This window comes from Canis lupus, chromosome 27, assembly GCF_003254725.2.
Source record: "Canis lupus dingo isolate Sandy chromosome 27, ASM325472v2, whole genome shotgun sequence".
Classification (NCBI taxonomy): domain Eukaryota; kingdom Metazoa; phylum Chordata; class Mammalia; order Carnivora; family Canidae; genus Canis; species Canis lupus.
The window spans coordinates 22126209-22198297 of NC_064269.1; the positions used below are offsets into that span (position 1 = coordinate 22126209).

The 72089-nt window shown below is 35.8% G+C and overlaps 2 protein-coding genes across 9 annotated transcripts; both read left to right on the forward strand.

Annotated features, from left to right (window-relative positions):
- The first annotated feature begins 2093 nt into the window (after positions 1 to 2093).
- Positions 2094 to 52002, forward strand: LMNTD1 (lamin tail domain containing 1). Of its 8 annotated transcripts, none has more exons than XM_025455416.3 (10): positions 2094 to 2335; positions 2412 to 2530; positions 5578 to 5804; positions 8504 to 8702; positions 25258 to 25444; positions 26132 to 26251; positions 28273 to 28484; positions 29094 to 29265; positions 46930 to 46993; positions 51633 to 52002. In XM_025455416.3, the coding sequence occupies exons 2-9, from the start codon at positions 2442 to 2444 to the stop codon at positions 46951 to 46953; spliced, it is 1230 nt and encodes a 409-aa protein (XP_025311201.3). In that variant the 5' UTR covers positions 2094 to 2335; positions 2412 to 2441; the 3' UTR covers positions 46954 to 46993; positions 51633 to 52002. The 8 variants fall into 8 exon arrangements, with proteins under 8 accessions (XP_025311201.3, XP_025311206.3, XP_025311200.3 ...); XM_025455421.3 differs by having other exon boundaries at positions 5745 to 5804; XM_025455415.3 differs by having other exon boundaries at positions 2094 to 2319; positions 2391 to 2530.
- Positions 38554 to 39655, forward strand: LOC112665539 (ubiquitin-conjugating enzyme E2 variant 2-like). Its single transcript, XM_035707365.2, has one exon. The coding sequence runs from the start codon at positions 38575 to 38577 to the stop codon at positions 39010 to 39012; it is 438 nt and encodes a 145-aa protein (XP_035563258.1). The 5' UTR covers positions 38554 to 38574; the 3' UTR covers positions 39013 to 39655.
- Positions 52003 to 72089: the final 20087 nt, after the last annotated feature.

A 72089-nucleotide genomic window follows, 5' to 3' on the forward strand; every position in this document is an offset into this window, starting at 1 on the left:
GCCTTCAATCCAGTCAACTGCATAGCTGTCCTTCTTGTGGGCAGAGTTTGGCCTCTGTGCTATTATGGGATCAGTCTGGGGTGACTTTGGGGTTGTAGTTAGGTCAGACCAGATACTTGCCCTCAGCCTGTTTTCCAGAACTGTGGCCACACCTCCTGGAAGGCACTGTTCTGCACTTTCTCCTGAGTGGGTTTTTTTGTTTGTTTTGTTTTGTTTTTGTGAATGAGACCTGTTATCAGGCCTGTCTGCTCCTAGTCTGTCTGTTTGGGTTGCAGTGACCACCCCCACCCCCCGATTATAGCACTCTCTCTTTGTGCTGCCTCCTGTGAGGCTTTGTTGAAGGGCAGGGCCAGCAGTCACATCAGATATTTTCCTCTAGCCCACTGCTAGAGCTACAGTGGAACTGGTGTGTGTGATTATCTTCCCCTCTCACCAGAGCAAGAGTCACTTTGGAGTGGTGTTGGCCACCATCAGGGTAACTTGCAGAATGAAATGCATCACGCATGGCTTTGGAAGGATTGAGGCAGGTTGAATGGGGCAGTCTTCAGGAGAATGTGAGGGCAGAGCACACAGATGTTAGCAAGGTACGTGCCCATCTGCTTGCAGGATAAAACCTGGGCTAAGTAGCAAGTGTCTATGCTAGTTGCTGCAGATGCCTGGGTATCTAGGCTAGGAATAGATGGGGAGAATGGTGCCCAGTAGCTCTTTTGTTCTTGGAGAAATTTCTTAAAGATTTTTGCCCCTATCACACATTCTGAAATCTTCCCTGTATACCCCCAGGTGCTTTTCAAACTGCTGCTTCAATGCCTTATCTTAGCAGGGTTATTTCTGTACTGTCTCTTTAAGGGTAGGGACTGTTTCCTATCACTCTCTGGCCCTCTTGGAGCTAATCACACTGATTTTCAGAGTTTCCAGTATTAAACCCTAATCCCACTGATTTTCAGAGTTCCTAGTATTAAACCCTAATGATTGCAAAAACTCAAAAAGTTAAACATCTCTGATTTTTAAAACCAAATGTTATGGGGACTCATCTTCCAGGTATAGGTCCCAAGTGTCTGGAGTGCCTGGTGTTGGGGTCTGTTCCCCTCTCTTTTCTGTGCTTGTATCCCTTCAGTGCTTGTGGTTAGTTTCACATATTCAGTGGGTTCCCAACTGTGGCTCAGCCCTTTCTACCACTTTTTTTATGTGGCCTCCTTTCTACAATTAACTGTAGAGAGTCTATTCTGCCAATTTTCAGATCATTTTCTACGTTGGTTACACTGATATGGCTGTAATCTAGGAGTATCTGTGCGAGGAGGTGAGCTTAAGATCCTCCTATGCCACCATTTCACAAGCTCCCCAAGAAATCTTTTCCTTTTTGACTCATTGAAACAGTTTGTTCATTGTCCTTTGTATTTAAATACTGCTCATCATTTCATGATGGAAGCCATTTTCTAATCTAAATTGGAAGATATTTTATTATTACTCCTTGAAGCAGGAATTGTTTATTCATAGTACCTATCTGGCTCCTGGTCAGAATAGATACTTATTTAAATATTTAATGAATTTGCTCATCCAGTAATCATAATTGCTAATATATCTTTTTACTGTTTACAGTGTTAATTTTATTCTTATACCATCATTATCAGAAACATTGTGAATCTTTTACTCAAGGTTAGAATCTGAACTAAGTGATTTCTTCTAAATCATACTGCTGGCATAACTAGGAGAATGTAGATCTCATTTGATTTCACTAATTTTACCAATAGGTTTCTTTCTACCTGAGAAGTACACAAGTTTTCTGATCCTTCTGTGTGACCATTTCCATATGTTCAAAGAACACTTGTCAAAACAAAAACAGAAACCAAAAAACAATTAAAACCAGTGACTAATGCTCCTAGTGTTTATATACTAGCCTTGACCCTCAGAAATCCAAAATAGGATATTGAATATTTTGGTGGCAAAATTTGTCTGGTGAGAGATATGGTTCTCCTAAAAGCATATTACCCTATTTAGTGTCTGCAAACAGCAAAGTGGATATAGCATCAACATAATTGCTCAGAGACTGGAACTTTGTAACTATGGCGACATTACCTCACAATGCTCTAACAGGCAGTATTGACCAAATGTGAAGGTTATGGTCATAAAGATAGCTTTGCTGGGTTGCAGCTCTGCCTCATGAGCTGCTTCCAGTGAATGCTACATGCCTTTGCCTTGATTTGCATAATATGCTTAGCCAATACCAGTATTGGTTATGTCAGTACTTACATATTCACATTAGAAGCCTGGTTCTGGCACCAGCTTGGGAAATAGACTATTAAATCTGGCAGATACTTTGAGGTAGTTAGATTAACAGGTAAGATCACTTAAAAAGAAAATCCTCTTTGAACTTCAACTGAATTTATTCCTAGTATCATGATTTGTTTCCCCAGGAAAGAAAAGAGACTTTTCTTCTAGCCAAGATGAAAGACATGCAAGCCAGCCAGAAAACTTCAGTGGCCCTGCAGAGCGAACTCCATGAGCAGGAAGATAAAATGGAGAATCAAGCACAGTAAGAATGGCACAAATGAGAGGAGAGAAGGATCTGAGATTTAGAGGATAATGATGGAGTACTTGACCTCTTGTTCCAAACATCTTATGAAGTAGTTGTAACTAGAACTGATTCCACACATTTTCTAAAATTAATTAACTACAACATACAACTATTTCCCCAACCACTGTTTTTAAAATTCAGCTCTTGAGTAATACAAAAACTCACCTGCATAGATCTCTATCATACAAGACATGAACTTATATCTAACATGTTAGGGTAATTGGCAGATAATTTCTTTAGAACTCCTTTACTAACCTTGGGAACAAAGAATTGCTAGAGAATTTTGATTTTGGAAATGCCCTGCGAAGATACTAGATAAAAACTACCACTACCTACCACTACCCTCACCCCCAATAAAGAAAAAGAAAAACAAAACAGAAAAAAAACAAAAACAAAAAAGTAAGTCTCTACGTTTTTACTACTACAGTAAATTATTCTATCAATAAAAGCATTAAAAAATAAATAAAAGCATTAGCATGGGTTTTCCAGTGTTTTTTTTTTAAATGACCTCAAGTATAGAATATACCCAATTTAAAGCTAATGTTATTTTGCACCTATATGTCCTGTGTTTACTGTTCATTTCAAGTTCATTTTTAAAATATTTGTTCTTAGAGGTCATCTGAGAAATGATTGTTGTCAGTATTACCAATGTAGCATCTCCCAAAATAACATTGAAATTTGGGAATTGAACTTTTATAACTACCTCTGGTGTAATGCTAATCAATTACAGAGGGAACAAAATGCTAAGAAGGGGATTGGAAAGTTTGATATGATGAGGACAAGCTAACTCAGCACTAGGCCAAATATCTCATCTTCCAAAAGGAGTCTAACAGGATGATGAGTGCAAGGTTTAGACAATGGGCTATATCACGTGTATCTCTTCCTGAAATGTTTTATCTCTTCCAAAAGTGTGTGCAGCCATTAGAAACTTCTTATTCAACTATAAAAATAAGAACACTTTGTCGCCCTAAGCCAGGTTTCTTTAATCACAACATTTGTAGAGACTTATTAGGAGTATTCAGTGGAATTAAATTATTTGGAAATGCTATTGTTTTACTGGAGGAAGAATAAACTTTGGAGCTTATAAAATGAACATGCTGAAAAGACATAGCCAGTTTGTAATGAAAGCCAGATGTAAGGAACTTTGAAAGAGAAAAGTACTTTTCCTGCTTATGCTAGCCAGCGTCAGAAATTGTGTCATATGATCCTGTCTTGGGTTGGACAGAGATAAAATATTGTAATTTGACAATCTAACTCTTAGTCTCCTTCCCACAACTCACCACATCCTACTCAAGAGTGTATCTTCATGGGTTAGAGCATTTCTGACAAAAATGAATGCTTGAGGTGTCAGCAGAATGGCAAATGCTCAAGCTTAATTTGTACTGGGCTAGTAGTACAATTTTCAAAGCCAATGCCATTTAATTGTTTTTGTTTTAAATTGCCTGAGTTATCTACACTCTGAGAGGTACATTTAGAGAAGTCTGGTTTTGAGTACAAAGCTCTCCAGATATAGTATTTCTGATGAATGAACTTACAAATTGTAGAACAAAATGATTATATGTACCTCTTAGTAAACAAAGAGATTAAGATTGACGTCACTTTGACAGATTAGGAAACTTTAGGCCCTTCCTCCCTTATGGAAACATTTGGAAAATAAAAACAAAAACAAAACAGAAGACTTACTAAAATAACTTTCCGGGAACTCTGTAAAATAAAGAATCAAAATAGAGACAATCTGTGGAGGCAAGATACTGAGCTCTTGATTTACAGAGGATAGCTAAGTGTCCCCCAGTAAGGGGATACATGAGCTGGCCACTTATCCAGTTTTTCAAAAAGCCAAAGGATTTTGGACCCCACAATTTTGTTCACAATTCAAGTATTAAGCACACACAGATTGTACACACACACACACACACTCATACACAAATATACACAGATTGCTTTGAATGAACGAATATCAATGTGACTAATAAAATGGAGTTGTCATAAACCTTTTCATGAACCATGCCATAGGAATATTGTTTTACTTGTAAAAGAATTGTGTGGTAAGTTTAGAGGGTTTGCTTAAAAGCACACTAGTTAACAAATGCTTTTATATTTTTTTAAAAAAGAAATAAAAACCTTTGTTCATAGTAAAATTTACTTATCAAAATAATACCTGGAAATTAAGTCTGTCTTCTCCCTTTTCTGTATTCCCCTCAGCATACATATACACATGATTACACACACATACATACATGTACACATGTATACTGTATTCAAAGTAATTAATTTTCAGAGTATATTTGAAAGTAGACATTAACTCTAGAATTTTTATAAATATAGGAAAATTAGTTAAGCAGCAAGAATTAAAGGGAGAAGGTTCGCTAAACAATGATATATTAAACAGGAATTATAGTCCTTTTTTAGTTAATAGAAAGGAAAATATGATATAATAAGTAATAAAAGTGGGATACAAATAGTTTCTAGAGTCTCAGTTTTGAGGTAAAAAATACATTAAAAGGCCTAGAATGAAATGGAAAAATTTTTGGTTGGTAGCATTTTGGTGACTTTCGTTTTCTTCTCTCTACTTTTGCACTTTTCAAAATCATTTATAGTAGCAATTAACTGATTTTTATTTACTTAAGTTTTTATTAAAGATTTTATTTATTTACTTGAGAGAGCACGACAGAGCACAGAGGGGGAGGTAGAAGCACACTTACTTTGAGCAGGGAGCCCAATATCATGACTTGAGCCGAAGGCGGGCTTAACCGATTGGGCCACTCAGCTTCCCCCAATAGACTAATTTTTAGATAAAAAACTAAATAAAAATATGTCTTGACACAAAAGTGTCCTATTTACATTATTAAAACTACAACTATATAAGATGTTCTTATGCTTAGGTAGATACATAATACCTTTGAAAAGCAGAACTCTGAGTAATAATCACAGTTCATGATTCTTATGTTCATATATATTCATTTTTACTTTCTCACTTTGTTTATTATACTAATTTTTGTACACAGAAGAGAAGACCCACATAGTCTCCTAATGACAGAGCGATCTTTAGTACATTTTCTTCTGACAACAGATTCAGATACAACACTGCCACTCTCACGGTCATTATCCTATGAAATGCCTCTCAGTTACAATCTGTCTAGCCCTCAGTTTAGTAGAATAACTGTTTCCACAGCTGGACAGAAGACTCCTAGAACTACATTGGTGGGCCATTCCAGATCAGAAAACAGCTTGGGTAAGCAAAACATATACCAAATTTTTTAAGACTGTTTCTAAAGCACATAGTTCAATAGATTCTTTATATGTTTAGAAGTCAAAATCACTTCCAATAACATGGGTTTCCTAGTGTTATATGCAGAGTAACTTGACTATGCTCACCATTGACTCTAACACTGAGTCATATTCAGGTCCTATAAATGGATGTGGCCAAATGTATCATCCTCATGTTTAAAATATCTTGAATTGTCATGATGGTTCATGGATTGATGGCTTTGATGGTCTAGAATTGCTAGATAAAAATTCTATGTATAGTATTAATCCCCTTCCTCTGAACACACCAGAGAGATTAAGGCAATATCTTGTATATTTGTGCCATTAGTAGACTTATGGTTTAAGCAAGGAAAAGACAGATAACAGAAAGAAGCAAAATAAATGGTAAGAAAATGGTGGAGAGATATGAAAACAATAATGAATTTGGAGAAGAAAATGAAAACAGTACTACAACAGGAAAAAGTTAGGTTTTGACAGTTGCCAACAGGGTAAACAATGCATTTAGCAATAGTCAACAGTGTGTTTGTTCCTTACAATATTAGGAAACTTCTAGGGTATGTTATCATGGTTTACTGAAAAAAATCATGGTCTTGGAAACAGGGGACCTAGGTCCAGACTATATTTCTGCTTCCTACACTGTGAGATATTAGGTTAGGTATCTCTGAGTCCCATTACCCGCAAGTGGAAAATAAGGATTAAAATATCACCTTCATAGGGCTTGCCTAAGGATTAAATAAGATATTTATGGAAATCACCTAGCACATAGTAAGTACTTAATAAATATTAGTTGTGAATATGAATATCTCTGTAAGTACTTTCACAATGAATAGGCTAGATTTGGGGTCTGTATTTAGATTTCCAGTCAGCAAGTTTCAAAACTGGTAGCACAAACATACCCGTGACTACATGATGTTTCTATTTTCCTCTGTTATTCTGTAGACGTTTAACCTGGCTGCTGCTTATCTATATTTCATTTTGTTTCTGGCATTTTCCTAAACTTTTCACACAGTGTTATGTAGGATTTTTATCTACTGCCATTATTCCCTATGCTTCATTGTTTGTATGCCTAAAATGCACTTTTTAAAGAAACCTCCTAAGATCACACTGACCTTTTGCAATGACCAAAATCTATATATTTAAAAATGAAAATGCCAACTTTACATCTAGGGAGGGAAATTTTTCTTTCTTTATCCCTGTATCACCATGGTATATGTCCTATATTTGGATTAAACTATGCAAGCTCTTAGGGAAAAAACAAAAAATAGTGGTTTCCCCTTGCAAGATGAGAGCTGAGCTGGGATATAGTCTTCTTCAGTTACTATAGATTCAGGTTCTGTAGATAGATGCCTGGGTCCACTGAAACTTGTTGCATTTGGTTCCTTTCCATCTTTTCCTCTAGGTGACATAATAACCAGGGCTAAAATTAATATCTCTTTCCTTTTTAGAATACAAAGTTTTTTATCCCTCAAGATGAGCCATTGAAAAGGATACTATATAATCTCCTTCCCCAAAGGAATTTAAGGATTAAGTAAACACTCAAGTTACTGGGAATAAACTAATTTAATTCCAAACATTTCTTCTAGACAAAATACTCTGAGGAGTCGGCCTTAGGAACTATGTGTTTATTCCTTTCAATTTTTCACCTTGCTTTGGTTTTGTTAAAGATACAAGAATATAAAGTGAACTCTAGATTGTCTTAATCCTTTGATGATTTTGGAAACAGAATCACATTAGCCAAAGCCCCTGAAATACAATAATTGTTGTCACTTATGAATACTTGTTAAAAACTAGACATTGTACTAGACAGTTATCTACACTTTCTTCAATCCTCACATTGCCTTACACAAGGTAGTATTACTTTATCTTCAGGAAAATGGAGAATTAGAAAGTTTAAATCACTTGGCTTATTAAATGGCAGAGCTGGGATACAATTGCAGTTCTGTCCAAATCCAGGACATATTGTTCTATCCACTTCATCATGGTCTCTCTCTGTAGTGTTACTCTCTCTTTGCAGACACATCATTAGATATATCTAGCCTGCTTCTTTCCATGCAAAATTATAAGAACTATTTTGCATTTAAATCATAGTAGTGATTATTTTAAAAGAGCCAATTTCCAAGAGGATACTAAAGTCTGATTAAGCATTATTCTATCTTTCTAATAAGCTATTTTAGTTGATTAGAGGAAATTTGAGTCTTTACCTGGCAAAATTACTAGTTATTGGTTGGAATATTTCATTTGAGGCTTTAATTTATGGATAGTAATTGGGGAGGATAGTTAATATGAAATGAAATAAAGTTGTATTTATATGTAACATATCCAAATTTGAAAGACTCAAATGTTTTACCTCCTTGAAAACCTATGATGCATCTAGTACAACTAAATAATCAGTTAAATAATAGTCATTATGCTAATGATATTATTGATAATTTAAGATAACTGAAATAATCTCTAGGAATTGTGTCACTAAAAATAGTCACTTGATAGTTATTTCATAGACTTTGGCTTGTAGCTTTTAATTATCCTTATTGAGTTTGACAGTGACAGTAAAACGTATAAAGAATAAATTTTGTAGAAGAAAGGATAAAGATACCGGCTTTGGGTTCTTTTAATGTCCTTTTATTTACTTCTCTCTGTTGCTTTCCTCTTTGGTTTCTTTGAAAGGAGTCAACAGCTTCATAATGACAAAGAAACAGGCTCTGCCAGTCTTTGCTCCTGACACACCTGTAACTGGGGAAGGAGAAGATTATTTCCTATCTTTGTTTGGTGATTCAAAGAAACTTTTTACACCTTCATTCCATGCTGAGAAAGCCTGGAAGCACTTTTCTATGATTCTTGAAGAAGTGGGACAGTCTAGATCCAGGTACATATTCTATTTGAATTATTTAATATCTTCTATTGGGATAGGAGCTACTTTATTTCGGTAGGAAAGTTCTAATCTGATGTTACACCCATGATTTCATCTAAAACCCTAAGCAGTTTATTGAAATATGACTGTTTTATGTTCTGAGCAATGATAAGAAACTAATGTAATTTTCTAGAGAACCAAACAAAGAATGCCATTTTTTTAAATATGCCAGAGAAACCAGCACTACATAATACCTGCAGATAAAGTCAACTCTATTTTTTATTATTGGCACATCATTCAGATGGATTTTTTAAAAGATTTTATTTATTTATTCATGAGAGGCACATACGAGAGAGAGAGAGAGAGAGAGAGAGAGAGGCAGAGACACAGGCAGAGGGAGAACAGACTCCATGCAGGGAGCCCGACGTGGGACTCTATCCCTAGTCTCCAGGATCACACCCTGGGCCAAAGGTGGTGCTAAACTGCTGAGCCACTGGGGCTGCCCCTTTCAGATGGATTTTTTTTTCTACTAGACTCTTGACTTCAAGATAGGAAGAAAAAGGTGGACTTACTCATTGATCCATTTTTATGGTTGTTGGTATCTATGGCAAAAAGAATTCATCAGGAAAAAGGTGACATTGGAGCTAAAATAAAGAGCTGACTCACCTATATATTTACCTAACCCCACTTTTCTTGTTGCTTTAACAACAGATTGAGTTGTGAATTATTAGAAATAAACACATATCGACAGAGGGTATGAGAGGGCTAAAAGAAGTTATTAGCTATGTTTGAAAGTCAGACATAAAGGAAACTGTTTTCCTCTTAGGTCGGATTTCCTAAAATCAACCACTATTACCATTCAACTGTAGTGAATAACTAAATGTTCCCTCAACCATCTAAAAAGACTTCATCAAATTATTCATTCAATATCTAACTACCATGTTAAGAATGGTGGCTTATTTCGGACAAAAATTTATAAAAGGAGTTGGGAATATCGCTTTAAGAACTTTTACTCAGATCAGGAAAGACCTGCAGACAGATACAAAGATTGAGAGAGGCAAATAAATTATCAAAGCATTTAGAGAACTTTCGCCCAGCAGAGGATGATCTAGGAAGATTTTGTGAATGGGTTGTTAATTAGAATTATCTTGGAAAGATAAGTAAATTTTGAGTATGCTTATTTGGAGTCTATGAGAACATTCTAGATTAGTAGTTCTCAACCATACCTACATAACTGAATCCACTGAGAAGTTTTTAATGTCCTGACTCTACCCCAGACTCTTTGAGTCAGAATTTCTAAGTGATAGAATTGAACAAACTACTTTTTCTAATTACATGGCAATTCTAGTGCACAAAGTTAAGAAGCACCAGCCTAGAGCAAAAGAGCACATAAACAAAGTGAAGGAGGCAGAAAAAGGTAGTATCAGGTAGGTCAGGTAGGTAGAAGGCATTTTATAGCATTGCCACACTGAGCAGTGCATCAATTGTTGTAACAGAGTGGTAGGGGCCAAGGTTAAGAGGTGATCACAGTGAGCCTTGAACACCAAGCTGAGGAAATTTATTCTCATAATGGGCAATGGGAAGCAATGGGAAAGTTTCAAACAAAGGAGTAACAGGATCATGATTCAGAATGTTTAATTGTGGCAATAAATATTATAGATGAATGTTGATTTTTGTCAGATGCTTTTTATACATCTACTGAGATGATCATATAGTTTTTCTTTCTCAATGTTAAAGCAACCCTACACTCTTAAAATAAACTTCTTTTGATCATAATACTTATTCTTTTTATATATTATTGACTTTATTGGCTAAAATTTTATTTCAAAATTTTATATCTATGTTTGTGAAGAGAATTGATCTGTAGTTTTCTTCTCCTATAATGTCTTTGTATGCTTTGATATAGAATGAGTTGGAATATATTGCCTCCTCTTTCATTTTCTACCTGAGTTTGTGTAGAAGCAACTTTTTTCCTCAATAGTTTATAGATTTCACCAGTGAAGCATTCTGGGCCTGGAGTTTGTGGGAAGGTTTTTACCTACAAATTTTATTTCTTGAAACTAGATATCAGGATATTCCAGTTATCCATTTCTTCTTGGATAGTTTGTGTCTTTCAAACAATTTGTCTATTTCATCTAAGTTGTCAGATTTATTATCATAAACTTATTCATAATATTCCCTTATTATCCTTTTAGTAGTGTTGTCACATTTCTTGTTGCTGATACTGGTCAGCAACCTAACTCCACCCATGTTGTCATACATCCATGTTGTCAAAATCCATGTTGAAGTCAGGATTTCCTTTATTTTACTTTTTTTATATATTTCAGCGTATGTGTGTGTGTGTGTATGTGTGTGTGACATTTTCTATATCCATTCACCTATTGAGGACATTTAGACTGTTTCCATATCTTGACTTTTATGAATAATACTGCAATGAACATGAGAGTGCAGACACCACTCCCTAATCTTTATTGCATTTGATTTGGATATATACCCATAAGTGGGATTGCTGGATCATGTGGTAGTTATTTTTTTAATTTTTTAGGAACCTCCATATGTTTTCCATAATGACCTTATTAATTTATATTCCCACCAACAGTACATGGGTTCCATTTTATCCACATCCTCACCAGCACTTAAATTTTCTTTTTGATAATAGCCACTCTAACAAGTATGAGGTAATATTTCATTATGATTTTTATTTCATTTCTCTGGCAATTTGTGATGTTGAGCACCTTTTCACATGCCTGTTAAACATTTGAATTTCTTTTTAAAAGTTTCTATTGAAGTACTTTGCCCATTTTTTAATCAGGTTATTTGCTTTTGTGTTGTTGAGATGTATGAATTCCTTATATTTTGGCTATTAACCCTCATCAGATATATAGTTTGCAAATATTTTTCTTATTCTATATATTGCCTTTTCATTTTGCTAAGCATTTCTTTTGCTCTGCAGAAGCTTTTTAGTTTAATGGAAACTCCCTATTTATATATTCTTTTGTTGCTTGTGCTTTTGGTGTCATATCTAAGAAATTATCAAGACCAATATCAAGGGATCCCTGGGTGGCGCATTGGTTTGGCGCCTGCCTTTGGCCCAGGGCGCTATCCTGGAGACCCGGGATCTAAATCCCACATCGGGCTCCCGGTGCATGGAGCCTGCTTCTCCCTCTGCCTGTGTCTCTGCCTCTCTCTCTCTCTCTCTCTCTCTCTGTGACTATCATAAATAAATAAAAATTAAAAAAAAAAAGACCAATATCAAGACGATTTTTCCCTCTTTCTTTCCTATGAGTTTAATGGTTTTGAGTCTTGTATTTAAGCCTTATCCCATTTTGAGTTAATTTTTGTATATGCTGTGACATAAGGGTCCAATTTCATTCTTTTACATGTGGATGTCACTCTTCCAATATTCACTATTACTCTTTCCATAAGTGTGGTTTGGCCATTCTTGTTCTGATCTTCATCAGTTGACCATAATTTTTATGTATGGGTTTGTTTAGGGGTTTTCTAGTCTGTTCCATTGGTCTATATGTCTATTTTTATGCCAGTACCATACTGGTTTTTTAATATATTTTTATTGGAGTTCGATTTGCTAACATATAGTATAACACCCAGTGCTCATCCCATCAAGTGCCCCCCACAGTGCCAGTCACCCAGTCACCCATCCCCCCACCCACCTCCCCTTCCACTACCCTTTGTTCATTTCCCAGAGTTAGGAGTCTGTCATGTTCTGTCACCCTCTCTGATTTTTCCCACTCATTTTCTCTCCTTTCCCCTATAATCTCTTTCACTATTTTTTATATTCCCCGTATGAGTGAAACCATATAATGTTGTCCTTCTCTGATGGACTTACTTCACTCAGCATAACACCCTCAAGTTCCATCCCCGTCAAAACAAATGGTGGGTATTGGTCGTTTCTAATGGCTGAGTAATCTTCCATTGACCATACTGTTTTAATTACTTTCGCTCTTGATATTATTTAAGGAAGTGGGATACCTTCAGCTTTGTTCTTCTTGCTCAAGATTACTTTGTCTATTTGGGATATTTGTGGTTCCATATGAATTTTGAGATTGTTTTTTCAACCTCTGTAAAAAAAAAAGTCATTGGTATTTTGATAGAGATTACATTGAGTCTGTAGATTGCTTTGGGTAGTATGAGAATTTTATCAATGTTAGTTCTTCCAATTCATGCACATGGATTGTCTTGCCACTTATTTGGCCTTTTAAATTTCCTTCATCAATATTTTATAGTGTACAAGTTTTCGATATTGTAGTGTACAATAATTTCAATGCGCAAGTCTTTCACTTCTTTGGTTAAGTGTGTGGATATTTTATTCTTTTTATTGCTAATATAAGTGGGATTGTTAATATCTGTTTTGGTCAGTTTATTATTAGTGTACAGAAATTCCACTGATTTTTGTATGTTGATTCTGTAGTGTACAATTTTAATAATTTATTCTAACAGCTTTTTGTGGTGTCTTTAGGATTTCCTACATATATGATCATGTCGTCTGCAAATAGCAATTATTTACTTCTCTTCTGATTTAAGCACTTTTTTCCTTTCCTGATTGTTCTGGCTTGGGCTTCCAGGACTACATTGAATAGCAATAGTGAGAATAAACATCCTTACCTTGTTCTGGATCCTGGAAAAGCTTTCAGTTTTTCCCCATTGATTATTATGTTACCTGTGGATTTTTCATATATGGTGTTTATTATACTGAGGTATGTTTCTTCTTTACCTATTTTGTTTAGAGTTTTAACATGAAAGAATATGAATTTTGTCAAATGCTTTTTCTGCATCTGATAAAGAAAATGCAATCATGTGGTTTTTGTCTCTCATTGTGTTAATGGGATATGTCACATTGATTTCTCATATGTTGAACCTCCTTCATCCCAGACATAAATCCCACTTGGTCATGGTGTATGATCCTTATAGTATGCTGTTGAATTGATTTGCTAGTATTTTATTGAGGTTTTTTGCAAATACGTTCTTGAGGCATACTGGCCTATTTTCTTGTGGCTTTTGTTTTGTCTTGTTTTGTCTTTTCTGCCCTTGGAGTCAGACTAATGCTGGCCTCATAAAGTGAGTTTGGAAGGGTTCTCTCATTTTCTATTTTCTGGAAGATTTTAAGAAGGATTTGTATTAGTTCTTTTTTAAATGTTTCAAAGAATTCATCCTTGAAGCCATCTGGTCCCAAGTGTTCATTGTTGTTGTTGGAATGTTCTTGATTATTGATTCAAACTCCTTGTTTGTTACTGGTCTGTTCAGACTTCCTATTTCTTCTTGGTTCAGTCTTTGTAGCCTTTGTATGTTTCTAGGAATTTGTCCATTTCTTCTAGGTTATCCAATTATTTGCATATTTGTCCATAATAGTCCATTATAGTCCTTTTTTTATCTCTGTATCATCTATTGTAATTGTTACCTCTTTCATTTCTGACATTTTTCATTTGAACCTTCTTTTTTTCTTTAGTCTAGCTAAGGGTTTGTCAATTTAGTTTATATTTTTAAAAACTTTTAGTTTCATTAAATTTTATATTGTTCTTCTATTCTCTATTTTGTTTGTTCCTGCTCTAATCTTTATTATATCTTTTTTTCTATTTTAGGGCTAGTTTGTTCTCATTTTTATACTTCCTTGAATTGTAAAATTAGGCATTTTAATTGAGATTTTTATTCTTTTTTAATATAGGTATTTAATGTTATAAATTTCCCTCCTATACTGCTTTTGCTGTGCCCCCATAAGTTTGAGTAAGTTGTATTTTTGTTTTCATTCATCTCAGTTATTTTTAAAATTCCCTTCTTATTTCCTCTTTTACCCAAAGGTGATACAACAATGCATTGTTAGCTTCCATGTGTTCATGAATTTTCCTCTTTTCTGTTATTGATTTCTAGTTTCATTCCACTGTAGTTTGAGAAGATACTTGGAATGATTTTAATCTTAAATTGCCTTGTTTTGTGACCTAATGTGTGATCGATCTTGGAGAATGTTCTGTGTGTGCTTGAGAAGAATGCCACCATCGAGTGGCTATATAACAGACATATCCATTTGGTCTATTGAGTTGTTCAAGTCAGCTGTTTCCTTATTGATTTTCTGCCCTCAATATTCTGTCTGTTATTTAAAGTATAGTCATAAAGTTTCATATTATTGTATTGTTGTCATTTTTTCCTTTACCTCTGTCAATATTTGTTTTATATATTTAGGTGCTCTGATGTTGGGTGCATAAATATTTACAATTATTATGTCTACCTGTTGAATTGGCCCTTCTATCATTATATAATTACCTCTTTGTCTTTAATAAAAGTTTGTTACTTAAAGTCATTTTGTCCAATATAAGTATAGCTACCTCTGCTTTATTTTGGTTAGCATTTGCATGAAATATCATTTTCCATCTCTTTTCTTTCAATTTAAGTATGTCTAAAGTGAGTCTCTTGTAAACAGTACATTGCTGGATATTGGAGTTTTTTAAATCTATTCAGCCACTTTATGCCTTTTGATTAGAGAATTTAACCTATTTACATTTAAAATCACTATCAATAGATAAAAACTTACTATTGCCATTTTGTTAATTGCTTTGTTTTTGTAGTTCCTTTGTTCCTGTTTCCTCTCTTATTGTTTTGTTATTTGATAAATTTCTGTAGTTTATAGGGGTTTTGTGGTTATCATAATGCTTATATAAATCTTCTTGTAGCTCTTTCTATTTTAATTTCATAATTACTTCAGTTCAATTCAATACAAAAATTCTACACTTTTACCCCACACACCTATAGTGTTATGGTAGTAGTTTCCTTGTATGTGATTAATCGTTTTTCTTGCCGCTTTTGGGAGATTTGATTATGATGTGCCTTGGCGTAAAACTTTCTTCAGGAATTATATGCTTGGACTTTGCAGAACTTCTTTGATTTGCAAATTTATAAACTTAAAATTTTAAAATTACAGAAAATTTTAAGCTATTATTTCTTAATATATTTTATTCCTCACTCTTTTCCTTTAGAGACTCCAATTACACATTTACTAGGTCAATTGAAGATGTCCCACAATTCATTAATGCTCTGTTCTTTGTGTGTCTCATTTTGAATAATATCTATTGCTATGCCTTCAAATTCACTAATGTTTTTATCTACAATGACTAATGTTGTTAATCCCATGTAGTGTATTTTTACTTCAGCCATGTCTCGATCATGTTCAAGCTTTTGTCTAGATTTTGTATATAAAGAATATAGCTACAAGGACTTTTCCTTTTCTACTATTTCTGACATCTTTGTCCATTCTGGGTCAATTTCGATTTATTGATTTTTCTTCTTATTATGAGTTGTATTATCCAATTTATTTTTCTGCCTGGTAATTTTTATTAGATGCCAGAAATTGTCATTTTTATATTATTCAAATGCTGGCATATCTTTGTATTTATAAATATTCCTGAGCTTTGTTCTGGAATGAAATTAAGTTGCTTAGAAATAGTTTGAACCTTTTGGGACTTGCTTTTAAAATTTGTTAGGTGGCAGCAGAGCAATGTCTAGTCCATGGCAAATTAATCCTTAGTATTGAGGCAAGATTCTTCCAAGTACTGTACCCCGTGCCCCACGAATTGTGACATTTTGCAGTCTGACTGATGGGAACATCCACTTTTCCTCATCCTGTGGGTGTTCTGAGTGCTGTTCTCCCTAATCCTTTCAAGTGTCTTGTTATCCAGTCTTAGAGAGTTTATTGGAATACATGTGCTAATCATCCTCTGCTGAATACTTACAAGGAATCTTATGAAAAATCTCCAGAATTTCTCTTTATGCAGCAATCTCCTCTCTGTTCCTCTGCCTGTGACCTCTTGCCACCTGGGGGTCTCCAGGTTCTCAGCTCCATCTCCTCAAGTGAGAGAATCCACCAGGCTCTACCTGGCTCCAGCTCTCTGTGTCAGAGCCTGGAAACTCTCTCAAGGCAGTAACCTGGGAAAGTTTTAAGGCTCACTTTATTTATTTTCTGTCTTTCAGAGATCACTATTCTTCAGTGGCCAGTGGCCAATATCTTGAAAAACATTGTTTCATATAATCTTTCCAGATTTTTAGTTGTTTCAGGTGGGTGGTCAAATACAATTTCTGTTATTCTATCTTAGCTAGAAACAGAAGCCAATTCTCAATTTGATTGTTTCAGTAAAATATGTTGTTTCTTCCCTACTATCATTTATCATCTTATGAATGCTTAATATCTTTCACCAGGAGGAAAAATTTAGTAGGCAAACAAGAAACAAGATGGAGACATTATTAGAATTTTCACTAGCTATGCATGATCTTCTTCCCTATATCTAAGACCATATATTAGCTTCCAGATCAGTTCTAGATGCCTCAGGAGTGACCAAACTATATTAAGGCTGCCTTTCCACCCATTCTTCCCATTCTTCTTCTCTACCCACCAGGCAATTCTGCATTCTATAAATCTAGAATCAAGATTGTAGTAAGCTGTAGACTGAGATGGGTATCACCAAAATTATGATAACTACATGAATACTTTTGGTCAAATAGCTTATGATATTACCAATCTATTCATATGCCCAAGGATGATGATCCAATCTATTTATTCTTCCCTCAGATTTTTTTAAAGATTTTATATATTTATTCATGAAAGACACACAGAGAGAGAGAGGCAGAGACATAGGCAGAGGGAGAAGCAGGCTCCATGCAGGAATCATGCCTTGAGCCGAAGGCAGATGCTTAACCACTAAGCCACCCAGGCATCCTCTCTCAGATATTTTAAAACATGATGATCTACTAACTTAACTCTTTATTACATTAAGGGTCTTTTATCAAAACTTTCAGTCTGAGGGATTTTCTCTTGTAATACCAATGAATTGAATCAAGTTTGCCTTTTAAAAACTTAGGAAGTTCTAAATGCTCACCCCTTTGCCAGACCCCCACAGCTATACACAAAGATGTCAATCTGTATAGAGAATGTTAGGTAGGTGTATATTGGAAGGACTAAAACTCTAAAGTAATTTTAGCAAACTTTAAAGTTGTAGAAACCTAAAGACAGATAAGTAGCATGAATTATCAAGAGAAACCCAAGAACTAGATAAATCAGGACTTAAATAATGAAAAGTCACTGTTTTTTTTTTTAAGTTACATAGCCATATGTCTCTTCAGTCTCTTTACAAATCAGTCCCATACAAAGACTCTTGACAAAATGACTGGTACATCACTCTCCACTCTCATCAAATAATGACTTATAAGTAGAGGTCTCAGGTCACTTTTCTACTAAAGAAAAATGGGAAGGCTTATTGGAAAGAGAAAAAGATAACTAAAAGTCTTTGTGATAGTAGCTTAACAGCCCTGCCTCTGTGAATTTCTATGTATTGTATGAAATATTTTCCTAAGCTTTTGGCCTTATATCAAAAGAACGGCAAATGAAATGACTCACTCGGATATAGATGATGTTATTTTTGCTTTCAGATGAGCTAATTTATTCTTATGTGCATAAAATAAAAATTTAAGATCAATAAATAAACACTTCACTTAAATAATGAAAGTTTTTTTTTTTAATTTTTATTTATTTATGATAGTTACAGAGAGAAAGAGAGGCAGAGACACAGGCAGAGGGAGAAGCAGGCTCCATGCACCGGGAGCCCGACGTGGGATTCGATCCCGGGTCTCCAGGATCATGCCCTGGGCCAAAGGCAGGCGCCAAACCGCTGCGCCACTCAGGGATCCCATAATGAAAGATTTTTGAAGAGCAACTCTACATATTCCATTACATGTATGATAACAAAAGGATAACAACTACTCTATGGTCTTACCTTTTTAAAGCAGAATTCAAAATAGTGCTCATCTCCTAAGCAAAAAAGCAAGTCTGACAAACAAAAAGGTATCTTGTTAAGAAATCACAACATCTCATAGAGAATTTAATAACAGTAGGCTAAGGATGACATAGAGGAATTCTAGGGATTTCAAAGAAGAGTAAAATGCTATATCCACAGTTTAGTAAGAACCATAATAGTAATGCAAAAGAAAAGAATATGTATGTAAATTACTTACAAGTAAACCTTTGCAAAACTGGCAATCTCATACAATGCAATGGGAGTATGAAGTGAAACCACTATTTTGAAAGCAGTTTGGTAGTGCATATTGAGATTTCATGGATGTTTACATCCTCTATTCTCACAATTCTTCTAGAAGTGATGGCTGACATTTGGAGCCACTTTTCTCCTCAGTTGTTAATTTGAAAGAAGCAGCTAAGAAGCTGAGAACTTAATAATATATTGACAGTTTCATAGGACCTGGTGAATAAAAATTGGGATTTAGGTCCTATCAAGAAAGGGAGTCACTGATAAACAACCCAGGTTTTCAGTTGGAACTTCAAAGAGTCACCCAATAGTAAGGTTATATTCAAAATAGAACATCCTAGGGATGACTGAGTGGCTCAGCAGTTGAGCATCTGCCTTTGGCTTAGGTCATGATCCTGGGGTCCTGGGATTGAGTCCCACACTGGGCTCCCTGTAGGAAACCTGCTTCTCCCTCTGCCATGTCTCTGCCTCTCTCTGTGTCTTTCATGAATAAAAAAAAATCTTAAAAAAAAATAGAACATCCTAATTGGAGCTGAAACAGTCATTTCACATCTTCGTTTGATTAAAGTGATTTACTCTCAATTTAAATGGCTGCCAGTAGATAAAGTAAATCCTCTATGTATTGACAAAATGCTATACAAAGTCTCAAATTATCTCTGCAGTTCTTAATCTGTAATTCTAGACACTAAGTAAAAAATAACAAAGCATACAAATGATAAAAGTTAACTAAAAACTAAGATTACAAATAGACTAAAAACAGGTCTTGAGGTGCAGATATTATGGTTATATGTCAGGGATAAAATAACAATGACTAAATATTCAAGGAATTAAATGACAAGATAGAACTGGAAACTAGGGATCCCTGGGTGGCGCAGCGGTTTGGCACCTGCCTTTGGCCCAGGGCGCGATCCTGGAGACCCGGGATCGAATCCCACGTCGGGCTCCCGGTGCATGGAGCCTGCTTCTCCCTCTGCCTGTGTCTCTGCCTCTCTCTCTCTCTCTCTCTCTCTCTCTGTGACTATCATAAATAAATAAGAATTAAAAAATAAAATCTTAAAAAAAAAAAAGAACTGGAAACTAAATATTTTTGGTTTATTCTTATTGAATTATCAAAAAGAAATTCTAGAACTAAAATATCCAATAGGAGAAATTACTATTTCAGAAGTAGATGGTTTATTTTTTATTTTTTATTTTTTTTATGATAGGCACAGAGAGAAAGAGAGAGGCAGAGACAGAGGCAGAGGGAGAAGCAGGCTCCATGCACCAGGAGCCCAACGTGGGATTCGATCCCAGGTCTCCAGGATCCCGCCCTGGGCCAAAGGCAGGTGCTAAACCGCTGCGCCACCCAGGGATCCCCTGAAGTAGATGGGTTTAACAATACATTTGATGAAACAGAATAGAGAATTATTACACTAAAACATCCTTAGAAAAAATACCTAGGCTGAATTGCAAAGATATTAGAAGAATAGAAACAAGCATAAGGACAAATAGAGAAAGCCAACAAAAAAAATCTAACTACTCATAATTTAAGTCACTTAAGGAGAGGAGACCAGATTAAGATAGAACAGTGCTAGTGGAAATACAGCAGAGAAGGTCTGCAAACTAATGAAAGACATCAAGCCACAGATGCAACTAGCACTGCCAACTCCCAAAAAGATAAAAGACAGAAAAATAAAAATTCAAACCTCTGGATGCATTGTAGAAAAACTTCTATAACCGAAGATATAAGAGGGATGCCTGGATGGCTCAGTCAGTTAAGCCTCTGGTTCTTGATTTTGGCTCTATGCCGGGTATGGAACCTGCTTTAGATTCTCTCTTGCCCTCTCCCTCTGCTCCTCCTCACCACAACCCCCAAACAAACAAACAAACAAACAAACAAAAAATTGAAGACATAAGGAAAATCTTAGCCAGAGAAAAAGGACACTTACCTTCATGGGAACAATAGGAGATTGGGAGTGATTTATAATTAGGAAAATAGAACACAGAAGACTCTAGTAACATTTCTGGCACACAATTTGAAAATTTATAAGAAGCGGATATTAGTTTTCTATTGCTGCCATAACAAACTGTCACTAATATAGCATCTTAAAATAATGTGAATAATACTCATCAGTTCTTCTTCTAAAAATATGTGTATATATTTAAATGTTATTCCATAAATACTATGAACTCAATCATAAAAATGTAAAACAACACTATAGAAGTAGAAAAATAATATTAACAGGCAATTCACAGAAGAAAATTGAATGGCCAATGAATACCTTATTCAACTGTACTATAATCAAGGGGAAACAAGTACAAGCATTTTGTACCCATTGTATTGAAAATATTGAGAAGTTTGAAATTTTCAAGTGTTGGTAGGGATGTGGGGAACAAGAAGAGGGACTACTAACACTTGCATAGATGGTGGGAAAAGCATGCAATGGCATGAATTGTCACAAGTCTTGTGATAAATCCTTTGTCATTGAAGTTTAAGCAAAGCTAGGAAGTCAGAAAAAAGAGATTAACAAGATTATGTAGGGCCTTGTTTCCATGCTGTGAAGTTGGTGTTTTCTCTGGAAGAAAACAGTCAGATATTGCAGGATTTATCCTTTTTCTGGATAGCAAACAAAGATTATTCTGGAAGCAAAATGAGAATAGTTAGGAAGGTATAGGACTCGAGAAACCAGTTAGAACACTGTTATAATACACAGAGGTGAGGAGGACCTAATGAAGATAGCAGCAATAGGGATGGAGAAAATTGGATGTATATAGAAAATATAGGGATAGAATCAATAAATAGTATTTGGTCACAGATAGGGCAATAAGATGAAAAGAGTACAAAAGTAATGGAAATTTTAGGCATGGTCAACAGGATAAATGATGATGCAATTCGCTGGAATAGGTTTCCCACTCTTCCAAAATGATGAGTTCAATTTAGGGCATGTTGATTTAGAGGCACCTTTGAGGTCTGCTGTCAGTTGTTTCTATGGGTCCATAGCTCAACAGAAAGTCTAAGTAAGAGATTTAGATTTAACAGTCATCTATGTGTTAATGGTTACTAATGCCCTGTTCATAGATGATATCACATACATGGAGTATGATGAGGATAAAAGTGAGTTAAGGACAGAATCCCAGGGACCAACATCTGAGAGATGGATGAAGAAGAAAAAACTGAAAAAGAGACTAAAAAGAAAAGAGGGGTAGAGACTGAAAAGGAGCAACCAGACTGATAGAAGGAAAATAATGGACTTGGGTAAATAAGGAGAGGAGTTCCAAAAAAGAAGACATATATGGCAAAGGCAAATACCACAGAGACATTAAGCAAAGACTGAGTTGGTGGAAATGTAAGTTGGTGTGGCCACTATGGAAAGAGTATGGAAGTTCCTCAAAAAATTAATATCATATGATCCAGCAATTCTGTATCTGGGTATTCACCCAAATATGAAAACAATCTCAAGAGATATATATATGCCACCTGTAGTTTACTGCAACATTATTTACAATAGCCAAGATAATGAAAGCAACCAAAGTGCCCATCAGTAGTAGATGAATGGATGAAAAAGATGTAGTATATATGTAAGAACATTACTCAGCCATAAAAAAGAATGAAACGTTACGATTTCCAACAACATGAATGAACCTAAAGAATATAATACTAAATGAAAGAAGTCAGACAAAGACAAATATCATATGATTTAATTTATTTGTGCAATCTGAAAAACAAACAAAACAAGACAGAAATAGACTCACAGATACCGAAAACAAACTGTTGGTTGCCAGAGTTGGGAGGGATTGGGAGCAGGTGAAATAGAGTAAGGAGATTAAGAGGTACAAATTTTGAGTTATAAAATAAATCATGGGTCATACAGCATAGGGGTTATAGTCAATAATAATATAATAACTATATAGTGACAAATGATAGCTAGATAACAACTTATGAGGATGATTTCACAATGTGTAAAAATATCAAATGGCTATGATGCACTCCTGCAACTAACAGGCTATTGTATGTCAATTATACTTCAATGAAAAATACTGTATTGCATATCTGATGGTTGCCAAGAGAGTAGATCATAATTTTTTTATCACAAAAAATATGTGGGGCAGCCCCGGTGGCACAGCAGTTTAGCACCGCCTGCAGCCCGGGGCGTGATCCTGGGGACCCTGGATCGAGTCCCACGTCGGGCTCTCTGTATGATGCCTGTTTCTCCTTCTGCCTGTGTCTCTGCCTCTCTCTCTCTCTATGAATAAATAAATACAATCTTTTTAAAAAAATCTTTTTAAAAAAATATGTGTAACGATGAATGGTGATAGATGTTAATTAGACTTATTATGTTGTAAACATTAAAATAATATAATGTGTCAATTTTACCTCAATAAAAAATAAGTAACCACTCAATTTACCACTCAGTTTACTAACTGAGAGGACACTGGTCATCTTGGTTTAGGGAGAAGTAGATGGTAGTGGATTGAGGAGTGTATAAGAGGTGAAAAATTAATGATATAGTCTTTCCAAAAGCTTGATTGTAATAGCACTATGAAGTGGAAGCTGGAGGAGGATTGTGGGGTTTTTTTCTTTTTTAAGGTGGTAGCAGTTTGAGGATGAGTACATATTTGGGGGAAGGGGCAGTGTGAAGGGAGAGGTTGGCATTAAAGGAGAGAAAGAGAATAATGAATGGACTGAGATGCTGAAGCAGCAGGACAAGTTGGTAGTGAACAGTGTTTAACTTTAAATGGGAGAAGGGCCCCTTTTCTACTGAAACAAGACAGGCTGGGACAGAGAAGAGGTCAAGTGCATATGGATGAATCTGCTGCTAAGTGGAAAGTAGGAAAACATTTCTCTTTGATGGTCCTGTTTTCTCAATGAAATTATTTGCTGAGAGTAAGGATGGGGATGTAAGTGCAGGAATTTGTGCATTATTGGGGAATACCAGACTATGCTAGTTCAGCCCATGAAGAACACAATTTGCTAAAACACACGTGCACGCGCACACACACACACCTTGCTGTCAATTACTAAGGGAGTCACTAAGGGCCAAGGTGTGGGTGGAGACCAATTTATTCAATGGCAGCGATCTATATGTGCATGTATGTTCTAGAGGTGCTCAACCACCAGGCTATATGTAGACTGTAAACAATTTGAATGGCTGCATCAAACCTCTTTGAGAATTTACTCCTTAAGTGAGACAGAGAACATGTGTTAACATTTATTGAGTGATCTTGGACATGACAATCTCTCTAAACCTCAGTTTCCTTATCTATAAAATGGGACTAAAAAGAGTAGCTGTCTCACTGGGTTGTTGTGAGAATTAAATGAAATATTAGTGTCCCTCAATTTTTTTTACCATGACCTTCAGTAAAAAATGTGTAGCCTTATCATAAGGATTAAATGAATATCTACAAGTTCACAATGCCTTTCCCAAAATATTTGGGGACTTACTGTGTTTCAAAATTCAGAACTTGGAGGATTTCAAGAAAGTAATATGATGACCAGAACACGTATTACATAACACCCCATTAGGGCTTAGAAAAGTACTTAAAATCAAACATTAATTTTTTCCAAAGCCAAACAAGAATATTCACACAAGCTGTAAATGAAGACTATAAATAGCCTCCCCTCAGTTTTAGGTCAGATTTTGCTACCACAGGAATTCAGGTCACATTTTGCTTCAAATGTATTTTTCCAATTTTTTATTTAAATTCCAGCTAATTAACATACAGTGTAATATTAGTTTCAGTTGTAGAATTTAGTGATTCATCTCATATATAAATAACACCCAGTGCTCATCACAACATCAAATGCATTTTTTTATGTTTTGGGGTTTTTTTAGGACTTTATGGATTTTGGAATCGTGGATATGAATTTGTAGATATAGATAGATATAATCTTTTAAAAGAACCCAGCACATAATTAGTATTGTTTGTTATTATTATTGGCATTTCATTTTTAAAATGACGGCTATACCCACCAAAGGGATTTCATGATGTATTATTAAGTTGTGACCCACACTCTGAGAAATGCTAACATATAAATGTTTATTAGCCTTGTCTCTGTTATACACGAGGCCCTCTACATGTTACAGGGAAAAATTACCATCTTATATTTTGCATAATATTTTAAGTTTGCAAAATTCTTTTAAGTACATAATTGCTATTCATCTTCTCAGTGACTTTATCAGAAATAATCTAAATGGTTTACCTTTCCTCTTTATTTACTTGACAATTTCATGTCTTGTGCTTTTATGATGAGTGGAAGGAAATTTAAATAATGATAATCGCATCTTCCTATGGTATTTATATCTTGACACCTAAAGCACTTTTTAACTTTATTTTATGTGAAAGAGATAATTTAGTTGACAGATAAACAGAACTAAGAGGTCAAGCCATATGTCTTAGGTTATAAAATATACCATTTCTACATAGAATATGTCCAATAGAACATACAGCTATGTAAAAGTTGTATTTTTAAGGCATATTATTCAGTTCTTAAAATGAGCTATAGACACACTTCTCTAAAGTTACCTTATAAATCTTTATGCTTTATTTGTTAGTGCTCTTGGAGACATTAAAATAGCTGAAGTAAATGTCAAAGGTTTATTTGTGAAGCTCATTAACTCTTCTCTTGACAAAGAACTGGAGATTGGAGGTCATATTCTCCAGCAAAATGTGAATGGACAAACAATCTCTTTGTATCGCTTCCTTCCGAATATCGTAATGCAAGCCAATTGCACAGTAACAGTGAGTATAAGATATAAATGCTATGAACTAGAATTGTACAGAAAAAGTTTATTTGCTAAAATGTGATTTCTGGTTGTTGTTGGTTACTTGTGCCACTTTGTCCATCCTTGAATATAAATTAATACCCATAATAAAATGTCCATGGCTTTCCTCAATTTGGTGCACAATACCTTTTGGGATTATTAAAGATTTATTTGTTTGTTTGAGAGGGAGAGAGAGTGAGGGTGAGGGAGAAGGGGCAGAGAGAGAGGGAGAGAGAGTCTTAAGCAGACTCCATGCTAATCATGGGGCTTGCTCTCACAACCCTAAGATCACAACCTGAGCAAAACCAGGAGTCCGTGATATAACTGACTATGCCACCCAGGCACCCCAAATACGTTTTGTTTTCATGATTCAACTATTAAAACAAAATACCTAAGCTCCTAAAACTAGGCAAACATAATCCTTAAAAGAAAAACAAAGAGATTATTTACTCAGAGAACAGGTAATTAGCTGATGCTGGAAGGTTTCCTCTTTCTTGTGCTTTCCTTTAAACCATATACAGTAGCTGTTTGCTGTTACACAGCTTGACATTATATATTATACAGTCATATTTTAAAACCTCATCTGTTCAGAATGATGCATTGCAATGACCCTCTGACATCTACAAAACTACTTGGTCTGTCACTAACAACCATTTTCTTACAGGTGTGGGCAGCTGCATCTGAAGCAAAACATCAGCCACCATCAGATTTTCTTTGGAGAGAACAAAACAAGTTTAAGACAGGCCCAAATTGTACAACGATTCTGTGCAAACCTAATGGTGAAGTCAGTGTCCTATTCTTAACAATAGGTTTTTTAAAAAGAATAGGTAGCTGTCCTTAGTTTCCCCTTCTCCTCTTAGCTGACTCAATTATTTACCATCCTTAATAGCTTGTATAAAACCATTACTAATTGCAATAACATGTCAGGCAAATCAACAGCACCCTCTTCCCAGGGCCAAAGTGCCAAAGAGCTACTTATAATTTGGCAAAAATAATTTTCATAGTCTACATTCCTAAGAAGTTGTTGCAAATTTCAGAGTCAAGGATGGATTTTATTTATGATATTTAGGTTGAAGAGTGGAATAAGAAAGGCAGATACTACTAGAGATCTTTTCTATTCATTTATTCATGTCTCAAATATTTGTTGAGATTATTCTCTACTCCAATGGCTGTAATAAGTGCTGAGAATATAAAGTAGAGTAGGACATGGTATCTGCTCTTAAGAGACTAATATTTTAGTGAATGGACATATAGTCTAATTTGTAACAACTCTACATTATTCACTATAAAGTTAAGTGTATTAGTAATAATTTTGGGTAACTCATTCCCAGTATTTGACAATTTTATATTTTCATTCTACCTTTTCCTTAGCATAATATTAGCATAAATATATGCCCAAAGACATACTAATAAAGTTGAAAGATATTTTTGTTTACAACAAAAAAAAGTCATTTCTCTTGCAAAACCATTCTTTTGATTTTTTTTAAATACCTGCCTTTTTTTCTACCTTCAGTCTTACTTACTATGTCATAAACCTACTAATCCAGATAATACGTTGATTGGAATCTATCTTTCTGCTTGTCTTTCTTGCTCCATTATATCTCATGCTTAGTTTGATGCTCCCTTTAGAGTAGACTTGCTAATTTATTATGAGCAATTTAATGTCTTTCTATAAGAATAGCAGTTGTTAGAATACTCATTAGATGTAATTTTGAAGCCTTTACTCACCTTTAGTTTTTTTAATGGGTTCTTACTGAATTTTATACTTCAAATGATTTTCATTGATGGGAAAAATAAGGTGATGTAATATAAATTGTTTACTCAGGCTCATAAAAAAATCATTGGCAAAACTCTATGATTAAGGCATTCCTGTTTCAGACTTTTCATCACATTTATCCACCCATTTATTCACTCTGCAAACACATTTGGGGTTTCTACTTTGTATGCACACTGTTCTTAGTCACTAAGTGTTGAACCAGACAGACCAGGTCCCTGAGCTCCTGAAATCCCCATTTGAGTAAACTGTCATTCCCTGCAATGGAATTAGTCTTTGTACTTACACTACTTCTTTTACTCTGGTTTGAACTATTTTGCACATCAAGGATCGGATTATTTCTGCAGGGTGATATAAACACAAAACCCTTTATTTGCTAGTAAAAGAGTGAAACTGATCAATTCATTCATATGGGAAACATTTACATATGTTTAGTATCTGCCAAGCATTATGCTAGGTGGTGGAAAAAAAGAACTAACTACTGCATGGTTCCTGTCCTCAGGAAATTCAGTCTAATAGGCTCCTTAATATCCCACCTAGAATTCAAGCTCAAAGAATGTGGCTTCTTCTCCATGTCTCTACTTCTACTGCCCATTTCCCCATCTCAAATAAAACCTGTATATATACATATACATATGTATCTTAAATATTCCAATTTAATGATAATATTACAACTACTTTTTTGCATAGTTCTTTACAGTTATGAAATTTAGTAGCTTAACTGAATCTCACAACCACCGTCCTCATATAGCAATTCCCTACCATCACCCTCCCCATTTCACATATGAGGACACAGTCCGAGACAGTAAGCAGATAATCTGCCTGAGTTTATGCAGGTTATAATTTTCAGAATTGGAAACTAAGGCCAGGATGTCTTACTACATCTTCATTGTGTTCCACTAATTGACACATAGTAGGTAAGTGACATTAAACTGTTTGACTTTGAAACTTTATTGCAATAAGCCTATGGTATTTTTTAAAAATCTACCTAACTGCATTGATATTTGATATTAATGAATCATTTTTGTTAGGCTGTTGCCTGGTACACTCCTATTCACTGGAAGCAAGCGTGGGAGAAATTAGAGACTGACATTGAATTTGAAAGATGCTCGATAGTAAGTCCGTCTCAAAGACACAGGTTTCCATGGCCAGTATCTATAACTACAACTGAAGAAAAACAAGATAAATCTGATAAAGATATCTCAGGATATCAGATGAAACAAGTTAGAGTTTTTCTTAAAAGGTAAAAGTTGCTTGGCTTTTTTTTTTTTTTTAATTGAGTCCTTCCCACAATTAGTAACTGAGCAAATAAGAATGACTGGGTAACAAATAGATTCATAATGAATAGGTAAATCAATAATGACCAAAAAATCCTATTTTAAATAGGACCATAAAAACTATAATGCTTTTTGTGTTTCATAAAAAACACAAAGCAAGCAGGATTATAGTCATGGAATAGTAAAGGCTGGTGACTTCCACTAGACGATTTCAAGACCCCCTCCCGCCGTTTCACTTAGTGGCACTGCTATTACAGGCAAAGCTGTGGAGAGGTGAGGAGATGAAGTTATCACCCTGTCTTTAGCAGTGCTTAGGTGGAGGAAGAGGTGCATCATCTAGAGATTTCATCTTGGATCAAGAGCTAGCTTGCGGCTTAGAGTGCAGAATTTATGTTACACATATTGAGGCAAATGCCTCTGATGTTGATAAAAGTGCTGCCCAAAGGTCTAGAAAAGCCATATTCTCTGGTCTTAAAACACGCTTTAACTTTAATTGAGCCTTCATTGCTAATTCCACTATTTAAGATAACTTTTGGGTTTACTTTTGGCTTAATTTTTTTTTCTTTTTTTTAAAGAGAAAAAGAAAATCCACCACTCCCTTTTCCCAATAGCAGCCCATGGTGCCACAGTCCCAATGTCCCTGCACATCCCTACTGTCCTCTGATTGAACCTTGCAATAACTGCACGGCTGAAAGCAGCTTAGATAGACAGCCTAGGCCTCAGTCATCCAGGCCTGATCCAGCCCAGGTAAGTCAAAGGGTTACATATTCCAGTAAAGAGTTAAGGGATATGGGGGTGTGGTGAGGGAGGACAAGAAAGAAAGAGGGAGGGAGGAAAAGAGAGGGAGGGAGGAGTGAAACCTGGTAAAAGGGGTTAAGTGGTAGAATTCACTATTATTAAGAACTATTCATATCCTCAAATATAGATGGCTCCTAAAGCAAATATCTGAAATCAGTCACTTACATTTGCTTTAGCAAAATGTCTTATACTGTTCTTGATAAATAGCTTTTTTTTTTTTTAAGATTCCATGCAGGAAGCCGGATGTGGGACTCGATCCCAGGACTCCAAGACCACGCCCCGGACCAAAGGCAGGCACCAAACCGCTGAGCCACCCAGGGATCCCCCGATAAATACCTATTGAATGAAGCAATGGATCAAAAGAATAGTTGGGGGATGCCTGGGTGGCTCAGCGGTTGAGCCTCTGCCTTTGACTCTGAGCATGATCCCAGAGTCCTGGGATCAAGTCCCAAATCCAGCTCCCTGCATGGAGCCTGCTTCTCCCCCTGCCTGTGTCTCTGCCTCTCTCTTTCTGTCTCTCTCTCTCTCTCTCTCTGTCTCTCATGAATAAATAAATAAAATCTTTAAAAAAAGAATAGTGGGACCAGCATACATAGGATTCTTGAAGTTTGGTCAAAAGTACATTTGTTTTTCATTAAGCAGGAAAAACTGGCTCTATAAATCTATACTATGCTTAAAGAGAAATCCATCTTTTCCAAACACATTCTAATATAGTTCCAAATTCTTACTGTTTTTCAACAAGAAGCTTCTTGTTTAAGTCCTCTAAAGTTTTCAGAGTTGTGTTATTAACCCAAGATCTGTGAATGGATTTCAGGAAGTCCCTGAACTGCTGTATTTGGTACACAAATGTGTGCCTATATGCTGTTTCTTGGGGAAAGAGTTCATGAGGTTCATCTGGTACCCCCAAATGTTTACAAGAAGCTAATTAAAACACAATGCCAGAACCTAAGCTGTGGAGAAAGTCTGTTTCATACAGGTGCTATATCCTGCTCATGCTAAAATGGTTCACAAACTTTTATGTAGTAGAGGGATGCTTTTTTAAATGAAATCTTGCAATGAGGGGGGCACTTGGTGGGATGAGCACTGGGTGCTCATGCTATATGTTGGCAAATTGAACTCCAATAAAAAAATTTTTTTAAAAAGAAATCTTGGACAGACCCAATATATAAAATGGGAAAAAAGCAAACCTGTCCAAGTTGAAGAAAAGGTAGCAATTCCTACTGACCACTATACCCTTCTTCCCTCCCATCTTGCCTGGCTTCTTCCCTCCTTCCCTGCGATCTTTGAGGCACTATCGGGAATCAAAGAATTCTATATCACAGTATGAAAACCACTGTGTTAGTAGAGCAACACATAAATGGAGGTAGCACCCCCAAAATAGTAACTTTTAGAAGTGAAATGATGAAACTTACGTAAAGTGCTGAATATATTCCACTTCATAAAATTAAGTACCTTAGATCTTTTTGCTTGAGTTTCTTCATCTGCCAAGTAAGAGATTTGGGTCTGAAATTCAAACAGCCCTTTTAGCAATTATTTATACACATAATTTATACAGATGCACACCTTTAGTACATTACAACTTAGATTTGAAACTTGCAAGAAGTACATGAATTATGTTTTTCTCCAAATGATGACAGATTCCCTATTTTACTCATTCTAAACAACTTGTTTCCCAAGGAAATTTGACTTCAAATTTTCTGTAATTTTTTATTCAACTATAATTAACATAAAGCATTATATTAGTTTCGATGTACAATAAATACATGATTTAAATTTCTGTGCATTACTCAATGCCCATCATGATAAGTATACTCATAATCCCCTTGACCCATTTCATCCATCTCCCCCACCCACTTCCTCCCTGGCAACCACCAGTTTGTTTTCTAAATTTAAGAGTCTTCTCATGAACAGACTGTTTTCCAAATAAGACATATGGGTGGCCGACATAAAAAGATGCTCAACATCACTCATCAGAGATGTGCAAATCAAAACCACAATAAGATACCACCACACACCTGTCAGAATGTCTAAAATCAAAAAATCCAGAAAAAAACAAATGTTGGCAATGATGTGGAGAAAAAGGAACAAAACAAATGAACAAAGGGGAAAGACAAACCAAAACACACTCTTAACTATAAAGGACAAACAGATGGTTGCCAGAGGATAGTTGGATGCGAGAGATGGGTGAAATAGGTGAAGAGAATGAAGAGTACATTTATCTTGATGAGCACTGAGTAATATATTGAACTGCTGAATAACTACATTATACATCTGAAACTAATATAACACTGTATGTTAACTATACTGGTATTATAATAATTTTTCAAAAAAACATAGTTTTTCTCTCTTTTATTCTTTGTTCATATGTTTTATTTCTTAAATTCCACATCAATGGTATTTATCTTTCTCTGACAGACTTATTTCACTTAGCATTATATCCTCTAGATTTATCCATGTTGTTGCAAATGGTCAGGTTTCATTCATTTTTAAGGCTGAATAATATTCCACTATAAATATACACACACATACTACTTCTGAATTCATTCATTTATGGATGGACACTTGGTTTGCTTCCATATCTTGGCTAGTGTAAATAATGCTGCAGTAAATAGGGGTGCATATCGTTTTTAATTAGTTTTTTGTTTTGTTTTGTTTTCTTTGGGTAAATCTCCAATGGTGAAATTACTGGACCATATAAAAATTCTATTTTCAATTTTTTTAGTAACTTCCATACTGTTTTCCACAGTAGCTGTACCAGTTTGCATTTCCACCAACAATGTACAAGGGTTCCTTTTTCTCCACATCCTCACCAATACTTGCTATTTCTTGTCTTTTAGCCATTCTGACAGATGTGAGGTGATATTTCATTGTGGTTTTGATTTGCATTTGCCTGATAATTTAGTGATGCTGAATATCTTTTCATGTAACTAATGGCCATCTGTAGGTCTTCTGTGGAAAAATGTCTATTCAGATCTTCTGTCCATTTTTCAATTGGATTATTTATTTCTTTGGTGTTTAATTGTATAAGGGTTTTTTTCAAGTGTTCATTTAAATTCCAGTTAGTTAACATACAGTGTAATATTAGTTTCATGTAGAATTTAGTGATGCATTACCTACTTACAAACCCAGTACTCATCACAGCAAATGCCATCCTTAATCCCCATCACTCATTTAACTCATTCCCCTGCCCATCTCCCCTCCAGTAACCAGGAGTATGTTCTCTATAGTAAAAAGTCTACTTACCAATCTGTCTCTTTTTTTTTCTTTAGTTCATCTGTTTTGTTTCTCAAATTCCACATATGAGTGAAATCACTTATTTCACTTGCATAATACTTTCTAGCTCCATCCACATCTTTTCAAATAACATACAACAACTTCTTTATCCATTCCTCACTCAATGGCATTGGGCTTCTTCCATAATTTGGCTATTGTTGATAATGCTAATATAAACATTGGGGTGCATGTATCCCTTCAAATCAGGATTTTGTATCCTTTAGATAATTACCACAACTTCTTTATCCATTCATCAGTCAATGGATATTTGGGCTCTTTCCATAATTTGGCTAATGTTGATAATGCTGCTATAAACTTTGGGATGCATGTATCCTTTCAAATCAGTATTTTTGTATCCTTTGGTAAATATTTAGTAGTACAATAGTTGGAATGAGGGCAGTTCATTTTTAACTTTGTGAGGAACCTTCATACTGTTTTCCAGGGTGGATGCACCGGTTTGCATTCCCACCAACAGTGTAGGGTTCCCCTTTCTCTGCATCCTTCCTAACACCAGTTGTTTCTTGTGGTATTAATTTTAGCCATCTGACAGGTATGAGGTGATGTCTCGTTGTAGTTTTTATTTGTATTTCCCTGATGATCAGTGATGTTGAGCATCTTTTCATCTAGAGAGGTCTTACTTTTTTTATTCATTCCATCACCCTAGATAGTCTTTTGACTGAAGCATTTAGTTCATTTACATTCAAAATAATTTGTGATAAGTATGTATACTTGTTGCCATTTTGTTACTTGTTTTATGGTTGTTTTGTAGTTCTCTGTTCCTTTCTTCTCTTGCTCTCTTCTTTCACAATTTGCTGGTTTTCTTTAGTGGTACACTTGGATTCCTTTCACCTTATTTTTTCCATATCTATGAGTAGTTTTTGATTTGTGATACTATTAGATATATATACCATCTTATGCATATAGCAGTCACAACAGTAGGGCACACACAACAAACATAGTAGGCACTCCTGAAGTGCCAGTTTCTAGTGTACAGGGAACACTGCACTGCAGGGAACTGTAGGACCTTTTCTTTATAAGATCAACCCAAACAGGTTCACGCCAATATATATAGTAATTAAAATGTCAAAAAGTAGTGAGAAAGAAAGAATATTAAAAGCATAAAGAGAAAAGAAACTCTATATATATAGATATTATATATTATCTATATATATAGATATATATTATACATATATATTATACATATATATTATATATTATACATATATATTATATACATATATATATATGTATATAACTGTTATATACAAGGGAAACACCAAAAGGCTAATGGATTTTTCAGCAGAAACTTTGCAGGCCAAAAGAAAATTGCATGATATGTTCCAAGTGCTTAAAGAAAAAGCATGCAGCCAAAAATATTCTATCCAGCAAAGCTATCATCCAGAATAGAAAAAGAGATAGAGAATTTCCCTGATAAGCAAAAATTAAAGGAATATAGGACCATTAAACCAGTCCTATAAGAAATGTTAAAGCAGACTCTGAGTGGAAAGGAAAGACCATAAGTAGGAGTAAGAAAAGTAGAAATCACAAAAGCAGTAAAATTAAGTATATCTATAAAAATCAGGTAAGGGATTAGTAAAATAAAAGGAGGGAAAATATAACACTATATAGCTAAAATGTAAGAGGGGCAGGAGTAAAGATGTGTTGAAAATTAAGCCACCATCAACTTAATAACTTCAGGAGTGCCTACTATGTTTGTAGTCAGACCTGATATTTGCCCCCAGCCCATTGTGGAGCTTTAGTTGGACTGGTTTTTATCATTATCTTTCCCTCTCCCCGGGTAAGAGTCACTTTGCCATGGTTCTGGCCCCTGTTGGGACTGTTTTTACACTACCAGACTTGTGGCACCACTTTGGATGGGCTCCAGTCAAGGGCATATTGGAAGAGTAACATGGGGGTGGGCTGCAGTGCCAGCAAGGGCTATGCTGATCTGCTGTGGGAGAGCCCTTGTAGCCACCCAGGAAAGCTACCAAGGCTCACCAGGTTGAAGGGGGTAGATCCAGATAAGCTCACAGGGGCCTGGCTTTCAGTGTTAGCAAGATTGCCTCTGCTGTGGTAGGGGACCTTTAGCCACTTTGGAGAATTCCTACAGAGGCTGGTTGCAGGGGCAAGTCCACAGAAGAGTGCAGGAATGCTTTTATCAAGGTAGGTGGAGAGTGTTGATACTGCACTGGTTCTCACAGGTGTCCATATATCTAAGCTGGAGGACAGGGAAGGGAGATGGCACCCACTAGTACTTTTGTTCTTGTAATAGTCTCCCAAAAATCCCTGCCTTTCCAGCACATGCTCTGGGATTAGTAAATAAATCTTCTTGTATGTTCCAGGTATTTTTCAAACTGCTGCTTCTATACTATAACTTACCAAGGCTGTTTGTTGTACTGTCTCTTTAAGGGCAGGGACAGCACCCTCCCAGCTATCTCAGAGCTGAGCCATAATTTTTAAAGTTCCAGGTGTTAAGCCCCACTGATTGTTAGGCCCCTGTGGTTTTCAAAACCAAATGTTATAGGGATTCATCTTCCCTATTTGTGTTTCCTGTGCCTAAGGAACCTGGTATGGGGTCTGATCCTCTCCCCCTCTCTACAGTGCTGGCATCCCTTCTTCCCTGAGACAGTCCTGTTGGTCTGTTTGGCTCCCAACCATATCTCCGCCCTTCCTACCCTTTCTGATATGGCTTCTTCTCTACATTTAGCTGTGGATAGTCTGTTCTGCCAATCTTTAGGTTGTTTTCTTAGTTATTTGTACTAATGTGGGAGTTATCTAGTTTTATCTCTGGGACAAGATAAGCTTAGGATCCTCCTACTCTGCCATCTTCCCCAAAAGTCCTATACCATTTTCTTATGTTATTAAATTGACTAAGCTTTCTAGTATATTGTGGAATAGCTCCAGTGAGCATGACCATCTTTGGCTTGTTTCTGTTCTTGGTGACAATGCCTCTAAAGCAACAGCAGGATGTTTACTGAAAGTCACCACTTACCATTTGTTTTGCTGAGATTTTATTCCCATAGGAATTGGCAGAAACTTGGGAAAGTGTTCTGAATTTCTAAAATATATGGGAATTTTATCCAATCTTATAGAAGTCACAAATCCACAGAGGTCCACTACACATTAAAGGATGAAATAAGATACAAAATTCATTCTTCCCCACTGAATATTCACAACAAACAAAAATACAAAAATCACTCATATGAAGAAAGTATTCCTGATAGTTATGGAGTAATGAAAAAGGGTTTCATCAAAGCCCCCTACAAAAAACAGCCAAAAAAATGTGAATAGATTCTCCTTAAGAGTCCTCTCAGGTAGCTACCTTACCAAGGGAGAAGGGGCATCCACTGGCCCTTCACTCCATGAACAACCAAATCTCTTGCCATGATTGCTCTCATTTTCTCTGTTAGAAGCACACTTAATCTCATACCTTAAGAGATCACCAGAACTTCTATCAAAAGGTTGTCAAGATATCCTCCCCTATCTTAAGAGAAATCTGATGAAAGAAATTAAAACATTTTCATACCATTATAAGTCTCATTATTCCCATTTCACAGATAAAGAATGTGATAGAGCTAGGAAATTTTCCCTCTTTGAAATTTTTTGATGATATAAAATACAGAAAGTTTTAAAAGATACCCCTCTGCCTAATCTCCCAACTGAAAATGTTAATATGTTGCCATATTTGCATCAGTAACTTTCTGTTTTAGAAGACATAAGTATTATTTGTAAAGCAGAATGCCCCTGTAGTTCCTTCTGTGGTCCTTGTCTTCTCCCCTAACCCTGAAGAACTATCCATGAACTTGGGTGTTGTTGTTAGGGGTGGTGTTTTCTATTGGGTTGTTGTTCAGCTCAAAATTAACTTGAAATTCTGAAATTTTTCCACTCTGAACTGTTGAAGCTCAGAAAATTTCTTAATAACGGCTAATATATCTTCCAAACCTAAAACACATCATTCCTTTTATGAAGATTATGTACTAAAGATGTTATCAACAAACTTAAACTATTTATTTACCTTAACAGAAGAATTGAAGAAACACTGAACAAAAGAAAGAAGAAGAGAACATTGGCAACTATGCAAAAGCATTTTCTGCCTTAAACATTTATTCAAAAATGACTGAGTTCCTAAAATGAATCACAGTGCTAAGCACCAGAGACACAAAAACAAATAATGCACTCTCTTTCTAGAGAGAAAGGCAAATAGTAAAGCAACAAAAGTAATAGGGTAGTGACTTTCAAGTATTTTTGACCATAAACCACAGTAAGAAATATGGCTTACATCATTACTCAGTATATATATACCCATATACATATGTAACTGAAACAATTTTCAAGAGGCAAGATTTAATTTTTTGAACTGTTTGCATTTCCTTCTCTGTTCTATTTCATTTTTAACTATCTGTCATGACCCTCTAAATTTACTTCATAACCAAGAAATGAGACAGGATCTGCTGTTTGAAAAGCATTGTTTTAGAAACATTTATAAAGTGGCATGAGAGGAATTGAAAAGGCAACTCAGAGGAGATAGTATTTGAACTATGATATTGAAGGATGAATAGAAGTTATTCAGATTGAAAATAAAGTGGACTAAGCATTCTAAATAAAAGAAACAGAGTATTTTAAAAGCAAATGGAGATAAAAAATAAACCCTGTGTGTCTAGAGAATGGTAAGAAATTGTATCCAACTGAAATATATGTTGAAATGTTAGTCTAGAAAGTTTGGTGGACTAAATTTTAAAGGTCTTTGCACACCATTGTGTAAAGAATTTAGACGGTTTCAGGTAGCTAGAATTTAGACTTATATGGTTTATAAGCAGGTGTCTCATATAGGTAGATCTATGTTTGAAAGAGAACATTGAAAGCTATATGGGAAATGAAATGGAGTAGGAAAGTTTCCAAAATCTATATCTTCAGCCCAACCCTCTCTTCTGAACTGCTGATTCATGAAGCCAATTGCACATAATTTCTTAGATGCCCCATGAATGTCTCATTCCCAATATTTACAAAATTTATCTCATAATCACCTCTCTCTCTCAAAGTTTGTCATTCCACCTTTCCCCCATATCTCAGCAAATGCCATTCAGAAACCCTAGGACCTGAGAATCTTTCTCTATTCCTTTCCCTTTCTCAACAACTATTACCTATAGTTAATCACAAAATCCTCTTTATCTTAAACAACCTCTTCACTTTCCTTGCTTAAATATTTTCATTTCTTATCCCATTGTCCTCATGTGGAAGCCCAAATCCATGAAACTATTTAAGTATCTTGTAGCTTTGCCCAACCTATCTTATCAAACATTCATCTTGACCATCTTGAAGTTCTTTTAGTTCCTCAAGCATACAATAACTACCTCAAGGCCTTCACAAGTTCTGTCTCCTCTCTCTTCACATGGATAAATCTTACTCATTTTTAACATTTCCACTTATATGTCACTACCTCCAAAGAGTCCATCTTCTGACCCTCACCAAATGAGTTTTATGTTCCTTATATGTATTTTCTTAACATTCTATACTTCCCCAATCATACAAAGCACTTATTGTACTCTATTATAAATTCTTTTTATCCCTGGAATATAAGCTTTAATAGGATAGAAATAGCCTTATACTAACCTTTTTGTAACCTATTCTACTAGAATAGAATAATAGAATACTAACCTAACCTTTTTATCTCCTAAACTAAGCTCAGTGCATGACCCATAATAATTGTTTAATACATGTTTCCTGAAGGACAGACAGAAAAGCAGATACTGAAGGTTTTTAAGCAAGCATATCATAGAGTTAGATATATATTTTTTAAAGAAAATTTTAGAAGCAATGCTGAAAATGTTGTAGAGTAGAACATATTCCAAAATCTAGGAAGGAAAGAATAGGGGAGGAAAGGAAAGTAGCGGAAAAACAAAGCAGGCTATTAAAAATAAAAAAAGATGAGGAACAAGTAGGTGCAATAAAGTTGTGATTTGCGGCTGCGTCGGGCTGCAGGAGAAGATGGCAGTCTCCACAGGTGTTAAAGTTCCTTGTAATTTTCGCTTGTTGGAAGAACTTGAAGAAGGACAAAAAGGAGTAGGCGATGGTACGGTTAGCTGGGGCCTTGAAGATAATGAAGATATGACACTTACAAGGTGGACAGGCATGATTATTGGGCCACCAAGGACAAATTATGAAAACAGAATATATAGCCTGAAAGTAGAACGTGGACCTAAATACCCAGAAGCTCCTCCATCAGTTAGATTTGTAACCAAAATTAATATGAATGGAATTAATAATTCCAGTGGAATGGTGGATGCACGGAGCATACCAGTGTTAGCTAAATGGCAAAATTCATATAGCATTAAAGTTGTACTTCAAGAGCAAAGACGTCTAATGATGTCCAAAGAAAATATGAAGCTTCCACAGCCACCAGAAGGACAAACATACAACAATTAATTTTAGTGGATCTCAAACTTGTCTTAAATCAACAACCTTCTACTCATGTTAATGTCTTGATTAAATATTACAATGCAGAATACCCACACATTAAGTAAAAGAATTCCAGCTGGTAAACATGACCTGGACATTTGTTGAAATATATTTAATATATGTACACCATTATGTTTTCAGGTTTCAGGAGGAAAAATGCAGCACAATATTTTTTTCTCTTGTTAAGGCACTGTCATTTAAGCATAAACCTGGAGTACTCAAAATAGAATTCAGGTTTACAAGATGAAAGCATGGAGAGAAGAGTCAGATGCTGTGGAAGCATGTGTGTTTCTGAAAAGTTAAAAAAATCTCAAGAAGGAAAAACAGAAATGGCATGCTTTATCCATCTTGCTTAGTGAAAGAGCTTCAGTTGAAATTGTCGAAAGTAGCAGGTACAATGAATATTGTCACAAATTGTGTTAATTTTTGAAGCGGTGTGGGTGCTGACTACTAGTATCAAAAATATGTTCAGGATTGTTTTGATACCTGTATTTATAATAAAAACATGTTGTGGGGAGGTCGATGAATTTCTGTTAAAAGCCATTCCTGTGTGGTACATGTAACAGACATGGTTAATATTTGCTTACAGTCTGTTTGACAAACCATGCATTTAAGTGAAATCAACAAAAAGGAAATAGGTGTATGGATATGTGATTCTGAGATTAAAGTTAGTCTTAAAAATAAATAAAATGTGGAATGTGTCCTCAAAAAAAAAAGTTGTGATTTGAGTTCCACAAGAAAAAGAAGAGAAAAATTGGGGCAGAATACATAAATAAATAATGACAAAAATTGTCAAAAACTGATGACAGATGCTAAGTTATAGAATCAAAAAAGTAAATCAAAAAAAGTAAATCCAAAACAGCACAAATCCAAAAGGAACAACACCAATGTATACTATAGTAAAGCTTCAGAAAATCAAATAACAGCAGTCAGAAGATGATGGAACAATATATCTTCCATGTGCTATATGCCAAAAGAACTACTAACCTAGAGTTTTATACCTAGCAAAAATACACTTCAGAAAGTGGAAATCAAAATAAAGGGAAACAAAACTAAGAGAATTCATCAACAGCAAACCCACAGTAAGGAAATACTGATAGAACTACTCCAAGAAGAAAGAAAGTAATCCTGAGGGATATGCAAAGATGTAGGAAGAAATAAAGAAAAATGGAAAGAGTCAAACATGGATAAACATAAATGAATATTTACCATATAATTAATACCAGTATTTTCTTGTAGAGATTAAAATGTATATAGAATTTAATACACGATAAGTGTGTTAGTTTCCCAAGGCTACTGTAACGAAGTAGTTTATGGAAACTTGGTGCCTTAAAACAATAAAAATGTATTCTCTCACAATTCTAGAGACCAGAAGTCTGAAATCAAGGTATTGGTAAAAGCTATACTGTCTGAAATCTCTAGAGAATTATCCTTACTTCCCTTTTCTTACCTGGAAAACCTTGGTGTTCCTTGGCTTGTGGATACATCTACAAATCTTCTTCCATTTTTTAATGGCCTTCTCTCCTATGTATCTGTGTCTCTCCTATGTATCTGTGTCTCTCCTATGTATCTGTGTCTGTATTTCCATCTTCTCATAAAGACAGTAGTCACTGGGTTAGAGTTCACCCTAATCTGTTATGACCTGATCTTACTTCATTATATTTGCAAAGACCTTATTTCCAAATAAGATCACACACACACATATTCCATGGGTTAGGACTTCAACATGTCTTTTAACCCATAACGACAGCAATAAAACATAAATTGGGAGGGGAGTAAATGGTGTTAAAGTACTCTAAATTACATGTTTTGTCCAGTAAATTGTAAAAGTTACAATTTATGTTAGACTTTAGTAAATCAAGGATGCAAGTTTATAATCTAGTATAGACAGTAAAAGAATAGTATAAGAATGTCATGTTTATGATCTGATAGATGTCATAGTTTCATTATCACTCACTTCAAAATATATTCTAATTTCCAATGTGATATCTTCTTTGATACATGGATTATTTAGGGATAATATATCACAGAGTGTGTTTATTCCAAGAATGCAAGTTTAGTTTGAACTTTGAAAATTAATCAAGTAAAATTATCATTTTTAACAGAATAAAGAGAGAAAGTATACAACCATCTCAAAGATACAGAAAAAGCATGTGATAAAAGTCAATACCCACCCATGAAGAGAGAACCTTAGAAAAGTAGGACTAGGGAGAATTTTCTTAATCTGACAAGTGTCATGTACAAAACTCTTAAAGCAAATTCTCATACTTATTGGTGAAGTTATGGAGGTTTCCTCCTTAAGATCCAGATAAAGATGAGAATTTTTTCTATGACAACTTTTATTCAATATTATGCTAGAAGCCTGAGTACAATAAGGCAAAAAAACAAAAACAAAAGCAGATATACAAATATCCACCTTATAATCTAACAATTCCATTCCCAGGAATTACTATGCCTAACAAAGATATGCATATGTATACAAAAAAATACAATAATGATCATAGCAACTGCATTTGTAATAGCCAAAAACTAAGAAGCAGTCCAATCGTTCATCCACAATATAGTGGATAAGTTGATAAATTAATACAATCCCATAAGCAATGAAAATAGATAAACTACTTGCCGCATGAAATAACATCAATGAATCTCACAAACATCATATTGAGCAACACACACCAAACAAAAAGGAACACATGTTGAATGATTCCATTTCTATAAAATTCAAAAACATTCAATATTAAACAGTGATGTTAAAAAACAGAATGATTATCTCTGGGAGGAGAAGGGGAATAGTATGAGGAGGTTGCACAAAACTGCTCCTAGAAAACTAATAATACTCCACTTCTTAATATGAATAGTGCTTGTATGTATCACTGTTTTCTCACTGTTTTCATCATGTACAATTATTTCTCTCTCATTTAGTCTGGAGATGTGCTGATACAGGGCATTTAATGTGGCTTTTCCATTCTAACATCCAACATACACCTTCACCTCTGATTTGAAAGATGGCAGCTGCAATCTGTTATGGCTCAGAGGAGACACAGGGAAGTACAACTCCAAGGGCATAATTTGGATGTTGCATACATGACTTCTTTTCACATTCCATTATGCAGAATGTAGACACATGGTCTTGTCTAACTGCAGCAGAGGCTGAGGCAAACAGGCTTTATTCTTGGTGGCCATGTGTCTAGGTTTCCCTGGACTTGTGCATCTTGCATCTGAAAGAACAATGGTCTAGGGGTAGTAATTAGCCATCTTTGCCGAGAAATTCCTGGAAATAACTAAATTATGACTAACTATATTAAAATTAATTCCCCATATATTCCAATATAATGATAGGCTTAAACTTATTTCAGGTAAGACTATTTTTCTCCAATACTAAATAAACTGTTATTATACTCATTTTGAGTTCATCAATCTATTTTTTAAGACATTCTTTCTCCTTTCTTGTCAGGGTATAAGCTGTCAGTGCTTATTATTGTAACTAACTGTGTTTACTTTCCTCTCTAATTTTCCTTATTGTCATTAAGTTTCTAAAAAGAAGTATTTTATCTTAGGAATAATATACTTTTATTTAAGTATAACACACATGCAGAAAAGTTCACGTCATAATAATAGAATAAACCTAACCAAAGATGTAAAGGATCTAGACCCTAAAAATTACAGAACGCTTCTGAAAGAAATTGAGGAGCACACAGAGAGATGGAAAAACATTTTATTCTCATAGATTGGAAGAATAAATATTGTGAAAATGTCTATGCTACATGGCAATTTACATGTTCAATGCAATCCGTATCAACATACCATGGAACAAATAATCTTAAGGTTTGTATGGAATGTACTAATAACAAAAATAGAAACATAGATCAATGGAACAGAATAGAGAACCCAGAAATGGGCACTCAACTCTATGGTCAACTAATATTCGAAAAAGCAGGAAAGAATATCCTCTGGTAAAAGGACAATCTATTCAACAAATGGTGTTGGGAAAATTGGACAGCCATGTGCAGAAGAATGAAACTAGACCATTCTCTTACACAAAGATAAACTCAAAATGGTTGAAAGATCTAAATGTGAGACAAGAATCCATCAAAATCCTAGAGGCGAATACAGGCAACAACCTTTTTAAACTTGGCCACAGTAACTTCTTGCCAGATACATCTATAAAGGCAAAGGAAAACAAAGCAAAAATGAACTATTGGGACCTCATCAGGATAAAAAGCTTCTGCACAGGAAAAGAAACAGTCAAAAAACCTAAAAACTAGCCTACAGAATGGGAGAAGATATTTGCAAATGACATATCAGAAAAAGAGCTAGTATCTAATATCTATAAAGAACTTATTAAACTCAATAGCAAAGAAACAAAAAATCCAATCATGAACAGAAGACATGAACAGCAATTTCACCAAAGAAGACATACACATGGCCAACAAACACATGAACAAATGCTCCACATCACTTGCCATCAGGAAAATACAAATCAAAACCACAATGAGATACCACCTCACACCAGTGAGAATGACAAAAATTAACAAGACAGGAAACAACAAATGTTGGAGAGGATGTGGAGAAGGGGGAACCCTCTTGCACTGTTGGTGGGAATGTGAACTTGTACAGCCACTCTGGAAAACTGTGTGGAGGTTCCTCAAAGAGTTAAAAATAGACCTGCCCTATGACCCAGCAATTGCACTGCTGGGGATTTACCCCAAAGATACAGATGTAGTGAAACTCTGGGACACCTGCACCCCAATGTTCATAGTAGCAGTGTCCACAATAGCCAAATTGTGGAAGAAGCCATGATGTCCCTCAACAGATGAATGAATAAAGAAGATGTGGTCTATATGTACAATGGAATATTACTCAGCCATTAGAAAGGACGAATACCCACCATTGGCTTCGATGTGGATGCAACTGGAGGGTATTATGCTGAGTGAAGTAAGTCAATCGGTGAAGGACAATCATCATATAGTTTCACTCATACAGGGAATATAAGAAATAGTGTAGTGAAAGGGATTATAAGGGAAAGGAGGAGAACTGACTGGGAAAAATTAGAGAAGGAGACAAACCATGAGGTTCTTCTAACTCTGGGAAATGAACAAAGAGTTGGGGAAAGGGAGGTAGGTGAGGGGTTGGAGTAACCGGGTGATGAGCACTGAGGAGGGCACTCGATGGGATGAGCCCTGGGTGTTATACTATATGTTGGCAAATCGAACTTCAATAAAAACAAATAAAAATAATAATAACTTTCCTTTATTTCTGAAGACTGCAGAGCCACACAATGAAAGCCAATCTGTTAAAAAAACAAATGAAACTAGACCATAGATAACATCCAAGAATTAAACATTTAAAATCTTACCACTAAGCTATCTATATATATTAAGATCACATTTATGAAATTTTAAATTAGTTGGATTATGGGCAAGTACTAATTACAGTCCAATAGGTCTGGCTTATCTGTGCTGCGATCAAAGTATTTTTTCCCATATGAACATGTCTCCAATCCATAATAGTAACAAAGAAAAAAATATGTTTGAAATAAATTATCTTTATGTGTCTTCCATATAAGTTCTTTGTTCTCTTTATTGATGTTTATACCTGTATTGCATTATTTACATTTATCAGATTATAAATTTGTAATGTTGTCACATCTCTGATTTTTACTTTATTTATATATACATATATCTGTATGTGTATATATGTGTATGTGTATATATATGTAACTACTATATATAAATATATGTGTATATATATATATGACAGTACTAATAATATAATTACAAATTGTATGAACTGATATATAGGGGAAAAAGTCTATCCTTCAGAACCCTTTAGAATAAAAGGCCAACTATTTGACCCTCTTATAATCAGACTGAGTAGAAGATGAATTGAAGGAACACTGAAAACCGTCAAGAGTTTCTGTCCATTTTTTGTTATCAAAATAATAGCATCAAAAAATCAAGAACTTTTTTATAAAGGAAAATTATATCAAGTATTCAGGAGTAATAATTTTTCTCTTCCCTTGCTTGCTTTCAGATAATCTAAATTGTAACATCACCATATTTCTGTAGGACTTTTTTCTAAAAAAATAGGCATGAAAACTGTTTACATGCCTCTTCTTATAGGTGAAAAAAAGTTTTTATAATGACCATACAAAGAATTCCAAGATACTAATCCTAAGGACAGAATGAGTAAGACGCATTTCTTACTTTACACAAGTAAGAAATACTATTTCAGGAAGTCAGGATATTCTAAGATTAAAGTTACTAGGGCTGAATGCTTCAGGCTCAAATAACCACTAAGAAATTGCCATTTCCCACTAAAATTGAAACAAACACCTTTACTATCAATAATTCTGTCCTTAAATTTCAAGAAATTATAAGTGGGAATTTTTTAAATAAATGTGTTTAGCTCTAAAATCCAGTGCTTTGGTAATGTCTGGGTGTCTCAGTCAGTTAAGCATCTGACTCTTGGTTTTGGCTTAGGTTATGATCTCAGGGTCCTCAGATGGAACCCCACATGGGACTTTGCACTCATCAGGGAATCTGCTTGAGATTCTCTCTCTCCTTCTACCTCTGCCCGTCCCCTCCCACCCCGTCTCTCAAATAAATAAATAAAACTTTTAAAAAATATAAGTACAGTACTTTGCTAAAGAAAGAGCTTTCAGGGTGCAATTCAAAACCTCCCTCCTCGGGCTAGCTAGTTTGGAAGGATAGACATAAAATAGTTACAAGGTTTGTTCCATGTCAACAAATTATACCAGAAGATGAGAAGTGAGCTAGATTCTTCTTGTATCTGAGCCAGTAATCTCTAGTATAGAAAATATCTGAGAAGCCTATTTATATTCCAGGTCTATAACTTGCTATTCAGAAAGTTTACACAGTGATAAGCCAAATAGCGCGCTGACTCATTGGATTCAGAAACCTATTAGTGACTAAGAGAATCACTGTGCTAATCAGAAACATCCTGCATTTCTGTCCCTTTCTTTCAGATCTAGCCTCTGGATATTATTTCCTTGTAATCAAATACTTGATAATTCTTCTGTATTTTTAGAGGAAAAGAAAGGGTTAGGTATGACTGAGTCACTTTTCCTGTAGTTTTTTTTTTCCCCCCAGAGGAGCTTATTATTATCTGTACCTAGAATATTATTTTGTCTTCTTATCTTTTATTTTACAGAGGGAAAAAACCCATCTCATTTCTGGGCTAGAAGTAATTCATACTTGGTATTATCCAAGTGAGTGCTATTTAGATTTTGGTTTTCTGTGTAGAAATTATATTTAAACAAAGTGACTTTCATTCCCTGCTTAAGCATATAGAAGTGAGGGAGACCACCATATCTATCACCTCATTCATCACCAAGGTAAAGTCAGCTAAACTGGCAGGCTAAGCAGCATCTGCTTCCATCCACATACCATCTCATACATCCCTCATGATGCAGCCTGATCCTGTACCCCTCTCACTAGCTATTTCACCATAATGGCAGCTGTTAAGTGTAGAAAATAGATAATTAAAAAAAAAATAAGAAAGAAAATAGATAATTTAAGGAATTGTACAGGCTGGTTAAATTACCTTGCAACCTCAGTTTTTAAAAATCTTTCAGATGAATATTTCTTCTCAGTTTTGATTTATTATGTCTTGAAATACAGGTTTCCTTTTTAAATTATTCACTGAAAAGTTAGACTTAATATTCAAATAATACTTATCAAGTGGTTTTTAAGCCCCTTTGTTAAATTTACCATTATATAAAAATCCTTAAACCTTAGATTTCTCCTTAAAATGAAAAGCAATTATCTTGTTCTTAGTCCATTCTAGGATTTGTTTTAATGTGAAAAATTGATACTTGGAATATTGGATTCCCAATCTCTCTTCTTTTTATGGGGTTTGCAGGGACCAAGAAAAATAAGACATTAGAGCTACAAAAACAAAAAGGCAGTCAACTCAACTTTTAAAGGTAAGCAACAGAATTGCAAATTTACCTTCTCTGCTGAAAAATAAGAGGACTAAAATAATTTGCAGATCTATCTTTCAGAGTCATCAGACCATAGATTGTTTTTATATTGTTTTATATCCATAGTCCTTAATTTTCTGTTAAATATTTATGTTGCTTCTGGATCCACCAGTTTTTGTCTTCCCTTGTATGCTATAAAGTTTCTAAGAATGGGAAACAAGGAAATACCACATCTTTACTTTTTGCCCTATATCTTCATGCTATCCTTGTTGGTGGATAAGTAAGAACAATTAGAAACCAGAGTCACTTCAAATACTCAAAAACATTCTGCAACTATATTCATTTTAGTTCCTATGAACAACACATTCTTAATAATATAATAGAAATTATTCTGGTCAAAAGACTACAGATGCAGGCAGCCCCGGTGGCTCTGTGGTTTAGCGCCGCCTTCGGCCCGGGTGTGATCCTGGAGACCCGGGATCAAGTCCCACCTGGGGCTCCCTGCATAGAGCCTGCTTCTCCCTCTGCCTGTGTCTCTGACTCTCTCTGTGTGTCTCTTGTGAATGAATGAATGAATACATAAATAAATAGATAAATAAATAAATAAATAAATAGGCAGATTAGGAACTCTGACATCTGCTATTCAGTTGATAAATGACCCTGTTATCATTTAACCAGTCACTTCCTACATTGCCTCCTCTTTTTCATGGTATTAACACATAAGTAAATGGGGAAGATCTCAATGGCTTTGTTTTGCTAGTGGTTGTGTTTAAATTGTTCCCCAGAGAGCTGATGAAAAGGTCATTTTTTATTTTATTTTATTTTGGTCAAGTATCTTCTCTACTTTACATCCTTTGTTGTCCTGGTCCATAACTGATTTATTTATCTTTTTACTGAATAGGCTTTCAAGTTTGTTCCTTGGTTTAAGAATGAAACTATAGCCACCCTACTGCTAATTTCTTAATATTCTAGACTCCACTGGCAGAAATGACTTAATTTTACCCCTCCACACAACCTACTGGCCTTTCATAGCACCTCCTACTACACACATTCGTGTACCAACCTTTCAGTTTTTCTTAGATTGCTCAGCTGTCTCAGTGTCCTTCAGTGTGTGTCTCCCTAGATTTTCCCTAATCTTCATCTTCTGTTTTTGTGAATGTCACCTACTCTTTTGTAAGTCCACTCTATTTTTGTAGTGTCGTTGCTCTTGAGCTTCCAACTTCCTAAAAATATGATGGCCACAACCTGCCTTTTCTTTTGAGATGCTTTCTTTTCAAACACTTCTTATAGGACATTGGGAATGTAAAGAGATTTTTTTCCAACCACCTCATTTTAGAGCAAAAGAAACTGAAGTCTGTAGAGACAAGTTATACCAAAATTCACATTGTAATCATCCGCAGAGCCAAAACTAAAGTCTTTGAATTGCAAAGAATTGGAGAATCTGGCCTTAGTCCCCATTGATATAATTCTTGTTCTCAGGGGTCTACCCTGAGCAGAATGTAGATGAAATGCAAAGGAGGGGATCTGAAATCCACCACAGACATTGGCAGCTAGCACTTCTACAATTTGATTAACTTTCATTTCTATAGCCAAGAAGGAATTATACTGGATATGAGTTGGAAAGGGGGCATGTTATTATATAATATATATATATAAAAACAAAGATTTTTTTATATTGTTGGGTTTGGTTGGAAAAAATATATTTTGAATCCTCTCATTGGATGTTGGATGACATAATTTTTAGTTTTGTTGGTCTTCTTCAAATATTATTTTGCTTAACTACCATGTTCACAAATTTGTCCATTGATTCCCCTCTGCAGGAGATTCCTTGGTAGGTTTGTTTATTTGTTTTACCCACCCTTTTTTGAAAAGTTCCAGGTGGCTTAAGATGCCTTACTTTTGTTTTCTTAGAGCCTCCACCCCCATCTGGTGGTACATTTAGGATTGACCATCAATGTGCCCTCAGAAGAATATTTATGAAAACTTTATTGGAAACAAAATTTTACTTTATCTGTCAGTCAATAACTTTTATATGGTAGTCAGCTCTGTGTCTAGCATGTCTACTCATGGAAAATTGTTCAAAAACCAAGTCATCTTTCAGTTCTCATTGATATTCATGACCTTTCCTTGGTGATTTACAATGCTTTACACTCATATAGTATTTCATGGTCTTCACATTATCTTGTTTGAACCTATTAAGTAGGTAAGGCTGAAATTATCTCCCTTTTATGGTTGAAAACACTTTAGCTTAGAGAGACTCAGTGATTTGCCTAAAGTCACCTAGATAGCAAGTGACAGAGTTAAGACTAGAATCCTAGCAAGCCAGCATTAAGATTGTCTTTGTCTTTTGGTGCCTAGGTGACTCAGTCAGTAAAATCTAACTCATGATTTCAGGTCAGGTCATGATCTCGGAATCTGTGCTGGGGGCATGGAGACTTTTTAGGATTTTCTCTCTCCCTCTCCCCTTGCCCCTTCCCCCCCAAAACAGTCTTTGTCTTATTGCCCTCCCCAACTTGTCTGAGAGGAAAAATAATGCATATTTAGAAGTAGAAATAGAAAAGAGACATTTTTAGTCACACAAAAAAAGGAGGTGACCATCATAAGAATCTTAAGACTGCTCAATACAGCAAAAAAGATTCAGGTCTTCTTTCCAAAACTATTAATTTAACAGAGTGCTAATTATCAGTACAAACAGCAAAGCCAAAGTTTATTCTCAAGGGTGTTTGACTGCTAATCACATTTCTGTGCTACAACTGATTAAAACCATGTGTTTGTACTTGGAGTCACAGCACTCAAATACTCTTTGCTCAGTACTTTGCAAGAAATGTGTAGGAGCTTTGCTGTGTGACTAATGGGCAATGTAGGTGGATGATGCCACAGAAGCCACAGAAACAGAAATTTCCATGAGTTAGAGAATTCTAGAAAGGCCAGGTAATTTCCCTGTATCTGCCACCTGCCATATGAACTCTCAGACTTGCTAAGAGACACTGAAGAATCTAGGGTAGGAAATAGAGAGGGAAGAAGGAGGAGGGGCAGAAGTAGGATTTGCTACCTATCACCAGCACTGTCCTCAAGAGTATCCAATTCCTTAGGACCTGGGAAGAAAGCACCAAAGCTGCAACACAGGATATTTGTAACTAATAAAAGTGCTTATACCTAGGAGTTGAGTCACTCCTAATACAGTACTGGTGATAGAGTCCTTCCATGAACTAAGCTGAGTTCACACATCTCTTGGTGTTCTGAGTAGCCCAACTAGACAACCCGAATACAAAGTGTCCTTCTATCCCTTCAAAGAGCCTTCTTTGGGACCTGGAGAAGAACTTTCCATAACAATTTCTCCTCCTGGGCCCACTGTTTGTTAGCAATGAGTTAGTATTTAATGGCCTAGAAAGAACTAATATTTAGTATTCTTTAATGTGAAACCTTGCTAAAGAAGTCTTGAAAATCTGGGTGGCTCAGCGGTTTAGCGCTGCCTTTAGCCCAGGGCGTGATCCTGGAGACCTGGGATCGAGATCCACGTCGGGCTCCCTGCATGGAGCCTGCTTCTCCCTCTGCCTGTGTCTCTGCCTCTCTCTCTGTGTGTGTATCTCTCATGAATAAATAGATAAAATCTTTAAAAATTTAAAAAAAAAAGTATTGAAAATCTAATGGTTAAATTTTCTAGTGTCAAATTTTTTTATCTATACTTTGTTGTATATTCCTGCCATTTATTTATTAATATTTTTCTCCTCTCAGCCCTCAAAGTGCTAGGTTTCCAAAATTCTTCCATTGAAATTTCATGAATATTTGTTTCCCACAACCTCCTTCTTTCAAATTTGTCAGCTACCCTATTCTCTCTCTCCCCAGCCCAGCCTTACTATGTCACAGTTAGGTGGTAAGGGAAGAATTAAAATACCTGCAATCTAGACTCCCCACCATATGGGTCAGAGGTATTCTAGTGTTTAAAGAAAACTAGATGCCTGTGCAAATGTCTCCAGTTCCATTTCAATAAAGGAGGTATAGAACATAAACATCTCAGACTGTGAGGTCTCCTGCTAAGATCCCTGCAGAAGACGCAGGCAGTTGCACACACAGAGAAAAGAAACTTTCCCCTTCTTATTGCTTTTTCATGTGTATTACCTGGTATATTTTAAATCCAGGAAACATCTTAGACATTTAATGGAAAAGATAGTTAAGCACTATTCAAGTCCCATCAAGAAGGAAATGAAGGGCATGAACATTTCGAAATGAGTCATTAGACTGGTTGCCTCAGAACAATTTTGATCTTCCTATTTAAGACCAGAAGTTAACAATATCCATGACCAGCTAATGAAATAGCTATGTTGCTTAACAAAGAGCTCTCTACATCATAAATCATCATTAAAACTGTAACCTAAACAAGGACACATGTTACAGAGTTGATTTGGAAAAGAGAAAAAAATGAATAATCCTTTCACCTTGGCAAAGGTTGAAGTATAATTTTCTCCCTCCTATTATTGTCCTTCGTCAATCAGTATGTTCAAGATCTATTTTTCTGCTATAATCTTAAGATTAAGGTAAAGGAAAGACTAAACATCTCCACTTTATATTCTATAACAATTTCAGCATATTTACAGTCTGTGCTATATTTCACCATCCATTATCATTTTATTTTTTTGTTCAGGACAATATTATACAAATCCAGAGACTACAAGGATGCCCAGCATGTCACAGCCAGCCTTCCACAAAGGGGAAGCCAGCAGCAAGCAAGAAAATAGTTTCTTCTAAAAAAGATAATTCCTCAGGACTTTACAGTAACCATTCCTTAAAGAAGGAAATAGATTTTGTGGTCAAGTTAAACCATTTGTTTTCTAGGCTGTTAAGAAGAGAAACATTGATCAAAAGTAAAACCATCCCAGTCTTCACTTTCTGCACATGATGTTTCCCCATCGTTCATTTCAGTCTTTTATAACCTGCTCAGCTGTTAGGCCTACTATTCTCCTGCTTCTGCAGGTGCATTTTCCAAAAGCAATATTTCAGGAATTCTGAAACTATGGTCTGTCTGATTCTTTATACTTAGAATCTGGTCTGCGTGTTAAAGCATGGGTTAATTTAGCTTCCTAATGCTTGGAAGTAGTAGATGAAGTTTCCATGGAGTAACTAGTTGGGAGTTTTTAAACCTGCCTGTGTACACTTACCTCAAATCCATCCAAAATAGTATCTTCTAGCTATGGTACTAAGTAAAAAATCCCACGGATGGGAAATGCCAAGAATGTTTCAATTAAATAATATGATGGAGCTACTTTTTTTTCAAGTATTCTTACTCCTTATTCTTTAACAATCTTATTCTAAAAGAATTTGAAAAGTAATGAAGTTTGATCATGTGTAATGTTGACCCTCTGTGTAGTCAGAAGATATGATTGCTTCAGTTTCTGGGAACACATCTACTCTATACCATGTAAAACTGCTTAGCTTAATTTAACTTACATTGATTTATGGTATTTATATAGCATATGAAGAAAGATATGGCATACACAGTCCTGGAATGTGAGGAGAAGTGAGAAAAGCAAGGATTTCCCCCAATATCTGTTTAAAAAAATAAAGAAAAGCAAAATAACCAAAAAAATCCATCCGATGGTGACACTGAATTTTGTTTTATTACATTCAAACACCAAAACTTTATTTTTAAAAAGTCATATACCAAGAGACTCAAACATGTTAATAGCATTATTCACAATAGTCGAAATATAGAAACAATGCAAGTGTCCATCAACAGATGAATGTTTTTTTAAATGTGGTACATACATATAATTATTCATTCATTAAAATATGAAATTGCAATATATGCTACAGCATGGGTAAACCTTAAAAATGTTAATGCTAAGTGAAACAAGCTGAACATAAAAGGACAAATATTCTATGATTCCATTTATTTAAGGTAACTAGTATAGGCAAATTTATAGAAGTGGAAGATACAATACAGTTTACAAGATACTAGAGGAAGGAGGGAATGGGGAGTTATTATCCAATGGGTATAGAATCTATGTTTTTAGATGATGATAAAGTTCTGGAAATAGTGACGATGGTTGCACAATATTGTTAGTGTACTCAATGCCACTGAATGGTACACTTAAAAATTGATGAAATTTTTTTTAAAATTGTTAGAATTATTTTTTAAATACCTTTAATAAAATCTGATTGGTATTTCCAAGGTGAAAAGTAAAAGTCATATGCCAGTCTAAAGCATCTGAGAAGACATCCATTGCTTGACAGAAACATTTGTCATATGCTTTTTGGTTTAACATAGAAATGATTCACATTAACCCCTGCATAGTGATGCAACATAAATATTTTCTAGTCACCAGGACACACTATCACATTATTTCCTCATTTTTTAGGCATTTAGGAATAGATTTGCACATTTTTTGAAAACTGTCAATAATACCTTATACCACTATGAATCATTAAGTATGATCTCTGAATCAATCCTATGTTGGCTAACTGTATAGGCTGTTCTGGCTTTTTTGTGGTTACCATAGAAACTGTGTAGTCATGGCATTATAAGGAGACTACAAGGGCATCGGACAGTATACAATAAAAGTTAACTTATTTCATGGTTTACAATTTCTTCCAGCTGTCTCCATTTGTGATTATCATATTCACATTGGGAGTATAAATATACAACCAAAAGGGCTCCGGTAACTATAGCCAAAGAACGATCTCACCCATAACAGACTTCCCTCTAAGATTTGGATAGAAACACATGAAAGAAGCAGCATGTAAGCTTCAGGTGTTTTCAATTATTTCCTTCATATGAACAAAGATTTCCTAATGCAAAACATGTTTCAGCTCAAATAGTTTTCCTTTAGAATTGTGTAGTTTCAGAAGAATTTCATCTACATACTCCTAATTCATTGACACTTCATCAATAACATAATATCTCCTCTGAGCTCTTCTACAAGATCATTTCCTCTCTGGGTGGTCAAAAACATGGTACATTTAAGTATTGCTTACTTTTGTGAATAGCACTTTTACAAAGCGTATAATCTTTTGCCTCTGCAAGAAAGAAAAATAAATATTCAGTTCTGGGATTTATAGTAGATTCCTTGTCAGTTAAGTCACCACGGAGTGTTGTAGCACAATGCCTCAACTATCTTCCTACATTGTCTCTCTAGAATGGTATAGATGGGGGAAGACAGACCTACCTTTGCTGGTATAAATCATTAACTGTCTAAATGCTCAGGCAAGCCTATTCAGGGATTACAAAGAAAGAATGTGGGTTTGGAGCATTTTGTTTACCTAAGTTTCTATGAATGAAATATAACATCAATCATTTAGGCTTCAGCAGCCTTACATAGCAGTGAGCTTTATCTTGTAGTTCAAGAAATTTGCCCCTTCATTATTACCTTCTGCAAGTTAGTAGCACCATTTGTTTATAATTTTATAGGAATTATGAGAATTACTTCATAAAGCATTTGAATAATGTACATTGCTGAATAATATTCACTGCTTACGGAAACAACTTATCTATAGATGAATGAACAGGATGAATTACAACAACAACAAAAAAAATCCAAAACCCTATCTACTGCTACATATCCTCCAAGAGGTGAACATTTTAAACTCTACCCCAGCACATTCTCCCTACCCACTCCCCTTTCTCTCTCTCACTCTCACACACATACACACATTTTATGATTTTGACAGGAATTAATGAAAGAAATTGTGAAAAGATAAACACTGTTCTGATGACGAAGTGTTTTGGGTTAATTGCCGATGAGCTTTGAAGAGAAATCCAAATTTTCAGATCATTATCAGGGCTAGAGTTCTTTTGGGAGGTAAACTCCTGCTACTCTTGGCACTTTATCCCAAGTCCAAGTAGAGGAGGCATTAGAATCTAACCACAGGAACAAGTTTTAAATGTGTAGCAACAATACAACTTTGCACTTAAATAATAGAAATGGTTACCACCATTTATATTTACAAAAATACTGGTTTGAAATATATCTATATAGACATATTCATAACAAATTCATATTCTTTGGAATATATTATAAGACAAACTAGATACAAGCAGAAATTTTGTTTTATTTTTTGAGTTTTACTTTCCTAATAGTTTACTTAAAGACCATTTCAGTAGATTGAATGCCATGAAACTACCAGCTTGTTGTTTATATTTTACCACAGTATAAGAAAATGTAAAACTTCTGAAATATAGGAACTATTTTTCAAGTTCATTTCTCATATTTTCTGCTCTACTGAAAATAGGAGAACTGTAAGGAGCTTGGGATTGGGTGTAGGAAAATATTCACTCCCAAGATGGCTCATTCAAATGGCAGACAAATTAGTGCTGGCTGCATGTTCATGTTCACTTTGGCCTCTGCATAAGGCAGCTTGGGCTTCCTCATGCAAGTGACCCAGGGTCCAAGAGTGAGTGTCCTAAGAAACAGGAAGAGGAAGCTACCAATTTCTTAAGATCTGAATGCAGAAAATAACACGGCATCATTCTGCTATATTCTATTAAGAAGTCATAGAGCCTATATTTCAGAGAAGGAGACATAGATATCACTTTTCTATAGGAGGCCTAAGAATTTTGTGGCCTTGTTTTAAAACCAGCACTATTTGTAAATCACCAAGAAAATACATACTTGTTTTCAATGTGGTCTTGTCTTTTTAATCTCAACTGGGAATGTCTTCCCTAGTCTTAGAAAATAAACTATATCCCTTGAACCAGTTGAATCCTGATACTTCAAAGAATCACAACAAAATAGGCAAGAAACTGTGACATCCTCACCTTTACTTAGGATTTATTTATCTTTTCTGAAAAAAGAGAAATCTGTCTGAAATATTGCCCTGAAACAATAATGGGCTGTAGAGATTGTAAATCACCTCTTAATTTCTTGCACCACCTTTCTAGGACCCCTCAACATCTTTCTCTCTGTAAATCACTAAAATCTATGCAGATTAGCTGGAGATATATCTTGAAGGGCTGGTAGTTGTCTGTTTAGTTTGCATCTTGCAAGCTTATTTTTCTCTGTCATGCATTCTTAATCAAGTATCTTTTGAGCATCTTTTATATGCTAAGCACTGGAATTTTAAAAATACATGATCCATGGTTTTATAGGGGTCATATACCAGTGGGAAACATACTTGTAACAAAAAAAAAAAAAAACTCAAAGAAATACCACGGTAAAGCTAAACACAACATCCTGTGGGTTCTTAGAGAATGAAGAATTCCAGATAGGTGCCATGGAGCTGATTTTAAGAGAAAAGTGAAGATGCTTCAGGCAAATGGGGAAACAGAAGGTTAATCAGCACATGCAGAAAGTAAATGAAAGACTCTGGGTGGTTTTGAGAAATGACTATTTATATTGGTGTGCATAGAATATGGAATGAAAGGAAGAACAAGGAGATCAGGCTGGGAAGGTAGATTGAGCCAATCCTGAGCTCTGTGTTCTGGGGCCAAGTGTTTGAATGTTATAGAAAGGAAATAGTAATTCCAGATTCACCTTTGGAATCTGTCAGTACATTGGAAAGTGAGAGATGGAGAGAGAATTTGTTCCACTATATATGGTGGCTGTTTTCTAAGAAACCCTAACTTTTCCAAACTCACTTTTTAAAAAAGTGAGTAAAACTCACTTTAAAACAAAATAAAAACTTGCTTTAAAACAAACAAAAACAAAAAATCTTCAGTGAGGAAAAAAATATGGAGTAGAGCATTTCTAGCTACACATATGCAGTTACAAAACCTAAAAATCATTGACCAAATGCAGTGTTTGATTACGTTTAGCTTTGGCTTTGGAGTAAAGGTCTGTCTTTACTGTCAGGATAGACTTTTTAAAATTCTCCTCACCTCCATCATCTACTGTTAGAACAAAGCATACAAATAAATACTCAAGGCAGCCATGATTTGTGTGATGGTTTCCCCATCCCCCAGAAATTTAATGTTAAGTCAATATCTCTTGGGGGTTTGAGTATTGATTGTTTAGGGGTTATGTTCTCACCCCACCCCCTGGTTACTAATTACTTTCCTACTAAATTCTCCATTTGCTGTTCTTGTCTTACCTTACAATTAACTCATGTTACCAAGTTAATAATGGCATGTTGTCCAATCCTCTTTGTGAAAATATGCTACTGGGACATTGCCATATTCAAGGAGCTGTCTCGGGAATTGAGGAAGTTATTCTATTAAGGAGAAAGATTAGAGGTGTGAACCTAAATTGAAAAGTTGGCTTGAATTATTCTCACCCTATGTTATAGAATTTTCAGGTAAAAACATCATGGGGGATGGGGAGATAATTCTAATTTTAAAAAGACTTTTGAAAAATGTACTAATAACAAAAACAGACACATAGATCAATGGAACAGAATAGAGAATCCAGAAATGGGCCCTCAATTCTATGGTCAACTAATCTTTGACAAAGCAGGAGAGAATATCCAATGGAAAAAAGTCTCTTCAACAAATGGTGTTGGGATAATTGGACAGCCTTATGCAGAAGATTGAAACGGGGCCATTTTCTTACACCAAACACAAAAATAGACTCAAAATGGGTGAAAGTCCTAAATATGAGACAAGAATCCATCAAAATCCTAAAGGAGAACATAGGCAGCAACCTCTGTAACCTCAGCTGCAACAACTTCTTGCTAGACACCTCTTGAAAGGCAAGGGAAACAAAGGCAAAAATGAACTATTGGGGCTTCATCAAAATAAAAATCTTTTGCACAGTGAAGGAAATAGTCGACAAAACCATAAGACAACAGAATGGGAGAAGATATTTGCAAATGTCTTATTAAAGGGCTAGTATCCAAAATCTATAAAGAACTTCTCAAACTCAATACCCAAAGAACAAATAATCTAATCAAAAAATAAGCAGAAGACATGAACAGACATTTCTCTAAAGAAGACATACAAAACACCAACAGACACATGAAAAAATGCTCCAGCATCAGGGAAATGCATATCAAAACTACAATGAGATACCACTTTAACACAAGTCACAATGGCTAAACTTAACAAGACAGGAAACAGCAAATGTTGATGAGGATGTGGAGAAAGGGGAACCCTCTTACACTGTTGGTGGGAAAGCAAGCTGGTGCAGCCACTCTGAAAACAGTATGGAGGTTCCTCAAAAAGTTGAAAATAGAGCTACCCTATGACCCAGCAATTGCACTACCAGGTATTTACCCCAAAGATATAAATGTAGTGATCTGAAGGAGCACCTGCACCCCAATGTTTATAGCAACAAAGTCTTCAAAAGCCGAACTATGGAAAGAGCTCAGATGTCCATCGACAGATATAAAGAAGATGTAATATATATCTACAATGGGATATTATTCAGCCATCAAAAAAATATGAAATCTTGCCACTTGCAATGACGTGGATGGAGATAGAGAGTATTATGCTAAGCGAAATAAGTCAATCAGAGAAAGAATTATATGATCTCATATGTGGAATTCAGGAAACAAAATGGGATCACAGGGGAAGAGAGGGAAAAATAAAACAAGATGAAATCAGAGAGGGAGACAAACCATAAGAGACTTAACTAGGAAACAAACTGAGGGTTGCTGGAGAGAAGAGAAGTGAGGGAATGAGGCAACTGGGTGATGGACATTAAGGAAGGCACATGATATAATGAGCACTGGGTATTATATAGGACTGATGAATCACTGAACTCTACCTCTGAAACCAATAATACACTATATGTTAATTGAATTTTAAAAAATAGTTACTAACCTTTTATCAAAAAAAGAAAAATGTGCTAGTAAGAAAGGACCTATTTTTTTAAACCTACACTAATAGTTTTGCCAAAGTGAAAATTAGCTCATATATTATGGCTCAAGATCCCACACCGGCCCTTACTTCTGTATAGTTTGAAATCTGAAGTGTGTTAAATCTTCTGGTTGATTTCTGGTCACATTATGTTTCTCCCTTCTGTATTTATTGACATATTACTGTCTCAATTAGCATTTTCTTTTTATGTAATTTGTCAACTCTCTAAATGTTCCCAAAGACTCCTCCCACCCCCATCATGAGAAACCCCCCATCTCTTGGGGGGTTGATTGTTGATTGTTTAGGGGTTATGTTCTCCCCCACCCCACAGTCACTGAAAAACTCTCCATATGCTATTCTTCTCTTACCTTCTCCATACGCTTTCCTTTCCCTCAAGCTGAACATTACTGGATATAAACAGAATCAGACTGAATACTACCAGAATCCTCCACACCCCAAAGTACTTCCTATGTAAGGCTGTATGTATCCAGAACACATTGTATTGGGGCAACAGAGGGGATTTATGTCACTTAGTCTATAGCACAAGAAATAACTTAGAATTGAATGTTTATCATGTTTGTTCTGAAGTTTTTTGGTCATTCCCATACAAAATTCTGCACCCAGGGACACCTGGCTGGCTCAGTCGGTAGACCATCTGACTCTTGATCTTAGAGTCGTGAGTGTAGAGATTACTTTTTTAAAAAGATTCTGCACCCAATTATAATGTGTGGTTTTTTTCTCCTCACCAAGAGATTCTCCAACCCTATTGGGTGTCCTACAATTTAACACAATTCTAACACTATCTACCTGGAGATAGCATCCGGTCCTACAGGTTAAGGGCTCAGTCCCACCTGACTTCCACCACCCCACCACCTTCAGATGCCCCCTCAAAAGTTCATGTTATCAACTGTGCTTCTGACCCACTCTTATAGATCAGAGATTCCAACGACCCCCTTCCTCAAATTAGATTAATTCACCAAAGCAGCACATAGAACTCAGAAAAGCATTTTACTTGCTAGATAATCAGTTTATTATAAAAGGATATATAACTCAGGAACAGCCAGATGGAAGAGATACATAGGACAAGGTATGATAGAGGGCACAGAGCTTCCATACCCTCTCCTAGAACATACCACTCTCCTCAAATCTCCACATGTTAACCAACCAGGAAGCTCTCCAAATCCCATCCTTTTGGGTCTTTATGGAGGCTTCATTACAGAGAAGGATGATTGATTAAATCATTAATCAATGGTAATTGATTCAGCATCCCACTCCTCCCCAGCATTAATGGGGGGGGGGGTGTGGAACTAAATCCTCTATTCACAAGGTTGACTCCCCTGCAACCAGGGGATGTTTTCTAAAAGTCACTTATTAACATAACAAAAGCTCTCATCACAGGAAATTATAAGGGCTTGGGGAGCTCTGTGCCAGGTATGGAGATGAAGATCAAATATGTATTTATAAATCACAATGTCACATGACCTCTGGGAGTTTCTCAAGGATACTGCTCCCATAAAAGCATGTTGCTTCATCAACCTTCCTTCTTAGCACCATTTCTTTAGCTTCCTAATCCAGTTCTAACTCTCCAACCACCCCACTACCTCCAGGATTGATTTTCCTATTACTTCTCTCATGGAAAATTACTCTTTCTAGCTTTTTTGTTGTGGTTGCTAAACAAATCAATCTTCTTTCAAAAGAAACCCTGTTTTAAAAAAAAAAAAAGGGAATCCCTGGGTGGCTCAGTGGTTTAGCACCAGCCTTTGGCCCAGGGGCATGATCCTGGAGTCCCAGGATTGAGTCCCACATCAGGCTCCCTGCATGGAACCTGCTTCTCCCTCTGCCTGTGTCTCTTCCTCTCTCTCTCCTCTCTGTCTTTCATGAATGAATAAATAAAATCTTTAAAAAGAAAAAACACTTTAAAAGAGGAAAAAAAAAAATAAAAAGAAAAAAGAAACCCTGATTTCAAATTTATTAAATAATGTCTTCTGCACTCTATATTATACCCATTGGCCCATTCTCTAATCGGCATTTGATTTTATCAGTATAAAATGCTGAAATATCATGTGGATGTGTTTGCTAGCAGTTTCATTTGGTAATAATTTTTGTAGAAAGAAGAGGAAAAACCAGTTATTGAACACCTACCTTGTGCCAGCCATTTAACTAGATAGCTCTCATTTTATCCTTAGACAACATTAGCCCCCAACACCAGCAGTCAATCAGGGCTCAGTTGCAGTTGCTTTATTTTTATCTGGCCAAGTATTCTATGGCTCATTTCTGTCAACTGTCTATTTCCATTTCACTTTTTACAAAGGCATGCAACTTTGCCTTCTGGTATTCTGGAGTGCTGCTAGTCAAAGATTAGTCTGTAGAAGAGTTGCACTGAATCACCTGAAAACTTATTAGAAACTCATCACCTTTAAATCAACCCTAAACATACTTTCTATCCTTAGGTGGTTAGTATGCATATCAATTAGAGAAGCACTCATTAGAATACTAAGTTTGTTGCTAGGATCACCGAAGCTTTACCAATACTTCCTGATTAAGTTTTGTATTCAACTAGTACTGCTAGCTCAGCATAAGAAGATGTTGATGACCCTAAGAAGAAAAAGCAAAATAGTTTAATAGTGAAAAAGTAAGAGAAAGGAGAAGCTTTAGTTCTGAACTCAAGCTATTCTCAAAAATTATTTAAGTAATTTTCATCTTTCAAGTTCCCTTCCATACCCTCCATTAAATAAGGTTTCCTTTTATCCCCACCTTAACTGTAAATGCTTCATTTTTAACTTTTGTGAATTTTTTTAAAGATTTATTTATTTATTTATTTATTTATTTATTTATTTATTTATTTATTTATTTATGATAGACAGAGAGAGAGAGGCAGAGACACAGGAGGAGGGAGAAGCAGGCTTCATGCCGGGAGCCTGACGTGGGACTCGATCCCGGGACTCGATCCCGAGACTCCAGGATCGTGCCCTCGGCCAAAGGCAGGCGCTAAACCACTGAGCCACCCAGGGATCCCCAACTTTTGTGAATTTATCCATTCTGTCTAGATAATAGATTTGTTACTTGTGTTCATTGGCAACTAAGGAATATATATCTTATTAAAATTTGTAGTCACCATGTGTTTCAGAAATGTTATCCTTTAAGAAAGTATTATGATTTAAATTTCACTTATGTTAGGAAAATTTTATGAATATAAGTAAATCTTATTTGAAAGTGCCAAATGGAGTTTTTGCTTAGTTCTTTTGTAGCTAGCAAAACACCCACTATAGATGTCTGTCATTATGTATAGTATATCTTTTTTATGAGGGGAGTTTAGAGGCTAGATTATGAGATAGTGTTAGAGAAGAATAAATTACACATTATAGGCTCATTGAAAACTTTTAGGGGCACCTGGGTGGTTCAGTGAGTTAAACATCTGACTCTTGATCTCAGCTCAGGTCTTTATCTCAGGGTTGTGAGTTCAAGGTTCACATTGGGCTCCCCACTGGGCATGGAGCCTACTTTAAAAAAACACACACACAACTTTTAAATGTTCAACAAGGGATCCCTGGGTGGCGCAGCGGTTTGGCGCCTGCCTTTGGCCCAGGGCGCGATCCTGGAGACCCAGGATCGAATCCCACATCGGGCTCCCGGTGCATGGAGCCTGCTTCTCCCTCTGCCTGTGTCTCTGCCTCTCTCTCTCTCTCTGTGTGACTATCATAAATAAATAAAAATTAAAAAATAAATAAATAAATGTTCAACAAGTACGGGGAGCTGAGTTGGGTGGGGGAGCAGGAAGCTCAAAAGTATATTTGCTGAACTGTTTTTTTTATTATTTAAACTCAAATAGTTTCCAAAAAATTAAACTTCCTGGTTTACTTTAGATCTTATCAACAACATTTTCACAAGCTCTCTTTGGTATAAAAATAGATCTAACACATTATTTCAAATTACACTAATAAATTTGTAGCCATGTCATAAAGATATTGAAAACTATAGAAATAAGTACATTTGTAATCAGTACATACAATCTTTATATCCTGTTTTCTTCTTCCTTTGTTTTTCAATAATATCATTGGATTATCTTATGTAATTTTAACTTATGATAAAATTGGTACATATTGACTCATAGTCTTATAACTGCTTAAAATGGCTAACGGGTCAAATCTCATAATTTATCTATTCACCTTGGACATTCAAACCATTTCCCAAATATTTCCTGTTGTAAACAATGCTTCAAGAAACATATTCCTGTGTATTATTATTTCTACATGTCAGCTTATTTACTTGTTGTCCAAAAGCACTAATGTACATATTATTTTAAAAATAAAAATATTTAGAGAGAAGAATTTAACTTTAATTGAAAACTCTAATTGAATAAAGTATGAATATTTTCTAAATTTAACTCCCTAATTCTCAACTCCAGAAAATCCTGGAATCTCTTTCTGAAAGAGATTCCGGAAGAAAAACTCAAAGGTAACTATCCAGGTAACTTAAATACATTTGCTTTTTTTCTGTCAATTACCTGACAAATTTAAGTTTAATCCCTTTCTGACTGAACTTTGTTTTGCATGAATAGACGCAATCCTTAAGGTTAATGAGTACAGTTAAAGCTCTTGGTCTTCCAAGTCCTATTTAGTTCTCCAGATTATTTATTTCAGCAAAAAAATATTTTAATGAAGGGGTTAAAGAGCTGGAATTCTAATTCATAAATTTTGTGGGGTTACTACCCAAGAAACTTCAGCTTCAGCCATAAATTATGCATTTTTAAAGGACCACACTGGTATTTCTTATACACATTTTATTCTCTGCTACTTGTATTAGTTTTTTAAGTATGGTGTCAAAATTCAAGGAGAATAAAAAATTCTTAGATAAATGATGAGCAAATATTCTAAAGTTGAGAGAAATATTAGTGAATTATGTGGCAATAACTTTACAAAGATGTTGTCACTGCTTTGAAAACCTTAAAGATACTTTACCAAATTAGATGGTTAATATAAATGAATACACATTCTGAAGTGCACTGTGGCCTGGCAACATTCTCTTCTGTGAACACAGAATTTCTGGGCCTCAGAGTGCCGTTGACAAATGATAATTAATTTAATTGTGAACAGCTGTTTCCTGGGCCTGTGCCTTTTCAAGTGACGGAGCTGAACATAATAAACACAATCACCCAGCTAGGCATGAGGATAGGAGTTCAGAGACATGAGAGGTGGTTCTTCTGAAAAAAAATTTTAAATGTGATAAATTGGGGCAGCCCAGGTGGCTCAGCAGTTTCGCGCCGCCTTCAGCCCAGGGTGTGATCCTGGAGACTCAGGATCGAGTCCCACGTCCGGCTCCCTGCATGGAGCCTGCTTTTCCCTCAGCCTGTGTCTCTGCCTCTCTCATTGTGTGTGTCTCTCTTATGAATAAATAAATAAAATCTTAAAAAAATAATAATAAAAATTTTTTAAATTCGATAAATTTCACTTCCTATTTCTTTATTTTTAGAAGGAAACTCTAGTCTTTATCTCTTACATTTTATTACTGATTCTCACTGGGAACATCAGCAATGATCGATCCAGAATTTAACGGGATTTTTTTCTTAAAAAGGAAAAGAGAAATGATTCTCAAAAAGTATAATGAATTAACAGATAAATATTAATTTATTTAATTAATTATGTCTTATTGCAGCAGTTAGATATGTGTTAAGTTGTGGGCTTTAATTTTATTTTCCTCATGAAAGTAGATTGCCTTAGAGCTTCAAAATTAATGATCTCTGACAACTGTAAAAAAATATAATCACTGGGAAATGTAGAATTAAAGATAATGAAAGCTGTTAAGGCTAGTGTGGTTCTGGGATCAATATGAAGTGTTAAGTTATTAGGTCTCAACATATCTTCTGTTGATTCTAATCAAACTCTGCCAATTAATCACTTTACCTCGTAACTGTCAAACATGCTGCTGACAACAGCCTAAAGTTAGAGTATGTAGAATTCTTTTCTTATTGTTTGTTTTTTGCCTCCAATTTGTTTTCATACGTATTCTGAATGTTTTGCAAATTATTTCAGGATTATTTTATCTAATCATCCATAGTCAACTATTTTCCTACCACAAAGAAAAATACTGCTGAAGAGATTTAAGTTCAGGAAAAAAAAAAAAGCTTGACCTACAGCCTTTCAATGAAGACCCAGATGAATTTATTTTCAATCTTCTTTATATCTTGATATATATATATATATATATATATATATATACTGACCTTTGAACAACATAGATTTGAACTGCATGGATTCACTAACCGTGGATTTTTTTCAATAAATACAGACCCACACTGTAAATGTATTTTCTCTTCCTTATGATTTCCTTTATAACATTTTCTTTCCTCTGGCTTACTTTATTGTAAGAATACACTATATAGGCGGCCCGGGTAGCTCAGTGGTTTGGCCCCTGCCTTTGGCCCAGGGCGCGATCCTGGAGACCCGGGATCAAGTCCCACATTAGGCTCCCGGCATGGAGCCTGCTTCTCCCTCTGCCTGTGTCTCTGCCTCTCTCTCTGTGTCTCTCATGAATAAATAAAAAAAATCTTAAAAAAAAAAGAATACACTATACAGCAACATGTAACATGAAATTGGTGTTAATCAACTGTTATCAATAAGGCTTTCAGTTAACAGTCCACTATTAGTAGTTTTTGGGGAGTCAAAGTATATTTGGATTTTCAACTGCATGAGGAGTCAGCACCTCTAAACCTTGTATTGTTCAAAAGTCAATATGTGTGTGTATGCCTATCAGAAGAAGAGATAATGTCTCAATATATGTTGATGACTTAAGTACGTACCCGCTGACCTAACTTATTGAGTAAACTAAGTAGTTACTTAAGTTTTGATTTAAAAGAAGTCTTTTTTTTTTTTTTTTTTTTTTTTTTTTTTTAAAAGAAGTCTTGAGAAGCCTGTTCAAGAATTTCTTCCTCCTCTTCTCCTCCTTGTCCTCATCCTTGTTCCCCTCCTTCTTGCCTATAATGTGGACCAGCTTTCAACTAAATCACTAGCAACCCTGTTGAACCATGAGATGACCACTGGAATGGAAGTCATGTGCTTTGGATAACAGATAAGGAAAACAGAAGCTTGGATCACAAATACTATCTTAAAGATATCATAATATATCCACAGACTAAGAGAGAAATAAAGTATATCAAGCTTAAGTCTCAGTCATTTTGTCTTGTTTCACACTGTCTTATTTTGTTTTGTCTTGTTTTTAATGTAAAACTGAACGTGATTCTAACTGATACACAGGTACAACATGGACCTTCTAGAATATGCAGGAGAGCATCATTGATCTGGCACTCACCCACCACACCCTCGCCAAGACAAATTAGAACCATTCCTGGGAAAACGACAGTTTTAAATGAGCTTTTAACATAGTATTATAAGATATTATGAATCGGCTTATGGATTTCTCATCAGGAAAAGATCACCCAGATTATCATCTATATGAAAAGCAAAAAACTACATTATAAGTTTCCCTTCTTGGGGCTCCTGGGGAGCTCAGTTGGTTAAGTGTCTACCTCTTGATTTCAGCTCAGGTCATGATCTCAGGCTCTATGCTCAGTGCAGTCTGCTTGTGATTCTCTCTCTCCTTCTCCCTCTGCCCCTCCTCCCTGCTCATGCTCGCTTGCTCTCTCTCTCCTCCCACCAAAACAAATAACATTTTTTAAAATTAAATAAACTTCTCTCCTCAACCAAAGGAACCCTACCTATAAATGTAATTGTCTTGATACTTAATATTTCTCAATACTCCAATCATGTGTTTGCAGTTTTCTCCCACTATTCAAAAAGCAGAAAAGGAGGTTGTGGTGTATACCATCAATAATTACGCTCATTATATTTTATTTTTATGTAAAAAGAAAATGGTAGTGAAATGTGACTTTTAGTTCCCAAGAAAACATTTTGCCATATGTTCAATATGTTCTTTTTAATAAAAATAGTTGAATTCCTTTCATAACTATGTCAAAGATTAAGATTATTTTAAAAGCACACAAACAAGTTCATAGCAGCATTGTTTATAATAGCCAAGATTTGTAAAGAACCTTAAATAGTCTGGTGGGAGAATAGAAAATCTGTGGTATGCCCAGGGGATGCGACACTATAGTAATGAAAATTAACAGCTATGCACAAATAAGCAGATGAGTTCTTTAACACAGTAAAAGAAGCCAGATACAAAAAAGTACATGTTGTATGAGTCCATTTATGTAAAGTTAAAAAATATACAAAACTAATCCCCCATGTTACTATTAGGATAGCAATTTTCTTCATGGGAACCAGTGATAGGAGGAGGCAAGATGGGGCTTCCAGGGAACTGAAAATTCTTCATTCTATAGACACATTCAAAAGTGGAAAGTTCACTTGGTAAAAATTCACCTAATTATTAATCTATGATTTGTACCTTCTCATATATAAGATAAATAAGAAATTTACTTGGATAAAAACAAATTGAAATAAACACCATCTGATTCTGGTTTTACCCATACTTACTTCTTGAATCCAAATCCAGTCCTCCAGTGGAGGCCAGACTTGTTGCATAATAATCACTTGTGGAGTTGGTCAACATTCAGATGGCCAGGCCTGATTAAATTTAGAGGTGGGTCTTAAATATACAATAAATCTGTGTATTTGACAAGGTTCCCAGGTAATTCTGATGTACAGATAAGTTTGGGAACCATGGCACGGTCTAGACAAAAACCTATACCCATGTTTCTGAAAGTAAGGACCAAGGACAACCTGCATCAGTCCCCTCCCTGCATGCCAGGGATGTGCATATCAGGACATGGAAGATTACACTGAGAAATGGCACATGGATGCTATTTTAGTTGAATTGAACAAAGGTTCAAGACTTCACTGTATTGAAAGCTGGATGCTATCAGATCTGGAAACACTTCCATATGCATCAAAGTTCCCATCCACAGTTTCTCTGATAGAGTTTCTGAACTCCCAATTTCCCTTCTGGGAGACCCACGAATGTCTGCTTTATTTGGTTACTTCATTTCTTCTCTCCTCTTCCCCTGTCCAAGAATCCTTTATTGAGGCTTATGGTTAGAAAAATCGGTTAGGATTGATTCATGTTCTTCCAAATCTCTCATCTTGGCTCTCTGTCAAAAAGTAAGGTTCTTTTTTTTTTTCTTTTTCTTTTTTATTTCTGTGATCTGCTGAGACCTCTCTTCCCCAAGATACAAAGTTGGAAAACTCTAACTTAAGGAAGAGAAAGGGCCTCAGGATACAAGTAAAGACAGAGGGATTAAACACCAATTACACCATGTGTTTCTTGAGCTAGTGTTAAGCACACAAGTGTGTTCAGTTTAAAAAGACACATTGATTTGTGCGTACACTTAAGATTTGTGTACTTTTCTATATGTTTTTCATAATTAAATATAATTTACAATAAAAATTGGCTGATATCTCAAAATATTATGATGGCCACAGGCAGATTGGTTGATTAATCAGTAGAGGCAAAGATAGAGATAACAGATATATTGTGAATAAAAATTATTAATGGAAACTTTCAGTTAAAATTTTAAGTAAAAGTTACTTTTAATTTCGATTTAAATTCTTCAATTTACCCATATCATTAAAATTGTCAAACACTTAAAATTTAAAAAGAAATTCTTAAAGTCTCTGTTCTAAATGAGGACAATAATTAACAGCAAAAGTAATTTCCCAATCATGCTACCTGAGGATGACCTTTTGAGGTGGCTGCTCCGGCAGTGAATCTTGAGCATATTATCTTTCACATAACTTTATTGTTGTGGAGTTCATTGCACAGGAATCTTTCCATCTGTGGATATATCTGCACACACTTGCTGAAGCCAATAGAAAACTTCAAAGAACTTATAAGAAACAGAATGCTTTTCAGAGAGCCTTGCAAAGTCAGAACTCTGTAAGTATTTATATAAGAAGCCACTTAATGTCTGCATGACTGATGGGAACTTAAATTGCAATAGGGCAGCTGCTGAATAGAAGTAAAGTGTTTTTAAAGATGAAAGAGACAATACTCCCGGATGCCCTCTCCCAAGGGTCAGTGTTATACAACATCCATGCCAAAGAATCACATAAGGTCCGCCTGAATGGCATTTCCAAAGCTGGCTTAAGAGAAATTGGAAACAAGCAGAATTGTCTCTGGTGCCCAGATTATTCCTCCTTGGATCCCTTACGCTCCCCACTCCCATCCTTACTCTCACCCCACTTCACCCCCAAACACAAACCATTTAGCTTCTTATTCTTTTTCCCTCTCTTGCTCTCAGCTGGATGACATTAAATTCGATCTTTTCGTCAAATACACATAAAACAGTGACTCTGAGAGATTAGCTGGTAATTAATGTTACCTGAAGACAGTTTAACATGTTCCCTGTGTCCTTCCCTTTGTAAACAGGCACTTCTGGAAAGAGAGTTTTCAGACAGGTGGTAGAAAGGATATTTCTGGCCAGAAGGCATCTCTGCCTCACCTCAGTGTTGTACTAAAGTCATGTTACCCCACAAAGCCATTCCCTCCCTCCCTGTTTTGTTTTGTTTTGTTTTGTTTTTTTCAGTTTGCACAAATGCCAGGTACCCAAGTTTTGGGAAATCATTCCTCTCCCGTGTCCTCTGCTAATAGGTGCAGTGAAGTGGTGGGGCAGCGGCTTCCAGGTAAGAAGGTAAGACATGTGCCCCGTGGGCTCTCACCACCCCCTCTGCTAACAAGGGAATTTGCAAAGGTTTAGCATATCCCTTCTCTCCTCCCAGACCAGGCTGCTGTCTCCTGCTCTCAGCCCAGTGTCTAGCCTGTGAACACTATGGTTGAGTGAGCTCCGTGCCCCAAACCACATCCATATGGCCCTTCAACACAGTCCTGCCTACTGCTTAAAGCAGTGGGTGCTTGGCTTCTATGTACCTCCATTTCCTCATCTGTAAAATAGGAAGAGCAATGGTGCATATCTTATAGCATTATTATGAAGATCAAATAAGTTAAAGCAGGAAACGTGCTTAAGCACAGTAACTGGTAAATAATACTCAAAACGTGTTAGCTGTTGAAGCACCCAAAACCATTCTTTTCAGAGGGCTCTCCACATGATAGAGGTGAGAACCCCTAACTAATACCTTATTTGTATTTTGTATTAGGTACTTCAAATAGTCCTCCACTTGAATGCTCTTCATCAAGAGGTCCTAGCTACCAATCATTAGTGCTCACAGCGTGCCAGGCGCATCCACATCCCTGGCTCCTTTAATCCCCATGACCATCCTCTGAGGTAGGTGCTACTGTTCTTCTCAGTTTACAGATGATACACTGGGGTACAAGGAGGTTCACCAAATGTCCAAGGTTACACAGCTACTAAATGGCAGGACTGGGATTAGAATACAAGCAATTAGCCCTGCAGTCTACGTGAGCCATTGTGCTGTACCATATACTGCACTGCCTATGGTGTGCCTTGGGCCAGAAGATGCAAACCTGCCTGGTGGTCAGAGACCTAGGCTAGCTGTAACAGGCCCGCTTCCAGCACTAATCCGAGCCTGCACCCAAATGATGGCCTGGGGATAGAATGTTTGATGTTCTGAGGGCTTTTAAAATTTCAAGTATTTTTAACAGCCATAGTCTGTAAACACTTTACTTGGATGGTCAGGAATAAAAATAAAAATAGCATAGCTTTTTACCAGCCAATACTTTTAGCAATTGTAGGGGAGGAAAATAATTTTGCCCCTACCCTTTTACATTCTGTGACTAAGACAACCCCCCTGTAATAAAAGATTAATAGGAGGGGGAAAAACCATTTTAGGTTCATATGTGCAGGAGCCCCATAAAGATGAGATTTAAAAGGTGGCCAGACAATTGAAGCTTATATAGCATCTTGAGCTAAGGAAAGGCACAGAGGGCTAGGTCTTCAAAGAAAAGAAGAGGAAATGTTTGGAAAACAAAGTTTGCCCTGCCGTCTAGATAAATCTCTCAAGTGAAAAAGTTATGTCTGGTAGTAGCTCTCTTCCTGGTACAGGCTCCTTTCTAATGTAAATTTCCCCTTCCATGCTGTTTTCAGTTTCCCCTGTGTCTGCAGTTTCTCAAAATAATCTTATGCCAGAGAGGCATATTTTGGGGCAGCATATTCTGCTACTCTTCACACTTAACGTATACTAGGAATTGAGCTAAGTGCTTTACATTGATTCTATCACTTAATTTTCACAAAAACTCCATGAGATAGGTATTGTGACTCCTCCCATTTTATAGACGGGACTCAGAGAGGTGAAGTAACTTGCCAGAAGTCACACAGCCAGCACTTGGAGGGCTGTTACGGGGATTAAATGAGATAATGAATGTAAGCAAGTACTTAGAATAGAGCCTTGTGTACTATTTGTGCTGTTCCCAGACTGTTGGGTGAATATAAGAATGTAGGATTCTTTATCTCACTCTCTTAGGAAAGACCATTCTGATTCAGTCAACGTGGAAAGAGTTCTTCACCAGCTAAAACAACCATACTAATTACCAGCTAGCAGGAAGGTTTTTAAATCAGCTGCCTATGGGAAATGTTCAGATTCATCAAATTCTCCTGTTATCTGAAATTGACTTCTGGCTCCTTAACTTATTTAACTTAATGGGTTTAACACTAGGCATTTTGTGCAGGAGAGCTGGCACTCAGAGCCAGAGCAGGGGAAGTGGGGTTTGGCTCCTTATTTCCCCTCCCCCAACCTTTTATGTAAACAAGTGTCTGTAAGTTCCAGAGCTTTCAAAGGGTTAGCAAGCATACCTTTAAATGCTTTCTTTCTCCCTGACCTTTCCTTCTCCTCTCAGACCCTGATCTCTTTCCTTAATAGAGTGAATCTGGGGGCACTGCCTCCACACATCCCCACTAGCACAGAAAGGTGAGCAGAGGAGGGGCAGGTGGGTGACAAGGATGGTGTTTTAGTTACTTCCTATTCAGCCCACTGTCAAAGGAGAGATTCCCATCTTAGGCTTCCGAGGATGACCAAACACCAGACACCTAACATTGGACAAGTGAGATCAAAAGCAGTTTCTTAATCACATACACTCACAGCCAGGGAAGGAGGACACAGCGCCCCATGCAGGACCACGTGGAGGTTGCACTCAGCTGTAGTGTGAACAACCAGGGGCTGTGCAAGGCAAATTTTATAGTGTCAGGAGGGTGGGGTGCCCTCTGGTTCCTTCCATTGGATATGACTGGCTTGTTTGAATAATTCCACTGGCTGGCAAGAAACTAAAACCCATTAGTGAGGGATAAGCAGAAACTGTGCCTGGTCCCCTTGATAAGGAGCGTTGTTTGGCTAGGGGGCCTTATCCATGAGAGCAGAGTGGGGAGGTGAACTAGCAGGTCAGCCATTCAAGACCTTCTCAATTTTACCAGCTGTCAGGGCAGCACATAATATTAATTTTAGGCTTTAT

What these genes read in the sequence shown, in the direction of transcription:
- LMNTD1 (XM_025455416.3), top strand. Translation starts at nt 2,442, where the DNA reads ATGAAAGACATGCAAGCCAGCCAGAAAACTTCAGTGGCCCTGCAGAGC. An exon ending in GTGGGACAGTCTAGATCCAG is followed by an intron (nt 8,703 to 25,257) that starts GTACATATTCTA and finishes TTTATTTGTTAG; the next exon opens with TGCTCTTGGAGACATTAAAA. An exon ending in CCAGGCCTGATCCAGCCCAG is followed by an intron (nt 29,266 to 46,929) that starts GTAAGTCAAAGG and finishes TGGGGTTTGCAG; the next exon opens with GGACCAAGAAAAATAAGACA.
- LOC112665539 (XM_035707365.2), top strand. Translation starts at nt 38,575, where the DNA reads ATGGCAGTCTCCACAGGTGTTAAAGTTCCTTGTAATTTTCGCTTGTTG.